General features: G+C 46.7%; 5 protein-coding genes across 9 annotated transcripts in view; 4 read left to right on the top strand and 1 right to left on the bottom strand.

Annotated features, from left to right (window-relative positions):
* Nucleotides 1–13,505, bottom strand: part of RNF20 (ring finger protein 20) — a 22,759-nt gene extending 9,254 nt beyond the window's left edge. Inside the window, exons 1-12 of one of the 2 annotated variants that reach the window (XM_081893891.1) lie at nt 13,325–13,505; nt 12,572–12,739; nt 12,322–12,469; nt 10,369–10,551; nt 9,350–9,468; nt 8,391–8,537; nt 7,551–7,628; nt 7,324–7,443; nt 5,690–5,869; nt 4,841–4,976; nt 2,759–2,880; nt 833–1,215 (exon numbers count right to left, since the gene is read on the bottom strand). In XM_081893891.1, the coding sequence (XP_081750017.1) occupies nt 833–1,215; nt 2,759–2,880; nt 4,841–4,976; nt 5,690–5,869; nt 7,324–7,443; nt 7,551–7,628; nt 8,391–8,537; nt 9,350–9,468; nt 10,369–10,551; nt 12,322–12,469; nt 12,572–12,739; nt 13,325–13,453 (1,913 nt within the window). In that variant the 5' untranslated portion in view covers nt 13,454–13,505. Of the gene's footprint in view, nt 1–832; nt 1,216–2,758; nt 2,881–4,840; nt 4,977–5,689; nt 5,870–7,323; nt 7,444–7,550; nt 7,629–8,390; nt 8,538–9,349; nt 9,469–10,368; nt 10,552–12,321; nt 12,740–13,324 lie in introns of both variants that reach the window. The other variant, XM_081893890.1, reaches the window with a different exon arrangement.
* Nucleotides 13,506–16,362: 2,857 nt separating this feature from the next.
* On the top strand, nt 16,363–25,474 carry PGAP4 (post-GPI attachment to proteins GalNAc transferase 4). Of its 4 annotated transcripts, XM_081894559.1 has the most exons (3): nt 16,363–16,762; nt 16,967–17,022; nt 22,807–25,474. In XM_081894559.1, the coding sequence occupies exon 3, from the start codon at nt 22,908–22,910 to the stop codon at nt 24,093–24,095; it is 1,188 nt and encodes a 395-aa protein (XP_081750685.1). In that variant the 5' UTR covers nt 16,363–16,762; nt 16,967–17,022; nt 22,807–22,907; the 3' UTR covers nt 24,096–25,474. The 4 variants fall into 4 exon arrangements, with proteins under 4 accessions (XP_081750685.1, XP_081750686.1, XP_081750683.1 ...); XM_081894560.1 differs by lacking the exon at nt 16,967–17,022; XM_081894557.1 differs by lacking the exons at nt 16,363–16,762; nt 16,967–17,022 and adding an exon at nt 19,595–20,030.
* Nucleotides 25,475–40,333: 14,859 nt separating this feature from the next.
* Nucleotides 40,334–56,773, top strand: ALDOB (aldolase, fructose-bisphosphate B). The gene is made up of 9 exons (XM_081894608.1): nt 40,334–40,494; nt 48,169–48,285; nt 49,345–49,556; nt 51,680–51,734; nt 52,381–52,541; nt 52,684–52,767; nt 53,828–54,002; nt 55,071–55,270; nt 56,194–56,773. The coding sequence occupies exons 2-9, from the start codon at nt 48,174–48,176 to the stop codon at nt 56,287–56,289; spliced, it is 1,095 nt and encodes a 364-aa protein (XP_081750734.1). The 5' UTR covers nt 40,334–40,494; nt 48,169–48,173; the 3' UTR covers nt 56,290–56,773.
* Nucleotides 56,774–58,794: 2,021 nt separating this feature from the next.
* Nucleotides 58,795–61,762, top strand: MRPL50 (mitochondrial ribosomal protein L50). Its single transcript, XM_081894798.1, has 2 exons — nt 58,795–59,195; nt 60,957–61,762. The coding sequence occupies exons 1-2, from the start codon at nt 58,810–58,812 to the stop codon at nt 61,339–61,341; spliced, it is 771 nt and encodes a 256-aa protein (XP_081750924.1). The 5' UTR covers nt 58,795–58,809; the 3' UTR covers nt 61,342–61,762.
* A 2,281-nt stretch (nt 61,763–64,043) lies between these two features.
* BAAT (bile acid-CoA:amino acid N-acyltransferase) lies at nt 64,044–66,254 on the top strand (the record flags this gene model as incomplete). Its single annotated transcript, XM_081893546.1, is given in 7 exon segments — nt 64,044–64,193; nt 65,755–65,808; nt 65,810–65,839; nt 65,843–65,914; nt 65,916–65,944; nt 65,946–65,998; nt 66,001–66,254. Coding segments are annotated over 7 exon segments (642 nt in total), but the record flags the coding sequence as incomplete, so codon positions are not given.
* Between the last annotated feature and the right edge of the window lie 3,325 nt (nt 66,255–69,579).

Here is a 69,579-nt window from a genome sequence, read left to right as displayed (position 1 = left end):
GGAGGGAGTGTGCATGAACTGTTTCTCAGTCACTGAGAGCTTCAAACAATGAGAGGCCCAATGGCCCAGAGAAGAGAGATTGCAACCACCCAGGCCGGCACATTAAACAATGGGGGATACCTTTTCGCAAATCCTAAGAGGGAGACAATCACTCTGTATGTGATGGTTCTTGTCCTTGAACTGGGTAAGAAAGCTCACTTGGCCTCATGTGCTGCACACATCCACACAGCCCAAAGACTAGTGCTGACAGCTGAGAAACAGTCTCAGAGGGCTCCTAGCAAATCCATGAACATCATCTGGCTTACTACCAGCGGAAACTTAACCATGCCTACTCAGGAGCGCATCCTACTGACTTAAATGGGGCTTACTCCCAAGCAAGTGGGGTTAAGATTGCAGCTTTGTTATGTAAGTTCATGAAATTTGGAACAGGCTAGCTAGGCACAACAGCCGCGCCACAATTCAGAGCCTTGCTGCCACCTGTTGAGATCCAGATATGTAGGACGCCGCAAACAGCCACACCAACAGAACAGAACAGTTGTAGCTTGGATCTCAAATGCCTTGGCTCCCGAACAAACCGGCTCCCAAAATATTGAAACCTGGAAGTGAGTGCTCTGGTTTAAAAACGTTCTTTTGGAACCCAGCATCTGACACGGCTTCCGACTGGCTTCAGGAGTTTCCTGCAGCCAATCTGAAGCCGCGCTTTGGTTTCTGAACGTTCTGGAAGTTGAGCAGACTTCCAGAACAGATTCTGGAATGTACAACTGTACACCAACAATACTTGGCAACTGCCAAAAGGATCCAACCATCAAAGAGCAAACTGTGCCCATCTTACTTTAGATCCGCCTTCAGCTGCTTGACCAACTCGGCTTCCTTCTTCCTGCCGTCGTCATGCTTCCCCTTGTCCTTGTCTTTACTGGACTCTCTCTCCTTCTCGGACTCCTTCTGCTTCTGCCGCTCCCTCTCTTTCTCCTTCTCCTTCTCCCGTTCCCGCTCCTTTTCTTTCTCTTTTTCCTTCTCACGCTCCCGCTCCTTCTCCCGCCGCTCCCGCTCCCGCTCCTCTTCGTCCCGTTTCGCTTTGCTCTCCAGCGCGTCCTCAGCGGGGCCCTTGGAAGAAGAAGGGTCGTCGGGGTCCTGCTTCATCTCCAGCGGCTCCTCCTTGGGGTCCTCGGTGCTGGACTGGGAGTGCAGGAGGGCGCTCCCGCTGCGGGAACGGGTCTGCAGAACAGCGGGACATGCGCACGCATGAGAACATGCAAAAGCTGCCTTCTGTCGCCGGTTCATCCAATGCGGTGCTGTCTACTCTGATTGGCAGCCGCCACCCAGGATTTCAGATAGGGGCATTCCCAGCCCGACTTGGAGATGCCAGGACTTGGGACCTTTTGCATGCAATGCAGGTAGTCTATACCTATAAGCTATGACCCCCTCCCCCCCAAAAAAACTTATATGGAATACTTTCCCATAAGGGTTGTTTATGGGCTTCTCTTGCCCTTGGACTTGACTGGAAAGACGAGGACACCCTTGCTCTGGCAAACCCAGGACAGAGCTTTGAGAACAGGGTGGGAGCACAATGTGCTTTTGGAGTGACTGTGTGTTGAGCACAAATATAATTTTTAAAGTGCCCATATGGATTGTTTTTCTTTGTGTTCTCTCTCTCTTATGCTATCAGTAGGTATGGCTTTCTCTACCACACTCATTATTGTTCTTGTTCAATAGTTTAGCACAACCTCTTCATAATAATAATAATAATAATAATATTTTTTAAAAAAAATCATACCCCGCCCATCTGGCTGGGTTGCCCCAGCCACTTTGGTCGGCTTCCAGCACATATAAATACATAATGAAATATCAAACATTAATAGTAACAATCTGATCCAATAGGGAAAAGCCACAAAAAATCTTAAATACAGTGGTACCTCGGGTTAAGAACTTAATTCGTTCTGGAGGTCTGTTCTTAACCTGAAACTGTTGTTAACCTGAAGCACCACTTTAGCTAATGGGGCCTCCTGCTGCCGCTGCGCTGCCGGAGCGCGATTTCTGTTCTCATCCTCAAGCAAAGTTATTAACCCGAGGTACTATTTCTGGGTTAGTGGAGTCTCTAACCTGAAGCTTTTGTAACCAGAAGCTTATGTAACCCGAGGTACCACTGTAAACAACTCATATCAAATAAAGCAATATTCAAGAATGCATTAGAATCTAATGGCAAAGAATAGAACTATGATGAAGAGTTGCTAATCAATAATCAATAAAAACAGCAAATTACAATGCATAAAATACCACAAAACATCTGTATATAAAACTGTACCATATTTTTCCATGTATAAGACTAGGGTTTTTTCCCTAAAAAATAATGTCAAAAATTAGGGGGCGTCTTATATGGATACATCTCCCCCTAATTGCTTAAATCTGAGGCCCCCAAAATAGGAGGTGTCCTATACATGGGGGCGTCTTATAGACGGAAAAATACGATATATAAGAAGTCTTCAAGATTAATCAATGAAAGCCCTTTTTAGCAACTCGAAAAACAACACCCTGATTACTCATGTAGAGAGAGAGAGTGTGTATATAGGTATAGAAATATATAGATATACAGTATAATGCATGCTCGCAAAAACTGCTGAGGGTAAGCTCCATTTAAAAAGAAGCATTGCCCCCTTTTCTGTCACTCCCACATGCTATTTTTTTAAAAACCCGGCCTAAAAAGACACCGTCTCACTTCCAGCCTCCTCCGTTGTCTCCTCGGCTTCTCCACCTCCCTTACCTTGCTCAGATCAGACTGTGCTTCCCGCAGCTTCCGCTTGTATCTCAGGACCTCCCCTTTCAGCTGGTGGTTGTGGTTCTGGAGGCTGCTGATGAGGTGCCGCATCTCCCGATTGATAGGACCTGCGTGAAGACCATCACATGGGAAGAGCCAAGATACGGTAAGATCATCCGGCTCTTCTAGATCGGTTGCAAAAGAACCTGAGAAGGGGCCTTCCTTTCAGGAGATTTTTCCCCAGCTGGTCCAGTCTAAGGAAGGGGAACCTCAGGGCCACACCCTCCAGGCCTTTCTATCTGGCCCTTGGCACTCTCCTCAGACCACACTCCCATACAACTTAGATGTATTGATTCATTCCATGTATAACCAGTCCCTTCCTTTTTCCTTTAAAGCAGTGTTTATTGAACTTGGGTCTCCAGCTGTGTTGGGGGTTTTTTAAGGGTCTTTTTTATATTTTTCAAATTTATACATTTCATTAGTTTTACAACCAATCTAACATTTCCAAATTTTGACTTCCTTCCCTCTTTCTGCAGTTCCTTAAATTATTTTAAAAATATCTTCTGCATATCCAAGTTCCTTTAACTTGCTCGTTTGTCTATCTACTGCAAATATACACACTTATAATCCTGCTAATGTTCTTATCTGTTTACAATTTATCTGTAAATATTCAATAAGCCATTTCCACTCTTTTATAAAAAGTTTGTTATCTTGATTTCTTATTCTTCCGATATTTCTGCATATTCCATAAGCTTTTGTATCCCTTCTTCTTTTTCTGGGACTTCTGCTTCTTTACACTTTGGGGCAAGTAACATTCTTGCCGCTGCAGTAGCATACATAAATAAATTTCTATGCTCTAATAATTCTCAAAAGAAATCTCTAGCTAGCAGAACCATTGGTCACAGCCGATGGGGGTTGTAGTCCAACAACAGCTAAAGACCCAGGTTTGAGAAACATGGCTTTAAAAGACGAAACTCAGACTATCAGAGGTCTGCGGCAGCCGTTTTTCAAAATCTGCAACCGTACAGGGTTTACCATATTTTTCGCTCCATAAGACACACTTTTTTCCTCCTAAAAAGTAAGGGGAAATGTGAGTGCGTCTTATGGAGCAAATGGCGCTGCGCAGAGAGGGAAAGCTGTGCAGCTCCCCTTCAGCGAAGCACCTCTCCTGCGAAGCGGGAGGAGGAATGGAGCCCCGCTTGCTGTCCTGGCTTCTGCCTTAGCCGCACACAGCCTCTTCCAGGCAGGGGGAGCCTTCATCCCGCTGTCCTGAAGAGGCTTTGCACGGTTACCCCAATAGCCAGATCCCTCTTGCTGTTCCGGCTTCTGGGATTCAGAATATTTTTTTTCTTGTTTTCCTCCTCCAAAAACCAGGTGTGCCTTATGGTCTGGTGCATCTTATAGAGCGAAAAATACGGTATTTTGAGACCTTGTGGTCACAGTGGCTCAAGACAGGGAAAACTAAGGCAGAGAGCTCTCAGGCAAGTTCCTGACTAGAAAAAGGGGATCCCTGATTAGCCTCATGCTCAGGGCTTACCTGAAAGATCACAAAGGCTTTAAGACAAGAGGACTTACTGTACTTTTCCGTCTATAAGACGCTCCTGTGTATAAGACTATCCCTATTTTGGGGGACTCAAATTAAAGAAAATGGGGGGGGGGATGGCACAAAGTTGTGGAGCTTTTTTTGCAGAGGATTGCCGAAAGTTGCCCACCCGCACGCGTTATAAAATCCGCCTCCCATCTGTCCCATTGCTGGCAGAAGCTGCCAATCACCCGCCGAACTGCCGGAGCATCACCAACCATTGACGCAGCAATCAGTGACATGCACAATATTTGCCAACAGCTGCGGCAGCAACCAATTAAACCTCCACCCTGTGCACTACAACCCCCACTTTTTAGCATGATTTTTAAAGAAAGAAACATTCTTACGGAACAGTACGGTAATACCCAAGAGGTGCACAGTGCTCAGATTATCTGCATGGGTGAGGCTAACCTGGCTGCAGCTCAGCTACTGTGGATGTTTCCCCAAGAGAGGTGCCCAACAAGGAAAACCCAAGTGCCTCTGTGCACAACCCGACTTCAAGTCACCTGCTTGTTCATTAGCAGCCAGCGTCTGCTCAAACTCTATCCGCAACATCTCGTACTCCTTGCGGACCTGGGCAAGGGTGTCTTCGAGCTGAATGACCTCTGTTCGCAGCTTCTTGTGCAGGCTGACTTCATCCCGCTGGTGAGAAAGAGAGAGATTTCAGCCTCGATGTCTCTGACTGCAGCAGCAGCCCCCCCTTGCTGCGGGACGAGAAGATGCTGAGAGAAAGGGCTGCAGACCCTCTTCTTATGCCGTGCATGTTGGGTTAAGGACCCAACAGCAGCAGCTAGTTCTCCTGCAGCTTCCCTCTTCTAAATAATTCCTGAACATCCACAGACCCTTGCTTCGAGGGAGGACGGGTGTGTCACTGTAAGCGGCTGGAGTGATTCAGCATCGCGCTAAGCTCCTGCAGCCAACCGGAAGCCGCAGAAACCCCATAGCACGTTCGGGTTCCAAAGAACATTTGCAAACTGGAACACTTACTTCCGGGTTTGCGGCGTTCAGGAGCCAAACCATCTGAGTACCAAGGCGTTTGGGATGCAAGGTACGACTGTAATCCGAAAAGGGTTTCTATTCTTCTACAAACACCTCATTGTTAGAGTCTCTTTGTCATATAATAATAATAAATAAACCTTTATTGTCACTACACCACCTGTGTGCAGTGAAATTAAACAAGCCCCCCTCCTCACCACACATACGCTCAGTCTTGTTCGCACTCTGTGTGCTTGTCGGAAGTCAATTTCACCACTATTTTTTTGTCGAGCAGTGAGTTTAGTGTGGATGCCAACTGTCATGATCCGCCCCAGGGAAAGTGAGAGGAAAGAGAGGAAACAAGGGGAGGAAGGCGTTACCTCAATGAGCTCCACCTGGCGCTGGTGGGTACCCCGGGTGCCGTGAAGCAGCGTTCGGGCCTCGTCTAGCTGAGATTTCAGTTGCAGGCTCTCGTTGTACAAAACGGAGAACTGGGACTGCATGCAGCGGTACTCTGGGGTTTCCTTCACCACCTCCTCCACTGCTCGCCTCAGGTCCACCTGGGCAGGGGGCCACAGAACAGGGTGTGGGTAGGCAAAAGAGAAAATGGTGCCCAATGACACACGGCAGAAACAAAAACTGCACTCAGCACTATACAGAAGAGCGGAGGGAATTCCAAAAGTCTGCAGTGTGCTGAAACGGCCAGAAAGTGGCAGCATTGCATCAAAAATAGTTCTACACTTGCAAGGAAACACTTGCTTCATAAGGGAGGGGTGTGGAATCTATGGATTTTGAAACACAGCGTGTTGATTTCAAACAAGCAGCTTCTGAGGAGCCAGGGCAATAAAACAAAGAGAGGCACGTTTTTACAGACCTCACCCAAACTGTATCCAAGTCATGCGTAAAGCATGTTATCTTGAAAAAGAAATTCATGAAAGGATCTGCTGAACCCAACCTATGGAGATCACTTAATGCAGCGGTCAGCAAACTTTTGCAGCAGGGGGCCAGTCCACCGTCCCTCAGATCTTGTGGGGGGCCGGAGTATATATTTTTTGGGGGGGGACGAACAAATTCCTATGCCCTGCAAATAACCCAGAGATGCATTTTAAATAAAAGGACACATTCGACTCACTTAAAAACAAGCTGATTCCCGAACCATCTGCAGGCCGGATTTAGAAGGCGATTGGGCCGGATCCGGTTCCCGGGCCTTAGTTTGCCTACCCATGACTTAATGCGTACCTTTCCTCCTTCCAATGAGCTAAAAAGCTGGGATGGGGAGCCTGTTGCCCTCCAGAGGTTCTCAGACACCAAATCCCATCAGCTCCAGCCTGCATAGTCAATGCTTAGAGCTGATGGATGTTGTAGTCCAGCAGCAATACACACACACCCCATCTCTAGGCTAGAGAGCTCTGCCTCCACTGGCATGGCTGAAGCATCACTCGACATACAACATTTACCTGTCCTAATCAAGAAGCCACCTGGACTGAAACAGGTGATGCTGCCCCTTGTGGTGAGCCACCAGAACTGCAAGAGGGAGCATCTTCCTGGGACAGTAGAGTGTTCTAAGGCTTGGGACTACCCCAGGGGTCAGCAACCTTTTTCAGCCGTGGGGCAGTCCACCATCCCTCAGACCATGTAGGGGGGGTGGACTATATGGGGGGGGGGAATGAACGAATTCCTATGCCCCACAAATAACCCAGAGATGCATTTTAAATAAAAGGACACATTCTACTCATGTAAAAATACGCTGATTCCCAGATTGTCAGTGGGCCGGATTGGGAAGGCGATTGGGCCGCATCCAGCCCCCGGGCCTTAGGTTGCCTGCCCCTGGACTAGCCTCACCCACACAGGCCGCCAGGAAGTACTAGAAACGGCTTCCATCATCATCATCATTATTATTATCACCATCCTGCCTTTTTAATTGTTAATTAAAATTTAATTTTAGAGTGCCGGGGGTGGGGGGAGGTATTCCTCGATTATCAGAAACGTGGAAAATGCTTTCCCTCCCTGGTACCTTCAACTTGTCGTTCTGCGTGGTCACTTCCTCAAGATCCTGACGCAACTTATCGAGCTCGCTCAGGCGATTCTGAGCAAGCTCCTTGTTTTCCTCCAGTTCGGCATTCATCTCCTCGAACTGCAAAAGAGAGAAAAGGAAAGGAGCCAGTTGCTGAAAGCCTCATTCGCACCTCCACACCCACTGCCACTTCTATGCTTGCCCGTGTGCAAAGTCTCAAGGTTTACCTTCCGAGAGTTGATCGTGATTGTGCCCCCATACAGGCTGCTTCCTGCTCCATACACCTTGTACCCTTTTGAGTTCACCTGCAAAAGACACACTAGTTTTAATTTCAATGTGCAATTTCTTAAGCATCGAGAGCCGCTTTGGAGATGCTGGTTCCAAACAAGCGGGAAACAGTGGTACCTCGGGTTACATACGCTTCAGGTTACATACGCTTCAAGTTACAGACTGCGCTAACCCAGAAATAGAACCTCGGGTTAAGAACTTTGCTTCAGGATGAGAACAGAAATCATGCTCTGGCGATGCGGCGTCAGCAGGAGGCCCCATTAGCTAAAGTGGTACTTCAGGTTAAGAACAGTTTCAGGTTAAGAACGGACCTCCAGAATGAATTAAGTATTTAACCTGAGGTTGTTATTGTTTATTTGTTTAGTCTTGTCCTACTCTTCGTGACCCCATGGACCAGAGCACACCAGGCACTCCTGTCTTCCACTGCCTCCCGCAGTTTGGTCAAACTTAACCCGAGGTACCACTGTACAAATCTAAAAATAAAATAAGGACAACGCTCGCTAGGCATTTCCTCCTTCCGACAATTAACAGTGGAAGCCCCCATACACTGAGTCAGGTTGTCGATCCATCTAGTTCAGGACTGTCTGCACTGACTGGCAGTAGCTCTCCAGGGTTTCGGCCAGGGGTCTCCCCTGGCCACACCTGGAGATGCTGAGGATTGAACCCGAACCAATCCTGTGTGCAAGCCATAGATGCTCCACCAAGGAGTTACGGTCCCTGCCCACAACTTCCAGAGCTGCTACAACCCTGGGGCTGTTCCCAGAGGTGCTGAGTCTCACCCGCTCCAAGACATCTGCCAGGTGCCTGTTCAGCCTCTGCTCCCGCTTGCGGATCTTGTCGATGTCCCACTGCAGGTCGTCAATCATGGTCTCCAGCACAGACACGCGAGACTCCGCCATCTCCACTTTCCTTTGCAATTTAGCGAACTGCAGGCAAAGGAACAGGGGCAAAGAGGAGAACGAGAAAGAGCAAGAAACGGTTTTTATCGTAGCTCAGAGAGCAACTGACTGCCTGGACCAGTGATGGCCAAACTTGGCCCTCCATCTGTTTTGGGACTACAACTCCCATCATCCCTAGCTAACAGGGCCAGTGGTCAGGGATGATGGGAATTGTAGTTCCAAAACAGCTGGAGGGCAAGGTTTGGCCATCGCTGGCCTAAATTTAAGTTCCCGCATGCTGAGGCAAGGAGATGTTCTCCTCCGTCCTGCCAGAAGCCTCAGTGCTTCCCTTAAACTCCACATGGAAAGAAAACGCAGTGGACAGAATGGAGAGTTGCTGTGGTGGCTTGTGAGCTCCTCGCTAGACAGCCTTGGGCAAGTTAGAAGGAGGAGGAGGAGGAGTTTGGATTTGATATCTCACTTTATCACTACCCGAAGGAGTCTCAAAGCGGCTAACATTCTCCTTTCCCTTCCTCCCCCACAACAAAAACTCTGTGAGGTGAGTGAGGCTGAGACTTCAGAGAAGTGTGACTGGCCCAAGGTCACCCAGCAGCTGCATGTGGGGGAACGGGGACACAAACCCAGTTCGCCAGATTACAAGTCCACCGCTCTTAAGCACCACACCGCACTGGCTTTCACTCTCTCTGCCTAAAAGCCTCTGGGGGCAGCATCAGTTCACCCGGCCATGGCATTTCCTTGGCCAAGTTAAACCACATGCCCAACTCACTCACACACACATCTCTACACGCTGAAACCCCGCAACTTTGTCAACCACATTATTTTTTGGCTACCCGGTTTACCTCCTGAGACATGGTGCGATGCTTTTCCTGGAGTAAATCGGCCAGTTCTTGCAGTCGCTTGTTCTCATTTGCCAGGTAGGAGTTCAGCTCCTGGAGAGCCTCTTCCATCAGAGAAACATCTGAGGAAAGAAAGGCTTTTGGAACGCTACTATAAAAAACGCTACTATAAAAAACAACAACATCGGAAGCTAGCAGGCCTGGGCGTGTTCTGTGCAAAACTCAGTACTGACTATGCAAACTCAACATCCTTAGAATCTTGGCAGGTTTTGTTTTTCAAAGCAAGCTTTTGCCCTCATGGTTAACGACAGATTTCAAAAGTGTGGGAAGCAAGGCCCAGTGATCTTGCATCAGATTTGTGGGGCGGAATTCAACGTAGCACTTAGGAGATTGTTCTGTCAGCTCAAGCTTTTCTGTCTGCCCAATGGAACAATATCTGCTTTCCTCACCTCACACATCGTTCTGGGAGTTCTCCAGAGTCTATTTGGGGATGGCAGAGGACACATGGGGAAAGGCAGGGGGGCTTGCACTGACTTCTACTAATGGAACCAGGCAGCTGAATCCAGCCACCAAGGCTCAAGGTTTCAGCATCCTGCTATTGTTCCTTCATGCTCAGATGTGGAGGCATAGCAGAGGTGACCACAGAAATGCTGCGGAAATGTAGAGAGAAGGGTTCTGCACTGAAAAAAGCAAGCAGCAGCAGCAGACCCACTACGAACAGCGTTAGCTCTCAACAGCATCTACCACTCTCATCAAACCATACAATAGGGAACACCTGATCAAACTAATCACGAGGAAAGAGGGGCGGCTACCAGCCTGGCTTGCTGGCCAAACCTCCAGGAACTCAAAGACTAGGCCCCTGCCCCGAGGAGCATAAAATCTAAAATTTGACACAAGGAGAACCACAACAGTGGTAGCATTTGGCTACTGTGAGACTTATTTTCTTCCAAGTTATTTATTAACTGCTTTTGAGAACGAAGCCCTCAAAAACGATATATATATATTTCGGGAGCATCCCATACCTCCGCTGTTCAGCTTCTGGGAGAGCGCATCCACCCTCTCCTGGAGCTTATCGTACATGGTCACAATCTGCATGACGACCCGGCGAGAAGACTCGACGCGCTCCTGCAACTGAGATTCCATTTCCTCGCTGGTGCTGCTGGCCAGCGTAGCCAGGAAAGAGAAGGCCGGCTCAAAGATCTCTCCTAGGAAATGATAGGAAATAAAGCCCAGCCATGAAAGGACACAGCTTTGCGCTCCTTGTTGTTGTTGAAAAAATTAAATTTGTATACTGCCCTATACCCGTGGGTCTCAGTGTGGGTCACAAGATAAAATCACAATATAAAAACACAAAATACATAAACAAAATAAAAACAAAAGCAACCCAATAACCCCCTCCCAATACATTTTAAAAGGGCATTTGATGTCAACCACCCAAAGGCCTTGAAACCAAAATGGGGCAGTTATCATCCCCACCTCCCTGAGCTCATAACCATCTGATTTGTAAAGAGCTACCTGACAGGAGAGGGGACACGGGTGGCGCTGTGGGTTAAACCACAGAGCCTAGGGCTTGCCAATCAGAAGGTCGGCAGTTCGAATCCCTGCAACGGGGTGAGCTGCCGTTGCTTGGTCCCTGCTCCTGCCAACCTAGCAGTTCGAAAGCACATCAAAGTGCAAGTAGATAAATAGGTACCGCTCTGGCGGGAAGGTAAACGGCGTTTCTGTGCGCTGCTCTGGTTTGCCAGAAGCGGCTTAGTCATGCTGGCCACATGACCCGGAAGCTGTACGCTGGCTCCCTCAGCCAATGAAGCGAGATGAGCACCGCAACCCCAGAGTCGTCCACGACTGGACCTAATGGTCAGGGGTCCCTTTACCTTTACCTTTTACCTGACAGGAGGAAGCAGCAGCAGCAAATATTTCCCACTGCTTTCCTGTTGTATTGAATGAATGCCAGATGCAAATAAAACATTGGGCAAGCTTCCAGTGTTTGTGTACTAAATACAAATAAAATAAACATACTGTGTCACTCTCTAGGGCAGAGTTAGGGAACTTTGAGCCCAGAGGGCTAAATGAAGCCCTCCAGAACTCTCTCTTCGGCCAGGCCAGACCCCCAACCAGCCTGTTATCCCACTTGAGTGCTTTTGCCTGGCTGGAAGGTGTCCTTAGACCAGAGACAATGCCTCTTTCTCGCCTGGAGGGAGACTGGAGAGATGTGGAAATCTCTGGCATTTGCAGGCAATAATGCAACCTACAAGCAGAGACATCACTTTGCCAACAAAGGCCCATATAGTTAAAGCTATGGTTTTCCCAGTAGTGATGTATGGAAGTGAGAGCTGGACCATCAAGAAGGCTGATCGCCGAAGAATTGATGCTTTTGAATTATGGTGCTGGAGGAGACTCTTGAGAGTCCCATGGACTGCAAGAAGATCAAACCTATCCATTCTGAAGGAAATCAGCCCTGAGTGCTCACTGGAAGGACAGATCCTGAAGCTGAGGCTCCAATACTCTGGCCACCTCATGAGAAGAGAAGACTCCCTGGAAAAGACCCTGATGTTGGGAAAGATGGAGGGCACAAGGAGAAGGGGATGACAGAGGACGAGATGGTTGGAGAGTGTTCTCGAAGCCGCCAGCATGAGTCTGACCAAACTGCGGGAGGCAGTGGAAGACAGGAGTGCCTGGCGTGCTCTGGTCCATGGGGTGACGAATAGTCGGACACGACTAAACGACTAAACAACAACAACAACCTTTCAGTGGGAGAATCTGAATTCATTGCGTCTTGCCCCACTCACCACAGGCCCACAAGGCAAAATGGCTCTAGGTTCTAGGGCATCAAGAAAACTTACATTTTCAGGGGTAAATTACACTATAGAGATTGCCAAGGTTTTCACAGGAGTTATTTCCAGTTCAGAATTTTCCACACCAGGAGAGAACATCAGCGCTGCCGCTCCTAAGCCACAATGGCTGCCCATTCTCACCTCTCTCCCGCTCTTCTTTGCGCTCCTGGTTACTGTCCGAATCAGGTTCCGGTTCCGGCACCACCAGGGCTTTCCGTTCCGACAGAAGGTCACCGAGGCCTTGGTCCAAGTCGTAGCGCTTCAAAATAATGCGAATGTTCTCATCGAACTGAAGGGGAGGGGGAAGAAACATATAGTGCTCAATTTTCAAGGGGGTTGAGACAAGCAGCAGGAAAGGGAACGGGACTGAGAGAGGCAGACCCTGGCAGACCTGGCTCCAGTAGCGATTGACAATCAGCAGCGAAGCGTCGTCCGTGGCCTGCCGCCTTTCCAGCTTCTCTATGTGCTCCCGCAACTCATCCTCGATAGCCTGCCGCTGGTCCAGCATCTCTGCCAGCTTCCGATTCTTGGTCTGGAGGGTGCGGATGTCCAGTTCTTCCTGAAATCACGCCAAGAGCAGTTACCACAATACTCAGGCTCAACTCAGGCCTAGTTCCCTCTGAGACAGCAGATTTGGCTGCAGAGGAATTGACAGCAGGAGACAACTGGCATAAGGCGTTTTTTCTTCCAGACCAGGAGAATGGTGAATTAAAAGACAATGGGGAATTAAAAGACAAGCTCATTCAAGTTGAGCACTGAAAATTAACATGGCAGGAAGAAAGGCTCCAGCTAAGCATGGTAGCTTTTGTTTGTTTTCAATGGGCAGAGATTTTTTTAAAAATTGGCTTGGATGACGGAGTAGCCAGTCAAGTAAAACAGGGTGGCCCTCTGGATACTGCTGGACTCTAACTCCCATCAGGCCCAGTCAGCATGGCTAGTGGGCAGCGAGTCCACCGGCCCTCACTTGCAGCCTGCAGCCCAAAAATAGGTTTGCGATTGCAAAAAGAACTAGGCCTCAGACCTCCCAGCTAGCAAACGGAGCTTATCCCACAGGAGCCGATGGGAGCCCAAAAGTGGGAACCGGAATTCCATTCAGCAGATTTGTTAACAAATGGAGAAGACCACTGCAGAAAGAGATACAAACCGTTGAGGAGACGCCACCAAGTTTAATGGTCTCCACTGTGGTTCCCGAGTCTTCGACACCCGCTTTCTTCTCCGGAGGTCCGGAGGGACTGGCCTCCGAAGCCACGCGTTTGTTCCCAATCCCAGACATGGTGGGACAGGACTGGAGGTGCCCCCCCTCTCCTGAAAAAAAAGAGAAAGCGTTTTTTATATATATAACAACAATAAGGTTTTCTTTCTATATTGTTCCACAGGAAGGATTCCTAACTAGCTGCACAAATCAAATTTGAAACAGCCTTCAAATTAGTAGTAGTAGTAGTAGCAGTCATAGTACCCTGCCCAGCTGACTGGGCTACCTAGCCATTCTGCGCAGCTTCCAACAAATATAAAAAACATGATTATTAACTGCAAGCATTAAAAAACTTCCCTAAACAGGGCTGCCTTCAGGTGTCATCTAAAAGTTGTGTAGTTCTGTATCTCCTTGACATCTGATGGGAGAGTCTTCCACAAGGTGGGTGCCACCACTGAGAAGGCCCTCTGCATGGTTCCCTGTAACTTCACTTCTTGCAGTGAGAGAACCACCGGTAAGCCCTCAGAGCTGGACCTCAGTGTCTGGGCAGAACGATGGGGGTGGAAATATATAGTGGGCCAAAGCCATTTAGGGCTTGAAAGTTCATCACCAACACTTTGAATTGTGCTCGGAAATGTACTGGGAGCCAGTGTAGGCCTGCTGCATCCGAAGTTTTGCTTTGAGACCAATCTGCTTCAGAGTAATTGACGCATCACTTTTTAAGTCTGTAAATTGAGCCTACAGAAACTTGTTCACTTAGTTCAATGGTGAGGAACCTGTGGGCCTCCAGATGTGGAAAGATGCCATCTCCCATCAGTCCCAACCAGCACTGCTAACATTCAGGGATGATAGGAGCTGTAGTTTAACATCTGGAGGGCTGCAGATTCCCTAACCTGGCTTTACTTCATTCTTTTGCCACTGCTTCTCTGCGGAAGAGAGACTTGCACTCTCCTGGGATCAGAGCCATCTTTTTTAAAAAGAACACTGGAATCCAGAAATGCAATTATCAAATCTTTAAACACACACCCAATGCAGGCTGAATAAAGTAGGGAAGTTTAGGGGCAATGGTAGCTCTGTAGCCTGCCCAGATGACCTCTACTCTGCCTGAAAACACAAACACAGAACGGGGAATAGAAATAGGGACATGGAAAGCAAGGGGACTGGAACAGATCCTGGCTGATGAAACAGAACTGCAGGATAGGGAACACAGTTCCACTCCCTGGGCAGAAAAGTGCTTGAAAACATGGGTGCCTGATCATCAGAAGCAAAGGCCTTTATTAATTATTATTAATAAGAATAATAATGATGATGATAAATATGCTACCCATCTCTGGGTAGACTCCCAGCAAAATATTAAAAGCACAATAAAACATCCACCACTGAAAACTTCCCTGAACGGGGCTGCCTTCAGATGCCTTCTAAAAGTCAAATCGTCGTTCATCTGTTTGGCATCTGCTTGTTGGACAAAGCCTCAAAAACAAAAAACACCTAACCAAAGGCGAAGCTCGGAAAATTCCCGTAAAATCTAGAAGAATTTTCCGGATTCCCCCCCCCCCCCCAAAAAAAAAGATTGAACAGTTGACAGCCTCTACTCCCTTTCTTCACCCCTTTTCTCCAAGCAAATCCTGTGACAAGGTGTGCAGTGTTTCCCAAAAATAAAGCCGTATTCCCTTTTGGCGGGTGGGGGGCAGTCTGCACATGCCTAGGGGCACCCTCTCCAGGGCAGTGGGAAGTTTTGAAAGCCCAGAGTGGCCACGGTAGCACCCCGAAGGGCGAGCACCCAGAGGCCCCTGGCTGAGCCTGCCAACCCAAAGCACTGTCACCCACTCCCACCCCAGGCTCCGCTGCCTGCCAGCCAGAGCTGGAATGAAACCCAGCCCGGCAAGGGAGCCCCCTCTGCCCCCTTCTGCCCTAGGCCTGCCCCCCAACCCCCAACGTCGCCCCGCCCCTCAGGAAACGAAAACGCCCCCCCCCCACCGGCTGCCCCCGGTCGTCGCAGGTGCGCCCATCCTCCCAGCACTCTCACCTGCAGACCCAGCCGAGCCTCCGGCCTCCGGCAGTTGCTCAACAGGAAGCAGCCCTTCGATGACGACAGAGGCGGCTCGGCCAATCGCGTCTGGCTCCTCCCACCCTCTTTTTCTTTCTCCGCCCGACTTCGGAAAGCGACAGGTGCCCTTAGTTAAAATGGCGGCCGCTCTTGCACCGTAGCGCCAAAACTGTAGATTGACAAGTCCGGTGCCTATATTCCGAGACTTTCTACAGAGAGAGGAGGGGGGAGGGACGGAGGAGCAACTAGGATTCTGCTTTTGACTGACTGCGGGTTTAATCACGTTTTCTTGCAGGGCTACTCGGTGGCTACTAGCCACACTGGAGGTAGTAATGCTTTTGAATGGCAGTTGCTGGGAATCCCAGGAGGGTTAACCTGTGCTCTGAAACCTGTTTTGCTGATTCCCCACCCCAAAAAAATCTTGGTGGCCGCAGTGAGAACAGGATGTTGGGCTTGGGGGGGGGGGCAATTGAATAAAATCCATAATCACATAACAAGGCACACCCAGACTATTTGAATGGCAATGTCGATCATGTTAGGAGGGCGGACGGGACCTCTCAAATATTTTATTGGGGGCTCAAAGGGACATTGGCCCCCTAGGAGTTGGCTCCTATGCCCATTGGCTTGATTCAACCAGGTTCTTCTTCTGTTCTTATGCTGCGAGCTGAGATGCGTTTCTGCGGATGGGATTTTTCTGTCTGAAAATTGAAACCAACCAAGTACATACAAGAAATAAAAGGGGCAGGGAAAGCTCAATAACTGCGCAGCTCCCGATTTTAAAGCACCATTGTGATTAAAAAAAAAATAGTAGCTGGATTTTATTCTTTGCTGATTCTTTTATCAAGAGAAACCCAATCTTTCGGGCTGCAAAATCTTTATCTTACTGGCTTCTTCTGAGCAGTCCGACCTGGGAGAGGAGGAAAACTTCAAAATGAACCGGGAAGTTTAGTATCCAGGCAACAGAGTCATGCTACTCTACACTTTTTCATCTCTCTATGCCACACATTCGTTGGGCGCAACGTCCGGCTAAACGCTGACTTTCTTCCGTTGCGATAGTTTTCGAAGCCCCTCTGCCTTTACTAAAAATGGCCGCCAAAGTTTATGAATTCCTGCGCTCTTGAAGTTATAGTGACCATAAGAAACATGGCTGCCACTTTGCCCTTACCTTTCCTGCCTCATATTCCCCTTTATTCGCGGTAGCTTGAAGTCTTCGTGCCCTAAGTTGTAATGGTGGACAAAATCTGTTATTCGAAGACTTGGGCAACCTGTATGGGTACCAAAGCAACAGTTTGCCATAAATTCCGTTCATCTCAAGCGGAAGTGAGGAAGTTTAGCGGAAAGAGGTATGCATTTTTTTTAAGGTTAGGGGAAAAACCCGCTCGTTATTTTAGCAGTCTTCTTAATTCTGTAGCTGAGCCTGTTTGGCTAGCTCAATAACAATCTATTATTGTACTGTACAACTATTGCGCAATTTGGGCTATATTGGGTTTGGGATTTCTAAAAATATCATTATCATCATTTTATTTTTTTATGCCGCCTTTGTGCAGTTAAACACCATGTCGTGGGTGGCTTACAACATGAAAAGAATTACATAATTACAAAAGTGAATATACCTGTAAACAGTAAATAAAGCACATCAAAAAGTACACAACAAAACTGAACAATGTCCACATAAATCATAAACACAGCTACAAAAAGTTACTATCAATAACAGCAAAATAAGAAAACAACCCCCCAAACAATAACTCTGCCAGAGTATGTATATTTCTATATTTATTAATAAAGTTATTAATAACGTTATCTGATAAAATTTAAATATGAAAATTTAAGAGTTCTAGGTAGATTGGGAAGCAAATGCATATTTTGAAACCTGCAGAATTTCACTATTTCTAGCTTAGCTGTAGCTGGAGTGAGTGGATGAAGTCTCTCCCCCCCCCCCCTCCATTTTTGTTTTTATTGCAAATAATTAAATCAACAGGGAAGGTCTTTGTTTTCCATTCTTCAAGATCCTGCTTTTGTTTATCAGGCCAGCAAGTCCCCAGACACAAAAAATAATGTGTGTGTCTCTGATCACCCACCTTAAGCCAATCAGAACTGTGCTTCTTCAAATCTGTATACATACCTTATTTCTTCCCTAGCTGGCTTGTCTCCTGAGACAGACAGGTGCCAACACATTTTTCTCCTTTGCTGTAAGGGGAGGGGGCTTCCTTTGCCCCCTTACTTGAAGGGCAACAGGGAATGCGGAGGGAATATGACTGCAGCAGAAAAATGAGGGGCTTTTTGTTGTTAGTCGCCCTGACTTCAGCATATTTAGAAGTAGACTTGTTTCTGAACCTGGTTGTTCCTTCTCCAGATTCAAAGGCAGCCTGTCTCTGAATATCCTGCTTAAGGCTTCATTGTGCATCTGATTACCATTGTGGGAAGCAGGATACTGAAGTCGATGGACCTTTGGCATGATCCAGCACAGCTGCTGTTATATTCAAAGGGATCCTCACCCCTTTTTAAATAAAAGATTGCTCCCTTTCCATCCAGCTTCTTCAGTTCAGTTTATTTTTATCTGTGCTAACCTGCAAACACATTTCAAGCTGGCCTGATACTAGACGTTTGGGGGGTGGAGTGGTTAAAAGGGGGGGTGACTGTTTATTTGCTAATTAGTGAGCAGAAGTATTATTTGATTATTCTTTTGAGTATAGCTAAGGCTGTTTGTTATGATTTATATGGTAGGTGTGTTGTTTACTCATAAATGTTATGTTAGACGATATACTGATGGATTGCATTATTCCTCCTGCTGTTTCTTCTTCCCCTATGGTAGTGTGTGTGTGTGTGTGTGTGTGTGTGTGTGTTTACGCTTATTGCTGTAAGTCACTTGGAGATCTTCAGTTGGCAAACTTAATAAATAAAGATAAGAAAGATAAGAAAAACTAGGGAGAGAAAACTCAGTGCAACTAGAAGCATTTTAAAAGTGTTTGCGTGTATAGCATTTTTGGCAATGGATGCATTATGATGTACGGTAATGAATGCATAAATTCCAAAACTTACATCAATAGGTGTCTACCTTAATTTCTTAATCATAATACAGTGGTACCTCTGGTTGCGAACGGGATCCATTCTGGAGTCCTGTTCGGAACATGAAAAGAGCGCAACCCACAGCAGCGCGTCTGCGCATGCGCGGGTTATGATTCACCACTTCTGCGCATGACGTCATTTTGCACTTCCGCGCATGCACAAGCAGCAAAACCTGGAAGTAACCCTTTCCAGTACTTCTGGGTCGCCACGGGACGTAACCTGAAAAAACGTAACATTAAGCAAAGGGAACATGAGGTATGACTGTACCTTGCTCATCTGGCTGGGTTCCACTCTGGCTGGCTTCCAGCACATAAAAAGGCAATAAAATGTCAAACATTAAAAACTTACTGATACAGGGCTGAAGGCAATCCTGCCTTCCATCTTACATGGAAGTTTTCCCCTTGTCCATATAAGACATGCAAAGAATAATTGAGTTTTCTTTATAGGAGAGAATTGTACTCTGTTCACTCTCCTAAGCGCTGCTGGGATGCAAACAGCAAGTTAAAACATGCAGTCTCACTAAGCCAAAATGTTACCAGCTGCTGCCCTTGCCTGCTTTGAAGTGTTTTTGCATAGGGCATGTTATCCATCTGAACCATGAAGCACGAGTTAACATGCATTGTTATTGTTACTGTTATTATTGAAAAATGGGCAAATTGATAAATCGCAGTGATGACTAAACTTGGCTCTCCAGCTGTTTTGGGACTACAACTCCCATCATCCCTAGCTAACAGGACTGCTGGTCAGGGATGATGGGAACTGAAGTCCCAAAACAGCCGGAGGGCCAAGTTTGGCCATCACTGGATAAATGGAATGAATGCAGTTAGCTCAGTTGCTAGAGCATGAGATTCTGAATCTCGGGGTCAAGGGTTTGAGCCCCACGTTGGGTAAAAGATTCCTGCATTGCAGGGAGTTTGCGTGGATGACCCTGTGGTTCCCTCCAACACTACAATTCTATGAATCTCATCAGAAACCCGTTGCCAAGCGTCTAGCCCAGGCATGGGCTAACTCGGCCCTCCAGATGTTTTGAGACTACAGTTCTCCTCATCCCTGACCACTGGTCCTGCTAGCTAGGGATGATGGGAGTTGTAGTCCCAAAACGTCTGGAGGGCCCAGTTTGCCTATGCCTGGTCTAGCCCTAGAAGACGCGCAGCAGCAGCTGCTGCAGGCAACTCATTTTTTATGACTTGGGATTCCGCTCTGCGTTTCTCTCTCTCTCTCTCTCTCTCTCTGGCCGCAGTAGTCACATGTCCAGCCTGCATGTCTTTGATCCCACCCTCGTTGCCAGAGAGAGAGAGAGAGAGAGAGACAGGCAAGGGAGGAAACAAAACGGGGGGGGGGGGGAACCTGCCGGCGAGCAGGAGAGCAACAAGCAAACAGGAAAAAGCGGAACTCGGATTCCGAGCTGTTGCCGGGACGCGTAAAGAGGCAACAGGGAGGACTCGGGATTAAGTGCCGGTTCTGTTCCAGGCGGGGTTCAGCACGCTCTCCTCCCACTTGAGGGGTTTTCTTCGACTCGTATCGGCGATGGTTGTTTTCCCCCAGGTATGTGAGCGGCGGGTAGATCCGTTCCGTTTTTTAAACCTTCCTGTAAGCAGGTGGGAAGCTTGTCCGGGGCCATTTCGAAAAGGCATTTCTGTGCGTAAAGACGCACGGGGCTGGCGCGGGGGACTGGGGTTCAAACATCCAGACCGGCCCGAGATCTTTGTGGGGCTCCCCGTGACCTTTAGCTAGCTTGCGGAAGCTTTTCTGCCGATTATTATTGTGTGGTGCCCTAATTCATCCCCGCGCATTGAGGGCGAGGTGGGGTGACGGAAGCTGCTGATTCCGAGGAAAATAATAGGGGTGTGCTATGCCGGAAACTAATCTCCGGTTAACTGAGGCGGGGAAGAGAGAGCAGGCGCGAGAGACACGAGGATTAAAATTTCCGAGTTTGGAAATAAAGGGACTACCTCCAATGCGGTCTGCATTCGAGGAAGGAAGAGGCCGAGGCTGCCACTCGAATGGTTTAGCCCTGGGGAACAGGCAGAGATGGGACTTAATGTCTGCAGGTACAACTTCATTCTATCTTCTTGAAATAGCTGCCCTGCCTTTCCAGCGTGAGTTTTCTTTAATCTCCTGCAATGGCATTGTTTGTTACATGAATCTCTTTAACTATGGCCACGGAAGCCACAGGATTTCTGCAAAACTCCTGCCAGCTGAGCTCTGCCAGATCAAAATGAAGGCACGCTCAAGATTGTTTTCTCTCTTCCAAGTAGTTTTGTGGGGCAGGAGTGTTTCGCTTGTCTTGCCCCTCTCTGGGCAGTGCATTCACTTCTAGAAGGGCTGTCATGGCGTAAGAAACACTTCTTTCAAAAGAGACCCCTGACAGCTGCGACAGCTGCCTGGCGATGTTTTATAACACCATTCTAAGGTTGGAGGAGAGGCCAGCTGGCGATACTTGTGATTACCCTGCCCCATTCTCCGTTGCTTGACCTTACCTGTGCAAACTACCTTTAATACCTTGTGATCAGTGACCTTACACTGGTGTAAGGGTCTCGTCTTTAGTGAAGTATGTCCAATACTTCGTTTCCTGTGGCAGTTCAAAAAACAAAATTGCACAACTACATAAAACAAATGTATAAAAACCTTTGTCTAAAAAGAAAGCTCTGCTTGAGTAGGGGGAACCTAACCAGGCCCGCTGGGAAGTCTCATCTATAGACTCTCTATAGAACCATAGACCTGTAGAGTTGGAAGGGACCCTAAGGATCATCTAGTCCAACCCCCTGCAATGCAGGAATATGCAGCTATCCCATACAGGGATAAAACCTGCAACCTCGGCATGATCAGCACTTTGCACTAACCAAGTGAGCCATCTAGCCTGGGAAAATTCTAACACATTCTTTTCTTAGAGGATTAGGATTATCACATAATCAACTTTAAACCACACACACACACAGAAAAAAAAAACAACTTCATGAACAGGCATTTCTGGTTCCAGGCAGGCATCTATGATAGTTTAAATTTTAATCATGCTCGTCAGCCAAAAAAAAAAAGCCTCCAGAACAACTTAGAAATCGCTACAAACACACTCAGGAACCAAGAAGACAAAACCTTCAGGAAAGAATGGGGGGGGGGGAATTATAATTTATTTAGGAGACCGCTGTAAGCAGATGAAAACATTAACAGGGCTTTAATATCGCTTGTAATGTAACAAATACTTCGGACCATATGGACAGATACAAAATATAGATTATGAAATAATGTGCAGTTGAAAAGGTTAACAATAAGACCCATGGAAGGGATGGTGGGAAGTCTCAGGATTCAGAATAATCTCTATATACAGATGTGTACTTGATATTGTTATAAATTTACATTTACATAAAAATGATTTTTTTTTGGGGGGGGGAGAAATCACTACCAACAGGACAGCCAGCAGCCTCAGATGTTTAATCTTAAAAGGTGTAGCGCAAAAGATTGCCTTACCCCAGATGTTCTCACGTGCCCACTTGGATTGGTGGAACTCTCACTTCTATAGGATCCGCACAATACCCGCAATGTAAGAACTGAGTCATTCAGTACGGCTGCAGTGGCACTTTATAACTCCCTGCCTATAGATATCAGGCTGGTGCCTTCACTATTCTTTTTGGTCCCTGCTGAAGACATTGCTAATTTCGGCAAGCCTACCCAGATGTTTAGAAAGTTTGTACGAGTTTGGTCTATTCTGATCTGGTTTCAGCTTTTTGTATGTTTAAAATTATAGCTGTGCATATATTTTTTTAGTGGTCATCTTGTCATTTAATCTTTTTTTGTGAACTGCTTTGAGGTTCTATGGTACAAGCAAGCGGTGTAATAAATTTCATGAAATAAACAAATAAAATAAATAACAGAAAAACGTACTGGGAAGGTGGAGAGCATAAACCAGACATAGGAAAACACGGCCCTCCAGATGTTTCAGGACTAAAGTTCCCATCATCCCTGACCACTGGTCCTGTTAGCTAGGGATCATGGGAGTTGTAGTCCCAAAACATCTGGACGGCCGAGTTTGTCTATGCCTGGCATAAATAAACTTAGATGCAAGGTTTTGGTGACAGGCTCTTTTAATAGGCAACTGGGGTGGGAAAGCTCAAAGAGTGGAGGCATGGAAAACAGCCGGGGTCTCAGCTGGAGCAACAGAGTGGCCTTGCACTCCTTTTCTTCCTTCCTCTGCTGCAGCCTGGCTTCTCAGCAGAGATGGTGGTGTCCCCTCGTCTTTTTGTACCTGCCCTTCTGAATCAGCCTGATCTGATGCGATGCAACCCACAAATGTTGTTGCTCCCTCCTCCCCCTCCTCTCTTCACAGATCTGAGCCTAGCAATTCAGCTCCGCTACCCAACCGGAAGACCCTCTGGCCCCGAGGAATGGCCTGAGGCATGAGCCCGGGACCCCCTGGAAGTGGCCGCCATGCTGCCGCGAGGACTGCAGCCTTGTGGGAGGCTGTGCCGCTGGTCCAGCCCCTTCCTGCAGCTCCTTGCCTTGACGGCAGTGACGTTCGTCGTGCTGGCGCCCCTGACTTGCCACCGCCTCCTCCACTCTTACTACTACCTGCGGCGCTGGTACCTGAGCCCCATGAGCCAAGACTTCCTCCAGCAGAACCAGGAGGATGGCCTGAGAGCCCTCCGCTACTTCGAGAGGCTGCAAGTGAACAATGCCTCTGAGCCGGCCCCCGGCGAGGCCCGCCGGACGGGCTTGCTCATCACCATCATCACCGTGCAGCGGCACCCCGAGTTCCACTACGTCCTCCAGGTGGCGTCTCGCTTCCACCGCCTGCTCCGCCAGTGCGGGGCCCCTTGCCAGCGCCACCAGATCTTGCTCTGCAACGTGGAGGCTGACCCCAGCAGCCACGCAGATGCCCAGCTGCTGGCCGGCTTCTTTGGCGTGGTGAACCGCTACGGCAGCCGGCTGGCTCCGGAGCCGTCGCTGAACCAGTTTGAGAAGGAGAAGCGAGATTACGCCTACTGCCTGGAGAAGTCACTGCGGGACTATGACCCGGAACACGTGCTGCTGGTGGAAGACGATGCCGTCCCGGAGGATGAGATCTTCCCGGTGCTGAACCACCTTTTGCAGGTCCGCTTCTCCAAGCCCCACCTCCGAGACGCCCTCTACGTGAAGCTCTACCACCCCGAGAGACTGCAGCGCTACCTCAACCCGGAGCCCATGAGGATCCTGGAGTGGCTCGGAGTGGGCATGCTGGGCGGCTCGCTGCTGGGGTTTGTGTACGCCTGGGCGGCTGGCCGCCCCGGCCCCAGCTGGCCCATCGCCCTGTTTTTCGCCCTGTACAGCATGCTGCTGGTGGAACTGGTTGGGCGTCACTACTTCCTGGAACTGCGCCGCCTGGCCCCGCCTCTCTACAACGTCGTGCCTGCCACCGAGTGCTGCACCCCTGCCATGCTGTTCTCTGCCCCTTCTGCCCACCGCGCGCTGGGCTACCTGAAGAAGCTGCGCTGCCGGTCGGGTTTTGCCAAGGACACGGCCCTGTACTCGCTGCTGCGCACCAAGGGCGAGCGGGCCTTCGTGGTGGAGCCCAACCTGGTCAGGCATGTGGGGATGTTTTCAAGTCTCAGGGTAAACGTCAATCCCAAGCTGCTTTGACTCCTCAGGTGTACGAAGAGCTGGAGCAGAGGGAGTCGCGAATTCTCCGCGGCGCTTTAGGAGAAATGCTCAGAGTTCCAGGTTCTTCAGTGCTGTGTATTTATTGTGAGCTATATATACAAATATCTGCAGGCTATAATACACAGGCAGTTCGTACGGTCAAACAGAGTACCTGGCTGCACCTTAAGGCAAATAGGAAAACCTTCCTATCTCTCTCTCCCTCTCTGACCACACTCTTCTACACCACCCCTTTACTGCTGGATGGGTTTCCCTTTTAAACTGATGACAGCCAATCAACTGTCAGCACATTACTGCTGTCATTCTGACCCAGCACTTCCATAGAAAGTATTGCAGGCTGATTGTATCAGCTAGCAAACTCAAGCCTGCAGATTTACTATCTCTCACAGCATTCTTTGAATCCTGACAGAGGGATTGTAAGCCCCTGGGTGAGGTATGTTCCCAGACTGCCAGGGTGGGGGCTGACGGCTTCCCATGAAATGCACGAGACAAACATGTTGAGGAAAATGCTGTAGATAAGCCTTCCCCCGCCCCTAAGGTACTAGTTGTTGGGAGGGCATATAGCCTAATTAGCCCCCCTCTACCCATGCCTCCATGATGGTGGTGGTGGTGATGGTGATTATGGCAATGGTGATGTACCCCACCTTTTCCCCTGGCCCAGACTCAAGGCAGCTTTGGCCATCCTATATTGGGTCTGGTGTGGGGCAAGTAATGATGGGGCTGGGTTAGTGGGGGGGGGGGGTTGCAGGAGCCGCTGATAAGCTGACTAGCCGCACCTGCGAAGCCCCATGCATGGTGCAAGCGCCAACACTCAGGTGGTTGGTGGTGGTTGCAGAGAATCATGCAGGTTGCTTTGAAGGCCCGATGATTGGCCACTTGCCGGGGCTTCAAAGCACCATGCACCAAGGTGGTGAAGATGGATCGTCTGATGTCATTTTGACATCAAGTGATGTCAGGTGATAAGGTGGCCCTGCCCACCTATGAAACTTGGCCAGTGGGGAAGGTCAGGATCCAACCCGCCAGCTGGATCCAATCCCCATCCCTAGTGCAAGGCGAAAAGGGGGAGATGCACGAGGAATCAGAAATAGTGCAGTCCAGCAATAGCTGTGTCACATGGGGCTTCTGCTTTCGGCAAATAAATACTAGGACTGCACAAAGCTCGACAATGGGATGAAGATTGCAAAGGTGTTACTTTTTATAAACTCTTTAAAACAGCTTTATAACCTCTACAATAAACTATTTTTAAGAGACACTTTTCCTTCAATGAGAACTCCTATTGAACTCCTATTGTCTTTTTAGAAGACAGAACTATTTTGTAAACAGTTTTAGCCTATATAAAAAACAATATAATTTTACAGAAAGAGGGTGCGTTCACCTTTGTCTTAATATCTGTTTTGTTTGTTATGCCATTCTTTCACCAAGCGCCTCGCCCACTAGCAATATATACATCATCATCATAAACTTTATTGCACTAGCCAAAGGCCATGGCATCATTCAAAAAGGGAACGAAAAGAAAAGCAACAATAACTATAAAAACATCAGGCACTGCAGATACAATAAACCACGGTCGCATCTCTTAGAAATCATTTGTTGGGTACGATAGAATAGCAGGGGGTTCTCAGGTAGAATGTGCCAGCTTAAATGGCCGAATCTCCTTTGCAATTGACCACTGTTTTATCTAGTGCTTTTCTCAGAAAAGGGAAAGGGGGAGTCCAGTAGCTTCAAGTTCTTCACAGCAATACAGAGGTGAAATTAAAAATATATGCCCCATATATTCCCCATAAATGTGAGGGAGCTTCCTTGAGGCCTACTTAAAACAGGGGGTGGGGAACCTGTGGGCCTCCAGTTGCTGTCTGAGTCAGCCAGCATAACTAGTAGCCAACAGTGATGGGTGTTGTAGTCTCGCAATATCCTGATTTAAATTATAGAAGAGAATGGAGTGATTTAGGCCTGAGCAATGTATCAGTATTGCTCTTGAGGGCCAGAGCACGGTGGCATCTTCACCCAGCAGTATATCGCAAGTGAAACTGCCACCACTCGTGAGTGCCTGGCGCATGAAGGGAGGAACGAACACCCCACGAGGGGCCAGGGTGAAACCACCACTGCTCCTGCCAAGGGAGTTGAGGCGATTTCACCCCATCGCTTCACGGGGCCGACGCAGCTCTTTCCTCTCTCCGCTTTTCAACATTGCGATGTATCACAGCATCACGATGCTGGGCAGATGCTGAAAAGCTGATATCGCCCAGCCCTAGGGGTGATGTGAAATGTTTGTGTCTCCTCAGGTCCTTAATTCTGCTGGCATTCTAATCCTTAGGAACGGAGTGGGCCAAAACGAGGCAGAGTAATGGCCGCTGTCCAAATGGACACAAATACACACACAGTCTAATTTTTCAGTCGCTGGTGCCATTTAGTGTGTTTCTCATAAGCTCCACATTGTGGCAGTGGAATGGTGTGTTCAGTCCTCGGGGCCTAAGGAAGGAATGAAGAAGGGAGGACTCCTCTACTTTGTTGCAATAATAATAATAATAATAATAATAATAATAATAATAATAATAATAATTTATTTATATGCCGCCCTTCCCAGCCGAAGCCGAGCTCAGAGCGGCTAACAACAATAAAAGTAACACAGTGTACATAAAATCACAATCAATTAATTAAAATACATTCTAAAATCAATGCATTCTAAAATCAGTTCAGAATCAAATTAATGGCGACCATTGGGCTAGAGTTCTATGAGGTTTACCAAAGGAGGGGGTCAGACTGTGCCTTTGCCAAGTATGTCTGGTGCTCAAGCAACACAGGGGCAAAGGTGTCAGGGAGCCAATCGTTTCTAATATAAAAACAAAAGGAGCTATGTCTAATAATAATAATAATAATAATAATAATAATAATAATAATAATATATTATTTATACCCCGCCCATCTGGCTGGGCCTCCCCAGCCACTCTGGGCGGCTTCCATAAAAACCAAAAATACAGTAAAATCACATGTTAAAAACTTCCCTGAACAGGGCTGCCTTAAGATGTCTTCTGAATGTCAGGTAGTTGTTTATCGCTTTGACATCTGCTGGAAGGGCGTTCCACAGGGTGGGCACCACTACCGAGAAGGCCCTCTGCCTGGTTCCCTGTAGCTTTGCTTCTCGCAATGAGGGAACCGCCAGAAGGCCCTCGGCGCTGGACCTCAGCGTCCGGGCAGAATGATGGGGGTGGAGATGCTCCTTCAGGTATACTGGACCGAGGCCGTTTAGGGCTTTAAAGGTCAGCACCAACACTTTGAATTGTGCTCGGAAACATACTGGGAGCCAATGTAGGTCTTTCAAGACCGGTGTTATATGGTCTCGGCGGCCGCTCCCAGTCACCAGTCTAGCTGCTGCATTCTGGATTAGTTGTAGTTTCCGAGTCACCTTCAAAGGTAGCCCCACGTAGAGTGCATTGCAGTAGTCCAAGCGGGAGATAACCAGAGCATGCACCACCCTGGCGAGACAGTCCGCAGGCAGATAGGGTCTCAGCCTACGTACCAGATGGAGCTGGTAAACAGCTGCCCTGGACACAGATTTAACCTGTGCCTCCATGGACAGCTGTGAGTCCAAAATGACTCCCAGGCTGCGCACCTGGTCCTTCAGGGGCACAGTTACCCCATTCAGGACCAGGGAATCCTCCACACCTGCCCGCCTCCTGTCCCCCAGAAACAGTACTTCTGTCTTGTCAGGATTCAACCTCAATCTGCTAGCCGCCATCCATCCTCCAACCGCCTCCAGACACTCACACAGGACCTTCACTGCCCTCACTGGTTCTGATTTAAAAGAGAGGTAGAGCTGGGTATCATCTGCATACTGATGAACACCCAGCCCAAACCTCCTGATGATCTCTCCCAGTGGCTGCATGTAGATGTTGAAAAGCATGGGGGAGAGGACAGAACCCTGAGGCACCCCACAAGTGAGAGCCCAGGGGTCTGAACACTCATCCCCCACCACCACTTTCTGAACACGGCCCAGGAGGAAGGTGCGGAACCACTGTAGGACAGTGCCCCCAGCTCCCAGCCCCTCAAGACGGTTCAGAAGGATGTTATGGTCGATGGTATCAAACGCCGCTGAGAGATCCAGCAGAACTAGGAAACAGCTCTCACCTTTGTCCCTAGCCCGCCGGAGATCATCAACCAGTGCGACCAAGGCAGTTTCAGTCCCATGATGAGGCCTGAATCCCGACTGGAAGGGATCCAAATGGTCCGCTTCTTCCAGGCGTGCCTGGAGTTGTTCAGCAACCGCTCGCTCTATCACCTTGCCCAAGAATGGAAGATTTGAGACTGGGCGATAGTTGGCCATTGTGGCCGCATCTAAAGATGGTTTTTTAAGAAGCGGTTTAATAACCACCTCTTTCAGTGGGTCTGGGAAGGCTCCCTCACGGAGGGAAGCATTCACCACCCCACGAAGCCCATCGCCCAGTCCTTCCCAGCTAGCTTTTATAAGCCAGGATGGGCAAGGATCCAGGAGACAGGTGGTTGGTTTCACTTGTCCAAGCAGCCTGTCCACATCCTCGGAGGTAACAGATTGGAATTGATCCCACTCAACTTGACTAGACAGAGCTCTAGCACTCTCCCGCCCCGGCCCTGCTCCCACGGTGGAGTCTACTTCTTCCCGAATCTGAGCGATTTTATCTGCAAAAAACTTTGCAAAATCATTGCAGGAGAATATGTGGCCCGTACTGGGCCCCGATGTTACAGGTGGTTCCGCTAAATTGTGAACCACCTGAAAAAGTCTCCTGCTGCTGTTTTCTGCAGATGCAATAGAGGCGGTGAAGAAATTCTTCTTCGCCATCGCTATCGCCACTTGGTAGGCTCGACGTTGAGCTCTAACCTGTGTCCGGTCAGATTCGGAATGAGTTATCCACCACCGGCGCTCTAGCCGTCTCAACGATTGTTTCATTGCCCTCAGATCCGTGGAAAACCACGGGGCTCTCCGGGCTCCATGCAATCGGAGAGGGCGCTTCGGAGCCAAACAGTCAATAGCCCTGGTTAGCTCCACATTCCAGCGGGCCACCAGGGAATCGGCTGAAAGGCCATCAACATGGGATAAAGCATCCCCTACCACTCTCTGGAAACCATTTGGATCCATTAAGTGGCGGGGGCGGACCATCCGAATTGGTCCCACCTCCCTGCAGAGGGGATGGGTCGCAGAGAAGTCCAGTTGCACCAGGAAGTGATCTGACCATGGCACTTCTTTTGTTTCACTTTTACTTAGTGTCAGATCACCTGTCCTACACTTGCCTGAAGCCTACCCACCCCAAGGAGGCGATAGCCACCATATGAAACAAAGCTGAAGGAAAGGGTGGAAGAATGTGGAGATCCCAAAAGCAAAGCTGTGAAATGGGAGCTACTGCCATATTAGCTGAAAGCTGCCTATAAGGAAGATCATCCTTGGAAATGGCAGATTTCTAAACACTACCTCTATCCCTCTGTGAATTATTTGTAGACTTTTTGGGTCAGGGATCTTTTTTTGACTCTGCTTTCCTGGAAAATACCCTATCCATGGTTAGTTGCATGCTTGGCACTTAGCAGAAATCTGTGGAACTATCCAAATTTGTGTAAAGAGCCACAAAGAAAACAAGCTGTTTTCGTGTAAGAGCTGCTGCAGCGCTGTTTTCCAGCAGACTTCTTGTGTGGTTAAATTGTCCTTTCCAGTTGTCAGGATGATACAGGGTCCCTTATTTTCACCATGCAGCGTGAGAGAACTCAGCTCAGGATAGTTTCAGCTGTGTGTACAGATTTGTAATGAAACTCTGCAGAAGCAGTAGACTCAAGCATGGACCCAGCTAGAATCGCTGAGGGCTGATTTCAGCATTGCAATGCCATGTAAAGGTAAAGGGACCCCTGACCATTAGGTCCAGTCGTGACCGACTCTGGGGTTGCGGCGTTCATCCCACTCCACTGGCCGAGGGAGCCAGCATACAGCTTCTGGGTCATGTGGCCAGCATGACTAAGCCGCTTCTGGCAAACCAGAGCAGCGCACAGAAATGCCGTTTACCTTCCCACCGGAGCGGTACCTATATATCTACTTGCACTTTGACGTGCTTTCAAACTGCTAGGTTGGCAGGAGCAGGGACCGAGCAATGGGAGCTCACCCCGTCGCGGGGATTCGAACTGCCGACCTTCTAATAGGCAAGTCCTAGGCTCTGTGGTTTAACCCACAGCACCACCCACGTTCCTGCAATGCCATGTACAGTCTGCCTAAAACTATGTAGACCAACTAAGTTAGTTCTTGGTATGAGCTTTCGTGTGCATGCACACTTCTTCAGATATCTGAAGAAGTGTGCATGCACACGAAAGCTCATACCAAGAACTAACTTAGTTGGTCTTTAAGGTGCTACTGGAAGGAAATTTTTTTTGTTAAAACTATGTAGTTTTTGTTTTTGCAAGCTCCATGCTGCATTTATCAGTGCACATACCATGTGCACCAACTTAGTGCCAGTTTTTGAGCTTTTGCTGATGTGGTACAGGCCTCTCATAGTAACATACACGAAGATTCTACACACCAGTGACTGCAAGTGTCCTTGTGCCGTGACTATGAGCATGAACCAGAAGCTCCCTGCTTTCAAACCTTACTTGTGATTTTACTGTATTTTTGGTTTTTATGGAAGCCGCCCAGAGTGGCTGGGGAGGCCCAGCCAGATGGGCGGGGTATAAATAATAAATTATTATTATTATTATTATTACTTCTGGTTGCAGTCTTACAAAATGGCTATATTAGGCAAAATGAGAGCCTGTTGGAAAAGTGGGGTAAAAAAATCAAATAAATGGATTATTGATTGGGCAAACTAGATACCCTAAGTGTGTGGGTATCACTTCTGTTATACCTTACGGGGCTAGATAATAGAATGTGAACTGCTCTGAAAGCTTGAAACAAATTGAATAAATTCTAAGTAATATCATCAAGCCGACTCATGTGCTAAGAGGCTTTTGAATGCCATGCGCTCACCTTCATGCCACAAGAAGGACTGTCAAATGAAGGGTTTTCGGCTGGCAACACAGCTACATGGTAACACACAAAGAAGAGTTTGGATTTGATATCCCACCTTTCACTCCCTTTAAGGAGTCTCAAAGCGGCTAACATTCTCCTTTCCCTTCCTCCCCCACAACAAATACTCTGTGAGGTGAGTGGGGCTGAGAGACTTCAAAGAAGTGTGACTGGCCCAAGGTCACCCAGCAGCTGCATATGGAGGAGCGGAGACACGAACCCGGTTCCCCAGATTACGAGACTACCGCTCTTAACCACTACACCACACTGACTCTCGACTTGCATCTGTATCAACAGACACAAGTCAACTTGCATTTGTATCAACAGACAAGACTAATACTAAAGGAAAAGTTGGTTTGCAGATAAACTTCATTTGCTTTTGGGCTACCCTATTTGTAAACCTGGCCTGTTTATAAGTGTTGGGAGGGGGGATACATTTTTTTTTTTTTTGCTTCATAGGGAATTTTTTATCAGATGTTCTGATTTTAGGGCTCTAGCCCCCAACATGATTTGATTTTTTTTTTAATCCTGCTTTTCTGAACTCCAATCACAAAATGAAATCACCAGTGAATGCAACCAAAGATACTGTTTTTACAACCCCCCTTTTCCGTTGCATAGAGCCAGTCTGCTTCCACCTGGGAGAAACCGGCCACAAGGGGATGCTGTAGTACAGGAGAGTGTTGACTGAGGGGCTGTCTGAAAACCTCCAAGCAGAATGCCCTTATTTCACATGGTTTGGGGTTTTTTTGTCAACAGAGGTGGGTGCTACCCACAGGGAGAACGTAGTCTCAAAAGGGGATCATTCGGACCCTGAAAATGCTAACACAAGTCTGATGGTGATTGCAAATGGTCCACGTGGCACTTGATAAACCCATTTTGAAATCTCACAGAGCTGATCCCCTAGGGAGATCAAGTTGCAAAGGAAGGGGAGAACTCTTGTGTTTTAATAGCTGGGGGTTTAAATGATTTGGTTTAATGAGGGTGGGGGTTTTTTTCAAACAATAAAGTGACGAGAACAAATTGTGTCGGTGTTCTTATTCATGAATTCCCTCTATAGCCCAACTCTTTTACCCCTGTGTTTTTAGGAAGTAGGAAACTGATATTAAAAAAAATGGATAAGGGTGACATTTTCATGGGCCGATGGTATTGCTGTATTTAAAATAATAAAAAGTCCAATCAAAGTCTCTGTTCATATTCTTAGCATTACAGTAAGATCTTTAAACAAAATCCAAGCCATGGTGAATTCTATAAATTCCATGGTGAAAGTTAAAACAGAACAGCAACCAGTAGTTATTGATGGAATTGCTGTGTCACACATAGAGAAATATAACCAGGCACTCTGATTAAGTGCTACGTTGTGATGGTACAAGAATTTTAGAGATGGGAAGCCAAACCTTTGAATGGGGGAGTCTTCAAGCTGACAGGACCTGTTCCGCTTTGAAGTCCAAAAGGCACACTTTTCAAATTAAAGAATTCTGAGCCCAGAAATCACCCAGAAATCTTACCAGTGAATCCAGATTTAGCTTCTGCCCACCTGTGGCTTATAAGACTGCCCCTTATAAGGTGGGGTTAGGTTGTATTTCTTTCAATGGCCAGGTATGGTCTAAGACATTTTACCACCTGAGGCAAAGGGCTGTTGACTCTTACTTAACACTGGTGCTGGAGCAGCATCCCTCCACTCCAGTGGAGGGCAGCAGTTTAGCCATGTGGCACACACAGCTGTAACTTGTTGCTGTTCCCCCACCACTCACTGCATCTGCTGGTTGAGGCTGCTGTCTCACTCTACCCAATGGTAGGGCCACCCATGCTGAACAGATCTTAGCTATGAAGAACAGAAAAATATTTGATACAAATATGAAACAGATACAGACAACTTTTCCAAATGTCTTTTCATTAGTTCTCCATATAGCACTGGTTTCCAAAGGGCTAACTGAAGTATGAGCAAGGATAAATTTTGTTCTTTTAGAGATTCTTTTGGGAAGGATGAGAAATTGTCCATATGAAATCCAAACCAAAGGCCAGGCGGAACAGCTCTGTCTTGCAGGCCCTGTGGCAAGATGTCAAGTCCCGCAGGGCCCTAGTCTCTTGTGACAGAGCATTCCACCAAGTCGGGGCCAGTACTGAAAAGACCCTGACCCTAGCTGAGACCAATCTATCCACCTTGTGACCTGGGACCTCCAAAATGTTGTCATTTGTAGACCTTAAGGTCCTCCGCAGGGCATACCAGGAGAGGCATACTAGGAGAGGCCATAGGTACGTGGGTCTTAGGCTGCATAGGGCTTTAAAGGTCAAAACCAGCACCTTAAATCTGACCCTGTACTCCACTGGGAGCCAGTGCAGTTGGTAAAGCACTGGATGAATGTGATCCCTCGGCAAGGACCCCGTAAGGAGCCTCACCGCGGCATTCTGCACCCGCTGGAGTTTCTGGGTCAGCCCCGCGTAGAGCGAGTTACAATAATCAAGCCTGGAGGTGACCGTCGCATGGATCACTGTGGCCAGATTAGGGCGAGAAAGGTAAGGGACCAACTGCTTAATACGGCGGAGATGGAAAAATGCCACCTTTGCTGTGGCTGCAACCTGCAGTTACACCCAAGCTCTTGACAAAAGGCGCTGGCCCTAATTGAGCCCCTGCAAGAGATGGGAGTTGCCCCCCCCCAACCCCATGTTGTCCCAACCTAACCAGAGGACCTCTGTCTTCGAAATATTTAACTTCAACCAGCTCCCACACAGCCATTCAGCCACAGCTTCCAAGCATCTGGTCAGTGTGTCTGGGGCCGAAACAGGGTGGCCATCCGTCAATGGATAAAGCTGGGTGTCATCAGCATATTGATGACAACACAGCCCAAAGCTCTGGACAATCTGGGCAAGGATTGTGCCCTGTGGGACTCCACACACCAAGGAGTGCCGTGACGACAACTCCCTCCCTCGTGCCACCCTCTGTTCCTGACCAGAGATAAAGGAGCTCAGCCATTGTTGGACTGTGCCCTGAATCCCCACATTGGCAAGGCGGTGGTCCTAAAGTTCGTGATCAACGATGTCGAAGGCTGCTGACAGATCTAAGAGAATCAGCAGTCCTAACCCGCCTCAATCCAGTTGTCCACAGAAATCATCTCTTAGGGTGACCAAAGCTGTCTCGGTCCCATAACCAGGGCAAAAGCCAGAATGAAATGGGTCCAGAGCCGACGTTTCATCCAGAAGCCTACCAAGCTGTTCAACAACTGCTCTCTCAATTATCTTACCCAGGTACAGAAGATTCAAAACCGAGCGGTAATTGGATAGATCTAAAGGATCTAGAGGGACACAGGTGGTGCTATGGGTTAAACCACAGAGCCTAGGACTTGCCGATCAGAAGGTTGGCAGTTCGAATCCCCGCGACGGGGTGAGCTCCCATTGCTCGGTCCCTGCTCCTGCCAACCTAGCAGTTCGAAAGCACATCAAAGTGCAAGTAGATAAATAGGTACCGCTCTGGCAGGAAGGTAAACGGCATTTCTGTGCACTGCTCTGGTTCATCAGAAGCAGCTTAGTCATGCTGGCCACATGACCCAGAAGCTGTATACCAGCTCCCTCGGCCAATAAACCGAGATGAGCTCCGCAACCCCAGAGTTGATCACGACTGGACCTAATGGTCAGGGGTCCCTTTACCTTTACCTTAAAGGATCTAGAGATGTTTTCTTTAAGAGCGGACACACCACTGCTTCCTTCAACTCCCCTGGGAAAGTACCCGTGCCAAGGGACTGATTGATGATCTCACCCAGGGGGGCCCACACCTCGTCTGGATGACATTCCTGTTACTATGGTAGGAGCATGGAATTCTTCCATCAGTTGGGAAGTCTTTAACTATTAATTGCAGAGTTGGCTGCAAATTTTGCAAAGCACAGCTCGTGAGCTGCGCAGAGAGAAGAATTTGCCTGCAGCATCCTCTGCCTCAGATGAATCTGAACTTGCATCTAGCCAATTGCTGGGGTCTGCCATTTTCAGATATGTGCTTTTAATCAGCTGCTCTCAAAGGTCTGAGATGGAGCAGAGGTTTGGCACAAGAAAGGCCACATTAATGAAGAGCAATTGTGATTATTAATTAATAGCAGCAGAGGCTAATGGACTTTGAAACAGATTTGCAAGGGACAAGAGGACACAGCAAGGTGAGAGCCACGTTATGAGGGAATGGGAAAAGCTTCGTATTAATAGTAAACTAGATCAGAGTAGTACTTTAACACTGAGCAGGCCAGGTGCACACTTTCTATGCTCCGCTGACACTCTGCTTTCACGTGCACAGACAGGCATGTACAATATTATTTCTCCACCACACAAATAGCCATTAAGGTAGACTTTCTGTGAATCACCGACTGCTGCTCTGGGAGCTGGGAGCCTTCTGTGGCATAGCTGAGAATTTGTCTGCATGTTGACTGGACTAGGAGAGAGCAGACAAGAAGAAGGGGTTTTAGCTTGGTATCTGCTTCACATGCAGTATGTCTGCAAGAGTATCTGCTTCACATGCAGTATGTCCCATGTTCAGGTAGGGCTGGGAATTTTTCCTGTCTGAAATCCTGGCATCCTTGCCAGTCACTTTTAGTCAGAGCTGAGCTAGGTGTGCCAACAACTCACTACAAAGTCCTACGTGATATCAAAGGACAAACTGGAAAACATTTCATTTTGAGGTGAGCTAGCTTGCCTTGTGAGGTGACAAGCCAGTAAACCTGCTCATTGGTGATTCTCTAATTATGAATTTTCCATTTAGCAGAGCCTCCAAGTGTCCCTATTTTCCAGGGACAGTCTCAGATTTACAGAAGCCATCTCAGTTTTTGATTTGATCTCAGAATGTCCCACTTTTTCTTAGAATGTCCCTATTTTCACTGGAGAAATATTGGAGGGTATGGAGTTATACAACCGCTGAGCCAAGGAGATAAGTAGCTATGCAACCTTTAGAAGACATCTGAAGGCAGCTCTATAGAGGGAAGGTTTTTTTATGTTTAATGTTTTATATATGTTGGAAGTCACCCAGAATGGCTGGGACAACCCAGTCAGGTGGGCAGGGAAGAAGAATGTTGGGGCAATTTGTCACTACGCTTTTTGGAAATGTCTTGTTCTATGCCATCACACTCCCCCCCCCCCCGAATTTGATGATTTTCAGTCCTGGCTGTGCATTTAGATGTTAACGGGTGGAATTAATTTGTCCTGGCATGCTGCTCTCCCTTAGGGTGACAATTAAAGTCTTCGTAAGCGCTAACTCCAGGAAGCCAAGTTAGTAGTCCTGTTGTTCTTTTCCTCCAGCTATTCAAACCTCCCTCTGTGGCTTGTCTTTCCTGCTGGGGTGTGGTGGCTCTTCAAAGGAGAAGCATGATGAAGAAAGTCAAATTTCTTAGGCAGAGGCATTGCACACCAACATGGGAGTGTTTGAGAGTGCCAAGAAACATGTGTTGGTGACTCATGGTATAAACCAATGCTCACCGAATAGGCAGAACCGTGTGTGCTTTGTAGGAAAGCATTTAAAATTCAGGTGCCAGATTCGCCACTGAGAAAAATTGAACTCTGCCACATAATTAAGAAAATTTAGAACTATGCAAACTTTACCATTTTGCATAATTTATTCTGGTTGTGCTAGACATAGAAAAAAGGATGGTGTTATGCAGGACACTGAAGTCGAAACCCTAGCCATCAGGAATTTTGCCATCTCTTTAAGCTGCATGTGTATCTAAATTGCCACAAGGGCAAGAAGGTGGGCTGTTTTTAAATACAGTGGAACCTTGGTTCTCGAACTTAATCTGTTCCGGAATTCCGTTCGACTCCCGAAACATTCGAAAACCAAGGTGCAGCTTCCGATTGGCGCAGGCGCCCCAGAAACAATGTTAAATAAGTTGGAGTTCTTGTTATTAAATATACCAAGAAAAAAGCACATCAAGAACTCTGGCCAATGTAAGTTTCAATAGTGGGAGTGGTCCCTAATCGCAAATCAATAGTCAATTGTAACAAAAACTAATCCATTCAAAAGTATATATTCTGACAAGGATTACAAACTCAAGATACACGTTGATCTACCCACACTTAGCTGATGAAGGTGAATACATCAAAACAAGGCACTGTCCTGGCTTCTGATCCATAATTGACTCCTGACTTCTGCTCAATAATTGAAACTAAGATCATCACGTCAAATCTGACTATGGACTAACATGAACCTACCTCTATTCATAAACTCTTATCTCTAATTCTCTAACGAATTATTGTGTTATACATATCCTTATGAGTTTGAGTTTGTCATCTCAATTTGAGTTTGTAATCCTTGTCAGAATACATATTTTTGAATGGATTAGTTTTTGCCCCTGAAAAAATAGTTGACAGCTGCTGCATCAGATGTTCGGCTTCCGAAAAATGTTCAAAAACTGTAACACTTCCGGGTTTTTGGCATTCAGGAGTGAATTGTTCATCAAATAAGCCGTTCGAGAACCAAGGTTCCACTGTAATAATCCCTCCCTGAAATTCCACACCCAGTGCCATATTCTGCAGGTTTCCTGCACTCCCAGAGAATTGCAGTGACCATGCAACATGTCTTCATGCAACATGAGAGAATTGCAGTGACCATGCAACATGACTTGAATACACAGAAGCGTCTTTAAAGATGAAAGTATCATTTTGATTGTGAAATGAGATGGAACAGACACACCCAGATCTCTTCAATAACTTGCTGGTTTAATTGCATATGAAAGGATATAAGGCACAATCAGCCACAGTTAAGCATGTTCACAGTGCGCTAATTTCATGTAGAAGATGAAACACATGATTAAATTGTGTCTTAGGTCCCGCCATGTTTTTAGATGCTTTGGTAGTTTTATCTTTTGTGTGTTTGCTGTGCTGGGCTCTTCTTGGAGGAAGATTTGGATATAAATCTAATAAATAAAAGTCTTTGTAGACAGGAATGAATAAACATTGCTGTTTCTTTCATGTCACTTGAATCCAGCAGTTCACATGACAGCTGAAAGTTCTGCCTCTTGACTTAGCATGGGGAGAGAAGCATCAGTGTTCTAGCAAACATTGCATCTCTCGATGGAAATGGGGTCTAATGTTCAAGGCCACTGAGCACTTAGGCTGTGTTTGAGAACAGGCTGGCTAAACAATCTCCAGGGCTCCTGGCTGTCCAGTGAATTGCAAATAATCAATGGGAACTGCTTGTAGCACAGAGAAGCCTTTCAGAAAATAAAAGCCCTTATGCAATAGCCACACCGTTTTAGCAAAACACTTGTGAGAGATCCAAATATATTTTCTCCATCTGTTGTGAGTGAATTGCATTTCCCCAAAATGTGCATGTATTTCACTAAATGAGCATGCACTGGGAAGTGCCAATTAATTGTGCGATTTTACACATCACAAGTCACAATAGTGTTGTTGTTGTTATTTGTTTGATTTGACTTCTTGTTTGCCCTTCACTATACAGTCCTAAGGTTGACACTGTTACAAAACAACAACAACAACAACAACCCTAAATCCCTCTCTGCTTAGGCAAAGTGCCTTTCCTGAGACCGGCTAGAGGAGCTGGGAGCTGGGGCACTGTTATACAGTGGTACCTCAGGTTAAGTACTTAATTTGTTCTGGAGGTCAGTTCTTAACCTGAAACTGTTCTTAACCTGAAGCACCACTTTAGCTAATGGGGCCTCCTGCTGCTGCTGCACCGCTGGAGCACGATTTCTGTTCTCATCCTGAAGCAAAGTTCTTAACCTAAAGCATTATTTCTGGGTTAGCGGAGTCTGTAACCTGAAGCACATGTAACCTGAAGCATATGTAACCTGAGGTACCACTGTACATTGGTTCCGCTCCTTCCTCCTGGGCTGTGTTCAGAAAGTGGTGGTGGGGGATGAGTGTTCAGACCCCTGGGCTCTCACTTGTGGGGTGCCTCAGGGTTCCGTCCTCTCCCCCATGCTTTTTAACATCTATATGAAGCTGCTGGGAGAGATCATCAGGGGGTTTGGGCTGGGTGTTCATCAGTATGCCCTGTGGAATGCCCTCCCATCAGATGCCAAGGAAATAAACAAGGAAACCAACAGGCATCCCTGTTTAGGGAAGTTTTGAAAGTGTGATGTTTTATTCGGCTTTTAATCTGTTGGGAGCCACCCTGAGTGGCTGCGGAAAGCCAGCCAGATGGGCAGGGTATAAATAAGTTGTTGTTGTTGTTGTTGTTCTTGTTGTTGCTGAAGCAAAACTACTCTTTGGAAGTTTAAAACAATGTTCTCTGGGAAGAAGGATTGACTGTAAAACCATTCAGGTAGTTTTAGTTCTGTGTGAAGAACAGAGGTCTCCTAGCAATTCTCAGCACGTTTAACAAACCACAGCTCCCAGAATTCTTTAGGGGAAGCCATGACTCTTTAAAGGGGATGCGGGTGGCGCTGTGGGTTAAACCACAGAGCCTAGGACTTGCCAATAAGAAGGTCGGCGGTTTGAATCCCCGCAATGGGGTGAGCTCCCATTGCTCGGTCCCTGCTCCTGCCAACCTAGCAGTTCGAAAGCACATTAAAGTGCAAGTAGATAAATGGGTACCGCTCCGGCGGGAAGGTAAATGGCGTTTCTGTGTGCTGCTCTGGTTCACCAGAAGCGGCTTCATCATGCTGGCCACGTGCCCTGGAAGCTGTACGCTGGCTCTCTCGGCCAATAAAGCGAGATGAGTGCCGCAATCCCAGAGTCGTCCATGACTGGACCTAATGGTCAGGGGTCCCTTTACCTTTACCTTTATGACTCTTTAAAGTGGTATCACGGGGCTTTAAATCTATAGTGTGCATGTGGTCTATGACATTACCTGGGTTTGTTGCAAAAATTAAAAACAGCTTTGCTGGAAATGCATCATTCCCACCAAGGCCTGTCAAAATAGCAACCCTGCACAACCTTCTACAGAGAAGTTTCATGCTAATGCATACATGGAAGAGCCTTTTGAAATGACCTGTATACAAACATGTATCTAGGAGCAGAATTTTAAATGGCTGCAGTTAGGAATATGCATGCCTGAATTCAGGGGCCCTGGCTTTTTAGTCATGATAGTGCTGTCAGTCTCCTTGCGAAAACTCAGCTATCTCCTGCCTGCTAATGCCTGTATGTTACATCCTATAGGTAGGAAGGCTCTGTTTGCACATGATTAGAAGGGGGGGGGTGCACATTTTATTGGCTGAGCTCTGTCACTGTTCAGTAGCCAATCAGAGCTGCTGAGTATTTGCACCTCTCCAACCAGCTTGAAGAAGAGGAGGAGAGGGGGGAGGAAAAATAAACTAGGAGAAAAGTTAACTAGTAACTGACATAGGGAGGTATAAATTGTTGCAGAGTTGCAGAGTTCGACCTGTTTGGCTGCAGCCACCTCACCAACAGGAATTTCCGGCAGAGGCAGAGACAACCATCCAAACGGTGCGTGCGAATGAATGTTATACATGTTCTGAAAAAGTTTATGGAAGAGCGAGGTAGAGAGTGGTGTGTGTGTGTGTGTGTGAGAGAGAGAAGCTTGGCTTTTGTTACTGGATAATTGTATGCTTATGTTTCCTCTCTCTACCTTATCAGAAAACCCTTGAACAAAGACTGCATTTTGTTGCTAGAAGCAACAGAAATAAAGTGTGTCGCTTTCATTGCAAGTTGTCCAGCTGTTGATTTTTAACCAGTGAATATTTCTTTCAGAAGGTTTCATGCAGCCTTGATATTGACTTTTTAAACGACAATAGTAATAATCATTCCATGCAAGGGATTTCTACCGTAGGCAAGAATTGTGTGCGGTACAGAATGAGTGAAATGGTATTAGGATGAATTGTTATAATATCTGGGGGTGAATTTCTCCTGACTAGAGTTCGGGTCATGCTTCGTATGAGCAAAGTGGTCTGTCCACATGTAAGACGTCTGCCGAGGGTATCTCTACCATTCATAGGGACCCTTCTTCCCCAAGGCACAAATTTTGCACAAAAATAGAGGTTTCACAGCTTAAAGGATGTCAAGGAGGCGGGACTGGGCTCTGGCAGTACCTTCCTCGCTTTCAGCCCCCCTTTGTGCAAATTTCAACATTTCCAGCTTGTTATCTTGATCAGTGACTGCAGAAAGCTTCTTTTACAATCTGGGGCCCTGCCAGCGAGAACCAAATGCTTGTAAGCTCATTTCATCAGTTGCAAACAACATGCGTTGCTGCCTTAGGCAACTGGGATTGCTGCTAAGTCCCAAACACACCCACCTTTCCTTTCTGCTTTGATCCACACTCAGTGCCTGGAACCTTCTGCTTTCGTAAGTATCTTCATGTCCCGCAAAAAGGAGGCGTGTTGTCACCCAAATTCACTCCAGGATTGTTGCAGAAACCAAAGGTGCTGCCCAGACTCCCCTTTATAATTTTTGGTGACTCTCCATCCATGCAGAAGACCTTACCAAAGCCAAGTGAAATGTAGATGTGCCAGTACATGGTGTTCAGAAGTACTTCACATCTTCCTCTCCAGCTGTCTCCCTGAAATACAGCATACTAGCAGATTCCTCTTCTTATTTCTGAAGCTTAGCAGTAAACTGACAGACAGTGCTGTTCAGGAAGGGCAGGGGTCTTCTGAGGTGCTTCAAACCACACGTAATTAGTCCTCAGGGACAGACATGCAACTGTCTTCCAACGTCTACATTAAGCATGGGGGAATCTGTGACCACCCGATGCTGCTAGACTACAACTCCCATCATCCTTGAGCATTGGCCATGCTGACTGGGGCTGATGGGGCCTGGAGTACAACAACTTCAAATTCCCTACTGCCTGCCTGCCTACTAGCTAAGCATGGCAAAGGTGCTTTTTGAAACGGTGTCGATAACTTGCTTGATGTACACTAGAGTTATGCAATACTGCAAAAGAAAAAAAACCTCTGCAAGAAAAGCTTTAAAAGAACAGTGGTGTGAGATTTATTTGATTGTTTGCAAAAATCCTCCCCTCACACCCCTCCCCCAGTGAAAACTGAAAGGATGCAGACCCTCCCAAGTGTCCCTGTTTTCCAGGGACAGTCCCAGATTTACTGAAGCCATCCCACTTTCTGATTCGATCCCAGAATGTCCTGCTTTTCCTGTTTACATCGGAGAAATGTTGGAGGGTATGCAGTCATGCGACCCCCGAACCAAGGAGATAAGTAACTATACACCTGAAGGCAGCTCTGTATAGGGAAGTTTTCAAATGTTTTATTATGTTTTTATATATGTTGGAAGCTGCCCAAAGTGGCTGGGACGACTGAGTCAGGGACATAAATAATTCAATTGTTGTTATTATTATATACAACATCCCTATTTTCATCAGGGAAATGTTGGAGGATATGAAGGATGCCCCCGGAGTTTGAATTTATACACATTTCCCGATATCTATGAACGTATGAACGTATCCACAAAGAACACAGGAGCAGTAAAGGAAGTGAAAGAGAGTGTGAGTGTGTGTGTGTGTGTGTGTGTGTGTGAGAGAGAGAGAGAGAGAGAGAGAGAGAGAGAGAGAGAGAGAGAGAGAGAGAGAGAGAGGAGGGAAGAGGCAAAAAAGGAAGAGGCAAAAAAGAAGTGGTGAAGCATTCCCTGGACTGCACCACTTCAAGCTGCAGAGATGAGGTTTCAGGTAACACAATTTGTGTATACTACAGCAGCAGTTTTTTTTAAAAATGCAGCAATCATGCCATGGTGGAGGCTGCTAGGAAGAAGCTTTCAGTTTTCCAGCTGTGGTGCAAAGGCCACCATTTGAATATCCATTGCACCTCAAAAATTGGACCAGAAACAATCCCAGAGTCAGCTTCAGAATGTGGCACATGGGATCAGGCAGCACAATTGAGCAGTGAATCACATGGCTGCATTTGCTCCAGAAATATTGGGAAAGGATGCATCCGTTCTGCCCGTGATCACCCTTTTATACCCTACATAATGCCTTTAAATGTCAACAAACTAGCTTTGAAAGCTCAGTGAGATTATTCTTCATTTTTGCCTTCATATTTCCAGCATGTAGCTCAATCACATGCATCGTTCTAGCTGTGGGAGTGGCAGCAAGTAATGTAAGCCTTTAGGAAAAGTAAATACAGTAGCAAAGGTCATAGAATGCTACCTCTTGCTACAGGGTTTATCCAGAACAAATTTACACTGGAGGGGTGAAGGGGGTCTTAAAGATGGGACACCTAGGTCACTAGAATATGGGATCACAGAATTGTAGAGTTGGAAGGGACCCCGAGGGTCATTTAGTCCAACCCCCTGCAATGCAGGAATCTCAGCTAAAGCATCCAGGACAGATGGCCATCCAACCTCTGCTTAAAAACCTCCAAGAAAGGAAAGTCCACAACTCAATAGGAAAACTCTTTCTTCTGCTGATACAGAATAAGCATGTGAAGCTTAAAAAGAGGTCCATAGGTCAGCTATTTGTGCTTTGAATGTATGCTGTGATTGCACCCTTAAACAAAACCCACATTTAAGGAATCCCTAATTATGAGGGATGTCCAGAAATTAAGCAAGGTCAGATACTGCGCTTGATCCCCTCAGACTCCCAAATTTGGAGGTCAAGTTGTGTGACTTAGCCAGGAATCCCCCCCCCAGCCCCCTGTAAGAATCTTTAATTTACACTCTCACAGAACTGCAATTTCCAGCACCCTTAACAAACTACAGTTCTTAGGACTTTTAAAGTGTGTGTGCTGTGCATGCAGCCCAAATCTTAAGGTGATTTGCCTGTGTTTTTTTAAAGGGAAAGATGGCAGTTTTAGCAGTTATATGCAAGGGTTTGGGTTAGAAAACCCAGGGAGAGATTGCAGAACTGTATGTCCACGCAAACTGCCACAACACCACCTCCTTTTGAGGTGACCTGAAAAATGAGGATGTGCCAAGAATTTTGAAATCTCCCCTTTCTTATTCCCTCAAACGCCTGTACTTTGGTCCCCAGTCAGTTGCAACATTAACAGAAGGCAACCTTTGTGCTGATATTAGTAGATATTTTGAGCTACTGTGGTTTTTTTTCTGCTTCCCTAAGCAGGGGCCTGGGGAATGGCCAAATTCCAGCACTATTGACAATTCATGTCAATGTCCTGTTGTACCTTTGCCAGGGACTTGAATGAGGCAAACAGCCTTGTTTGCTTAAAATGCCTCTGACGTCTCTAAACTCGGGACGTCCTGTGGAACGACGCTGCCTTTTCTAGTATTGAACTTTTTGTGTTTGGGGAAACATTATTGATTTTAAAGCAGACATAATCATCAGGAGTTATATATGAGACCTGACCCCTAATGGAGAAAAAAAGCCATTTGGGAAATGAACAACTGAAGCAAAAACCTGTTGTGTTGTGAATGACAATCTTAGAAATAACCAGGGTGACTCTTTTTGTTAAATGGGCTGTCTTCTGGGGGGGGGGGGAGCTCTGTGATCCTTGCTTATTCTCAACTGGGTCTCCATCTTCATTGGGGGGGGGGGCGGTGGAATCCAAGTCCTCATAACTCTAAAGATTACCGTAATTACGGTACCTTGAAAGTCCAAAGGAACTGTGAAGAGTAGCAGGTCTTAGGTCAGTGATGGCAAACCTTTTGGAGACCGAGACACCAAACTGCAACCCAAAACCCACTGATTTATCGCAATGTGCCAACACGGCAATTTAACCTGTATATCTCTCTTTTTTTCTGTGTGTTTCACGTTTCTTCTTTATGACTGCTGTTGTAATAAATAATCCTTCATAAAAGTTATTGCGTTACATTCTTCATTAAATTATCTTTCCATTGATATATAATTTTATGGTATAACTCGGTGTGTTTTTTTCCTTAAAAAAATGTTTAGGGGTACTCTCATTTTGACTCAAGAAAATCACCACCGGTGGGTGGGTGGGGGAGATAAATAAATACAGTTCAAATTGGGAAAAATAAATACAGTGGTGCCTCAGTTTTCAAAGAGCTTAGTTCTCAAACTACTTGGAAGCTACAGCCCTGCTGGGGTGATGGCACACGTGTCCACAGAGAGGGCTCTGAGTGCCCTCTCTGGCACACATGCCATAGGTTTGCCACCACTGTCTTAGGTGTTACTGGCAAGGAACTGAGCTCCCTGGGATGCAAGCCCGGGCAATGTGTATGGAGATCCTGGGCTGCCCAGATGAAAAGACCCCCTTCTTGGACTCACTGATGGGGTCCAAAGGAAAGCAGAGCAATATATCTGACACCAGCTTGCAGGAGTTGCTGGACGGAGGGGTACAATGCACTATCCTCAGTGCTTTTTTTCCTTTAAAAAATGTTTAGGAGTACTCTCATTTTCCTACTCATATTGAAATACTGCCCCTCAATGAAGCAAAGCTTAGATTCACAAAATGTTTAGGGGTATGCGTACCCCTGCATCCCCCCAGAAAAAAAGCACTGACTATCCTACTGTCTTAGGGACTCCACTCTGGATTTCTGTAGGGTTTACTCCCGAAGGTATCCAGGGGCATCTTACCCATAGAGGCTAGTGGTGCGGGGCGCCAGGGCACCAAGTTCTGGAGGGCACCAGGGAAGAGGCGAAGGCTGGACACGATGCCTCCCAGCATTAGCTTGCTGCCCTTGCCTGCCTCCGCCATGCTGCGCCAAAGCAGCGCTGCGCCCACAGCCTTCTGCCGTGGCCGCCGTGGCCTGAAGTGGTCAGCTGAGCCAGGAGGTGCCATGTCCAGCCTCTGCCTCTTCCCTGCCGTCCTCCCTAAAAAAAAGGTTGACAATTCTGGGAAACGGGTGTGTGTGTGTGCCAGAGGGAGCTGTGCACCACGGCGCTGGATATGTTTAAGACGGCCCTGAAGGTATCCGACAAGGCAGTGGAGGTTTAGGGTCAGAGTTTTCCATTTCCTAGATGGGCTACCTTTCCAGGTTGACAAGCCTCACCTGCTCCCCGCTTTCCCTCCACATCACATACAGAAACCCCCTTAAAAGTTTCTAAAAGGTGGAGGTTGACCAAACAAGCAAGCAAAGCAGAAAAGTGATCTGCAATCCAGGCAAGGTTTCAGGGATTGCTGTGCCCCTGTGTGTTGCAGCGGCTAAATGATGCAACTCTGCCTTGACTTGCAAACCCCTTCCTGCAGTTTCAGGTGTTGTCCACAAGATAGCAGTTTAGACTCAAAGCAGCTTGCATTACAGTTAGGCCTAACATGCTTCCATCCATGTGAAACCCAGAAATTCTTCCTCTTCCTATAAACCTGAAAACCTTTCAGCTCCACATGAATAATACCCGGGAAAGAGTGAAAAGCTGTACATTAGCAAACAGTAGCAAGGCAGACCAGGCGGAAGAAGGGGGCTTGTTAGCATTAGGGCAAAGCCTTTGCTGCGTGGAAGATCAAATAGTTACCTAGAAACAAACATTCTAATCTACGCAGATAAGTTTGCTGAGACTGCAGTTAAAGGTGCACAGCTTCGGTGTTCTGCCCAACCTGTGGCCTCCCTGAGCACAAAACTACATGTCTCCTGTAGCTAAAGGTAAAGGGACCCCTGACCGTTAGGTCCAGTTGCGGACGACTCTGGGGTTGCGGCGCTCACCTTGCTTTATTGGCTGAGGGAGCCGGCGTACAGCTTCCGGGTCATGTGGCCAAGATGACTAAGCTGCTTCTGGCGAACCAGAGCAGTGCACGGAAACGCCGTTTACCTTCCCGCTGGAGTGGTACCTATTTATCTACTTGCACTTTGTGCTTTCGAACAGCTAGGTTGGCAGGAGCAGGGACCAAGCAACAGGAGCTCACCCCGTTGCGGGGATTCGAACCGCCGACCTTCTGTTCGGCAAGCCCTAGGCTCTCTGGTTTAACCTACAGCACCACCCGCATCCCTTTTCTCCTGTAGCTAGGGATGAGCTCATCTAATTCATGCTAGTTGGGACTGATGGGAGCTGGAAGATGGCAGCATCTGGAAAGGCACAGACTCCCCATCTTTGCTCTGATGAAACTTACATCCTTGGAGGCTGGTTTTGGCTGAAGAAGAAGAGAAGGAGGAGGAAGGTAGCACCAGAAAAAAGATGCAAAATGGTAGTAATAGTTGTTGGTGTAAGAAAATGCACTATACAGATCCCAGCACAATCTAAAACGGACTTCAACACAAGCAGCATTTTACATTTTGGCTTGTTGTTCTTTAGTCGTTTAGTCATGTCCGACTCTTTGTGACCCCATGGACCAGAGCACGCCAGGCACTTCTGTCTTCCACTGCCTCCAGCAGTTTGGTCAAACTCATGTTCATAGCTTTGAGAACACTGTCCAACCATCTTGTCTTCTGTCGTCCCCTTCTTCTTGTGCCCTCCATCTTTCCCAACATCAGGGTCTTTTCCAGGGAGTCTTCTCTTCTCATGAGGTGGCCAAAGTACTGGAGCCTCAGATTCAGGATCTGTCCTTCCAGTGAGCACTCAGGGCTGATTTCCTTCAGAATGGATAGGTTTGATCTTCTTGCAGTCCATGGGACTCTCAAGAGTCTCCTCCAGCACCATAATTTAAAAGCGTCAATTCTTCGGCGATCAGCTTTCTTTATGGTCCAGCTCTCACTTCCATACATCACTACTGGGAAAACCATAGCTTTAACTATACGGACCTTTGTTGGCAAGGTGATGTCTCTGCTAGGTGGACTTAAAAACAAAAAATAACAATTTGTATTTTGCTTTGCTTTGTTTTATTAAACTAGCTATATATTAGAGAGGATGGAATCAGATAAGACAGAACCTTAAAACGCAATTATATTTGTTGTGCAATTGTATTTTCTTGAATTGGAATATAACTGTTGTGTAACAAATGTAACTTTCTATGTGGAAAAAATTATATATATATATTTTTAAAAACTGGCTATATGTTCGGGCTTCCATATTTCAAAAATTAAAAGCCAGGACACACAAAAATTGTTGAGTTCTTTTTAGGAAGACCCTAAAATTGTTGAGCTCTTTTATACAAAAAACACGAAAGCGCCACCTTTCAGAAATTCCCCCTGGACATCAATTCCACCTTTTGATATACCGGTAAAATGCCCTCTTATTGTTCTGCTATTTAAAACATAGCATCGTCTGGTCCTATCTTGTGTGGCATCCAGAATGCAAAACAAAACATCAAATGGTTAAAAACATTGGCTTGGACTGTTTTCTAACCTCGGATTATGGTTTGTTTTCAGCCATCATGACCCATCAGTTTCCAGCCCTCTCTCCGGAACAGAAGAAAGCCCTTTCAGACACGGCTCAAAGGATCGTGGCCACAGGCAAAGGAATCCTGGCCGCAGATGAATCTGTTGGTGAGTTTTTAAATCACTAGTCAGTAAGACTTTCTTTCTTTCTTTCTTTCTTTCTTTCTTTCTTTCTTTCTTTCTTTCTTTCTTTCTTTCTTTCTTTCTTTCTTTCTTTCCAGACTCATTCTTGCTCGTATAATCTTAATATTTACAACCAGGAGAAGGCTTCGTTTTGAAATAATAAATTTTCAGAGTAGTATTACAGTTACCGTATTTTTCGCCCTATAGGGCACGCTGGCCCATAGGGCGCACTTATTTTTTTTGGGGGGGGGGGAATAAAGGGGGGGAAATATTTTTTTCTCCTGAGCCCCAAAGAGCAAGGAAGCCATGACAGCGAGCGGGATGGATCCCACTAGCTGTCCTGGCTTCGTTTTTAGCCTCGGGGCTGGGGGTCCAGGAGCGAAAGCGAGGTTGCGCAACCTCGCCATCGCTCCCGGAGCTTGCGGGGCTGGGGGTGGGGGAAGCCTGAGCTTCCCCCAACCCCAGCCCCCAGAACGGGCCCGGGAGCGACGGCGATCAAAAATCACTGATTTGGTTATACTATTAGAAACACATAGACAGATAATTATGAAATTATTGTGATGTTTAATAAGTTAACTGTTTATATTTGGACAACTTTTTTTGCTGTACTTTGTTGGAAGGAGAAAAAAATGATCATTTCCTTAATAACATATGAAGAGTTTATTTAACTAGAGCAATAACATTATAGCATATGTATCCATGTTTGTTAACTGATGAGGTTAAAGGTTTTTTTTATTTTTTTTAAAAAAAACTTAGACTGAGTTTTAGCACACATAAAAACCTTAAAACAAACCCTTATTTCCTGATGAATAGCCTTTGAACTATAATGTACCTTAAATAGAAAACTATATTTAGAAAGCTTTTTCCTCCAAAAGCATTTTATTTTTAAAAATCTGATTTAAATTTTAAAAAAATCTGATTTAAATAAAAAAAATCTGATTTAAATAAAAAAAATCTGATTTAAATAAAAAAATCGGATTTATTTATTTTTTTAAATCATTGATTTTTATCCACCCTGCTTTGCTCTTTGGCGGCTTTTCACAGGTACTATGGGTAACCGGCTGCAGCGCATCAAAGTGGAGAACACCGAAGAGAACCGTCGGGCCTTCCGAGACATCCTCTTCTCTTCCGACGCCTCCATCAATCAGCAGATAGGGGGTGTCATTTTTTTCCACGAGACCCTCTATCAGAAGGACAACACTGGCAAGCTCTTCCCAACTGTCATCAAGGACAAGGGCATCGTGGTTGGAATCAAGGTGAATAACTTGTCCACAGTTAACTGTATGAAATCCTGAGAGGTCAGACCATTTCACCTGTCTCTGCACTTCAAGGGCCGCCTCTCCCCACATGAACCAAACCTGACACTGTGTCCCGTCATCTGAGACCTTTCTCCATGTGTCCTCTCTGGGTTCAGTGAGTGGCGACATGAGAACGGGCCTTTTCGGTGTTGGCTCCTCCACTTGTAGAATGCTCTCCCCAGGAAAGCATGCCTGGAGTCACTTGGCACCAGGCAAAACCTTTCTATTCACCCAGGCTTTTAGCACTGAATTGGGAAGGTAACAAGTTGTGCCTGTGGCCTCTTTGTTGTGCTCATTCTTTTAAGTGGGGTAGGTAGGATGTCACAGAGATATCAGTTAGAAGGGGCCCCAACGGTGTGCTGGTCCCAGGGGGAGGTTACCGTGGGGCGAGGTCCAGGACCTGAGTCGAGGGACGGCAGACAGTCCTCCACGGGCGAAGCGGGGAGCTGGGCAAGGACAGGAATACTGGAGGAACAGGACTGGATTCTGGCCGAAACAGCTCATCAACGACGTTGCTCCCGCAACCTGGGATCAGGCTGACTGGCCTTTATCTTCTCTGAGGCCAGGGGCAATCCCGGCCCCCAGGTGACCCGCCTCTCCTGGCCTTAAGGCAAGCACTCCTCCTGGGAGAAACCAGTTCCCTTCGCCTCTCTGCCCTGAGCCTCTGCAGTTCAGGAGAGGCTGAAGGGTTACTGGGCCCAGGGGGCACTGAGTCCTCAACCACCTCTGGAGCCAGAGTGGATTCACCTGGTGCCTGCTCCTGAGGATCCGGCACAGGTGCAGGCACTTCAGAATCAAGGCCCTGCCCCAGTTCAGCCGGTCCTGGAGGCGGGGACTCCTGTGCAGGCTGGGATTCCTCCAGTTCAGCCTCTGAATCGGATTCCCAGGCCATCACAAACGGTCATCTAGTGCCACCCCCTTCAATGCAGGAATTTTTCACCCAACATGGGGCTCAAATCCATGACCCTAAGATGAAGAGTCTCATGCTCTACCAACTGAGATAGGTATCTTTTTTCTATCTACCAAGTGAGCTATGCCAATTTAGAATATGTGTGTGCGTATTTGTGTATGTATGCACAATTTAGGTTTTGTTTTACTGCTGCTCTTAGTCTTTAAGGCTTTTTTCTATTTTTATGGTTACACTTTGGTGTAAAAAGCGACGTACTGTTTTTATAGCAAGGGCCCGTGGTAGCTCTATTCTTTATTATTATTATTATTATTTACATTCATATACCCCCTTTAACTTCCAAGGATCTCAAGGTGCTGTTTACGGCTCCTCACAACAACCCTGTGAGGTAGGTTAGGATGGAACCAAGGTTAGCCAGTGAGCTTCATGGCTGAGTGGGGATTCGAACCCTGCTCTCCCAGGTTCTAGTCCAACACTCTAACCATTACGCCACACTGCCTATGAAAGCAGGGATAGTGTGGCATATAGGAGTATTTGGTCCTAACACCTTCAGAGTCATTTGTTGGTGCGATTTAGACAGAAAAACATAGGTTATGCAGTGATGTAGGTCAGGCTTCCTCAACCTCAGCCCTCCAGATGTTTTTGGCTTACAACTCTCATGATCTGTAGCTAGCAGGACCAGTGGTCAGGGATGATGGGAATTGTAGTCTCAAAACATCTGGAGGGGCCGAGGTTGAGGAAGCCTGATATAGATCATATAAATCAGGTGTGGGGAACCTTTGTCCCTGCAGACGTTGTTAAGCTACACCAGGCATAGGCAAACTCGGCCCTCCAGATGTTTTGGGACTACAACTCCCATCATCCCTGACCACTGGTCCTGTTAGCTAGGGATGATGGGAGTTGTAGTCCCAAAACATATGGAGGGCCGAATTTGCCTATGCCTGAGCTACTCCTTCCACCTGCCCAGGCAACCATGGCTAATGGCCAGCGATGGTGGTAGTGGTAGTTTAGCAACATCTGGAGCCCCAGAGGTTCTCTGTACATGACATTGATCAAGCGCATACCAGTGCATTGTATGTATCAACCAATCCATAGCTTAGATGCAATGGCCCTGTACCAATCTGTATAGTCATTCTGGGAGTGTTTTGCTAATGCTTGTGTTTAACATCCACAGCTGGACAAAGGCACAGCTCCATTGGCAGGAACGAATGGAGAAACCACCATTCAAGGTGAGATATTTCTTTCCTCTGAACCTTGAAAGATGAGAGAGCGTGTCAGTTCCAAACAGAATTTGTTACAAATTCTGCTGATACCACATCTGTCGGCCCAGGATACCTGAAGGAGCGTCTACACCTCCATCGTTCAGACCGGACAGTGAGATCCAGCTCTGAGGGCCTGCTAGTGGTTCCCTCACTGAGAGAAGTGAGGTTACAGGGAGCAAGGCAGAGGGCCTTCTTGGTAGTGGCGCCCGCCCTGTGGAACGCTGTCCCTTCAGATGTCAAGGAAATAAACAATTATCTGACTTTCCAAAGACATCTGAAGGTAGCCCTGCATTAGGAAGCTTTTTATGCTTGATGTTTTATCGAATTTTTAATATTCTGTTGGGAGCCACCCAGAGTGGCTGGGGAAACCCAGCCAGATGGGCAGGGTATAAATAATAAATAATTTTATTTCATAAAATGTAGACACTGCTTGATTGTGTAAAAATAAAACTCCCTTAAAGCAGCTTACAAAATGATAAAACCATAACACCGGGAGGAAATTACGAGAAGTTAAAACTCTGATTAAAATTCACGCTACTTAAAATGCAGCCTTCTGCCCTTGGGATACAAATCTTCTAAAAGGCCCCATCTTCCTTCTCTTTTTTGCCTTCAGGTTTGGACGGCCTTGCTGAGCGCTGTGCCCAGTATAAGAAGGATGGAGCTGACTTTGGCAAGTGGCGTGCTGTGTTGAAAATTACAGATACGACCCCCTCCACTCTTGCCATCCAGGAGAACGCTAATACGCTGGCACGTTATGCCAGTATCTGCCAACAGGTAAACCCTCTCAATAACTCAGTTTTTTCCTGACAACTTGGTGGTGGGAGGGTGTGACAGCTTTTGGGGTCCTTTCCCTATGGATATGAACTTAGAACCTAGTTCATCTAGATGCCCATTACATTTTCACTTGAATCTTCAGCATGGACTAGTGCCCATCGTGGAGCCTGAGATCCTGCCCGATGGAGACCATGACCTCCAACGGTGCCAGTACGTGACAGAAAAGGTAAGGAAGCACACCTCAATGTTGCTGCACCTCAACGATAATGTCAGGAGAAGGTTGGCAATAAGTCACACTGCATTAGTGAAGCTTCAAGGAAACACAGCCAGTTCCGGAGGCCAGGCCTCGTGAGCATAGCAACTCACCCCAGTAGATCTTGCCCCTACGAGGCAGTGGCGAGGACCAAAGGTCTCTGCCATCCCACAGCTCCTCCTCCCTAAGGCGATCTGAGACTCCATTTTCTTGTCTGTCTTTGCTCTGCCCTCTTCATACCTCTTCTGGTTCTGGGAGACCAGGGGAGAGGAGAGCTGGTTGCAGCAGGAAGGGGAGAAGCATAATAAAGGTTTTACTTGAGAACAATGTTTTTTTAAATAGATTTTATAACACTCCCATTTGTTACTGAACTTTTGGTTTGTTCGGTTCCTAATTATTTCTGCCATTTTAGCAAGCTCAGTGAATTCAAATAATTTTATCTGCCATTCTTCTTTTGTTGGGATCTCCTCCCCCTTCCATTTTCTGGCAATAAGCATTCTTGCCGCTGTTGTGGCATATAAAAATATACTTCTTTTATCGCTTGGGATAGCTGGAGTTAGTAAACCCAAAAGAAATGCTTCCGGCTTTTTAAGAAACGTTTGTTCAAAAATTTTCTTTTCAGTTCTTCATAGATACTATCCCAAAGGTTTCTGATTTTCTTACACCCCCACCATATATGCAACATTGTTCCTTCTGCCTGCTTATACCTCTGACATTTATTTGAGTTTGTTTTATACAACTTTGCTAGTTTACTAGGTGTCAGATACCACCAACCTCGGCCCTCCAGATGTTTTTGGCCTGCAACTCCCATGATCCCTAGCTAGCAGGAACAGTGGTTAGGGATGATGGGAATTGTAGTCTCAAAACATCTGGAGGGCCGAGGTTGAGTAGAGTAGAGCTGTACAGTAACTCTGCTTAGAGGTAGCGATCCTGTGCACACTTACTTTGGAGTGGACGCATTTGAATAAAATGGGACTAATCCTACACATGTATACTCAAACATGTTTCACCCTAACTTCTTCTCGTGTCCCAGGTGCTGGCTGCTGTGTACAAGGCCTTGAACGACCACCATGTCTACCTGGAAGGAACATTGCTGAAGCCCAACATGGTGACTGCGGGACATTCGTGTCCCAAGAAGTACACCCCCGAAGAGGTGGCCATGGCCACAGTGACAGCTCTCCATCGCACTGTCCCAGCAGCTGTTCCAGGTCATTCTTCAGCCCTTGCGATCTGTCAGGGTTTTCCTTAAGGATGTGTCTTGGCCGCCCCAATCTGCTCTTTACATGATTTACAGATGCATGGCCGTTGCATTTGATTTGCAAGTACGCTTTTGGTCAAGTTGCTGGCTGCCAATCACCCAGACATGTGAAAAGACTCCGTAGAATAGTGTCGGTCACATCCACGGCATACATTGAAAACACTTTTAAAGCACACACGGCTTCCGCCTGAGAGCTGTAGTTTGTTAAGGATGTTGGGAATCTTTGGTAAACTACATTTCCCAAGATTCTTTGGGGGAAGCCATAGGCTTTAAAAAGATGGCATGGATCGAGTGACATTGAATAATGTAAACATTCTGTCTACAGTGGTACCTCAGGTTAAGTACTTAATTCGTTCCGGAGGTCCGTTCTTAACCTGAAACTGTTTTTAACCGGAAGCACCACTTTAGCTAATGGGGCCTCCTGCTGCTGCCATGCCACCGGAGCACAATTTCTGTTCTCATCCTGAAGCAAAGTTCTTAACCTGAAGCACTGTTTCTGGGTTAGTGGAGTCTGTAACCTGAAGCGTATGTAACCTGAAGCGTATGTAACCTGAAGTGTATGTAACCCGAGGTACCACTGAATTGACGAAAGGCTTAATTAGCTCAGCCTCATAGGCAAGCCATCACTTTATCCTACAAGTCATATTCAATCAGAGGAATGTCATTGTTAAAATGAAGAATCGGAAGAATCTCTGTCTCTTTTTTATTTCCTCTTGGAAGCTCTTTTCTATTTCTTTTTTCTTATCTCTCTCTCTCTTCATGCTTTTAACTTAGATTAATGTTGGGCAAAAAAAGTGAGAATAAGTTTTGTATTTTTTATAAACTCTAATCAAGATTATTTTTTTAAACACACACACACTTGCAAGCAAAGCCGTGAAAGTTAGCTTTGTAGGAACTCCAGTGAGAGTGACCCCTATGATAACAGCATCACGATTAATCCAACCCCACCCTCCTGTCCATTTTGACAAATTAAGTCTTCAATCTCTATGGTAATCTTGCCTTCTGATTCCAACTGCAGGCATCTGCTTCCTTTCTGGGGGCCAAAGCGAGGAGGAGGCGTCCGTCAACCTCAATGCCATCAATCTCTGCCCTCTGCCTAAACCTTGGAAGCTGACTTTCTCCTACGGGCGGGCCTTGCAAGCATCAGCTCTGGCTGCCTGGTCTGGGAAGCCTGAGAACAAGAAGGCTGCCCAGGAGGCTTTCTGCAAACGAGCAAAGGTAAGAGGGGAAAGAGCCTGAGCTCAGTGGCAGCCAGCCAACTTTGCACTGAAAAGGTCCCAATCTCCAATTTCATTTCCAAGGAGGGCTGGGAGATATGCCCCTCTCTCCAATCCTGAAGATCTGCTGCCAGCTGGTCTAGATCAGGGGTAGTCAACTTTTTTATACCTACCGCCCACTAATGCATCTTCCTGGATGGTAAAATTTCCTTATCACCCACCAGTGCTCAGCTTGTCCCGTAGAACCCCCTACCGCCCACCTAGAATCCTGAAACGGCCACTAGTGGGCAGTAGGGACCAGGTTGACAACCCCTGGTCTAGATAATTACATGGTTTGACTTGGTATAAGGTAGTTTTTTTCTCGCCTTTTAAGACAGTATAATTAAAAGAACCAGTGCAGAGAAGTACGGAGAATAGTGTTAGAGGGAACTGGGTCAGTACTTGATTAGAACCTAGTACACCTTGCCTGTGGTACTTGGACATCTTGATAAAAGTTAAGTTTTTAAGTGAATGCTTAAAAGCCAACATGTAGGTGCAGCAAAAAGTTAAATGAAAACAGGTAAATCATATAGGTATCACCAAAAGGATTGGGACTGGTTGCTGCTGTCTTTAGAGCACACACCACACCCAAACATGGGTTTTCTTGCTGCATAATGTGTGAGATTGCCCTGATTCCCAGTTTGTCACAAAGTGCTTTTCAGGGGCAGAGAAAGAAAGAAAGAAAGAAAGAAAGAAAGAAAGAAAGAAAGAAAGAAAGAAAGAAAGAAAGAAAGAAAGAAGTAATAGATTTAGTTTGTGTGTGGACTAGTACTCAGTCTCCATTGATTCCAGAAAAAAATTTGGGTGTACATAGCTATGGTGTTTGGTTGTCTCTCCCCCCTTTTTTATTTAAAAAAATTGACCAGCTGTTATTTTTATTTCCAGATAAATAGCTTAGCCTGCAGAGGTCAATACACCACCTCTGGGAAGACCGGCGGAGCAGCTACCCAGTCGCTTTTCACTGCCAGTTACACATACTAATTCAGAAAATGGTACAACTAGCTTGCCCCTCTTTGTAGCTGGCAGGAGATCCAAAGGGAAAACATCTCACATTACATCCCCACCAGAAGCGGCAAATAAATGGATTGGAATAAAAGGTCCCACTGCACACTTCTAATCCTTCAGCACAAAGTTAAAATAACTTCACTGCATCTACACATTCCAAAATAACTTGACAGGTTTTACGGATCCATCCTTCACTGACTTTAATCTTCTCCTTGGACAGCTGGTTTTGTTTTGTTTTGTTTTTTAAAGATGTCTCCCATAGCCAACTGGGGAGCTGGATAAGAGGCCTTGTGTTTTTTCTCCACCCCTGATCACATTGCCAGCTGAGACAGAACAACAGCCAAGAGAGAGAGAACATGAAACACACTCTTTAATCCATAATGTCTTCGATGTATAAACTGTGAATCAATTTCCTGTCAAAGTGAAAAGATTAAATGAAATAAAAATTGATAAACTTTAACTGTGTATTTCCATTTATTTGCCCTGTCATGGTATTTTTGTCGTGGCATGTCAACTATTCCTTTTTAGAGTGTTTCCAGGTGATCTGTACATTGAGCAGTATTCCTGCTTTGTTTGCAGGCAAATTAGATTGATTTACTTAATTAGCATTGTGATGTTAACATGTGAGTGTGCTGGAGGTGAAATAGTTAAACAGGTTACCCAATCAGAGCCTGGGGGGTGGAGTCAGAGGGACTATAAAACCAGCTCTGGGAGGGGTGAAGGGAGGAGTTCGTTGGGAGGTTGGTTGGAGTGGGAGTGAATTGGGATTGAGTCTGTGGGTAGGTTGAGTTAGTGTAGTGAAATAAGCTGAGTCAGGAACAGTTAGGAGCTAGGAAGACAAGTAAATACCTGAGAGGTGGTTTAGTGAGTGAGAGCTGGTAGCGAAAGTTACAGGTCTGGATAAGCACTCCATGTTTGTAATTGACCGATACTGTTTATTAAACCACATGCTTGTTAAACTGCAATAAATAAACAGAAGTTTATGTTCCAATTTAACCCTGACTGGACTCAGTATTGTACCAGGTAGGGCCTGGGTGGTGGCAGCAGGAACTAAAGTGGTGGCACAGGGATCAATAGCCAGTGGAACGTCCAGGGACCCTGTGTGATCGCTACAAGCATTCCCTCTTGATTTGCATGTGGAGGGATTAAATGACATCGCATCAAAGCAAGGATTAGCCCAAACTTTTGGGCATGTTTCCCATCACTTATTGCAGAAGTCCCAGCTATAATTGTGCAACTGGTATGCAATTGACTTCCAGGCTCTTGCTATATTTGAGCGGGAGTTAGAAAAAGAGAGTCTTCACAAGCCCCAAGCACTTGGCTTTTGTACCCAAATGAAAGTGAGGCCAGCATGGGATGTCTTGCACATGAGTCAATGAAGGAGGTTTCGTTGGGCTTTCGGATCAGCGGAGAACCGCCACTTCTGCCTGCTTTTCTGCAATCTCTCTTTCACTATATGTAAGGTTTGACACCTAGACAGCAACAGCCATATCATCAGTATCAACAGCCAGCAATTTCCTAACAGATAAAAGAGGGAGCAAGATATAAGATAACAGGTAAAAGAGTAAGAGCACTTTACAATATTTGCACCCCACCTTTCTTTCTTCCAACCAGCTCAGGACAGCTTACATGGGGCTTACATGGACACGGGGGGCACTATGGTCTAAACCACTGAGCCTCTTGGGGTGCCGATCAGAAGGTTGGTGGTTCGAATCCCTGTGACGGGTTGAACTCCCATTGCTCTGTCCCTGCTTCTGCCAACCTGCAGTTCGAAAGCATGCCAGTGCAAGTAGATAAATAGGTACCGCTGTGGCGGGAAGGTAAACGGCGTTTCCATGAGCTATGGTTTTCCGTCAGTGTCCCGTTGTACCAGAAGCAGTTTAGTCATGCTGGTCACATGACCCAGAAAGCTGTCTGTGGACAAACACCAGCTCCCTCAACCTGAAAGCAAGATGAGCGCCGCAACCCCATAGTCACCTTTGACTGGACTTAACCGTCCAGGGGTCCTTTACCTTTTAACATGGGGCTTCTTTATCTTATTCTCACAACAACCCTTTCAGATATGACTGGCCACCTGATGAGCTGCAGAGGGATTTGAAATTAGCTCTTCCTGAGCCAATATTCTTGTCTTTTCATAGAATCATAGTTGGAAGGGATCTTAAGGGTCATCTAGTCCAGCCAGCCCTCTGCAATGCAGGAATCTTTTGTCCACTTGGGGCTCAAACGCAAAACCCTGAGATTAAAAGCCCTTAGGCTCTACCGACTAAGCTATCCCAGCTACCACACCATTGTGTCTAACCCCCAGTTCAGCAGTACTGATCTGCCTCTGTTCCCTAGCCCCCTACTGATTTTGGTGGCAACAGATCTTTATTTTATTTCTTTAAAAAAGTAGGCACAGTGCTGAAATGGGCAAATCCCAGCATCAGATCAATTATTTCAATGAGTGGAGTGGGCGAAATCCCCTCCATAGCCAATCTCATTAGCTGAGGATGGGCAATGTGCATTTCTCATCTTTATTCACTTTACAGGTGGTGGGGAGACCGGTTTATCCGGTTGCTGCGGCAACCGGAGGCAGCCCAGCCAATCACACGAGCCCTACTTGACACCTCCCTCCATGCCTTAAACTACAAATCCCACAAGCCTCAGCGAGGCGGAGACTCGCGAATGAGAGGCGGGAGGGAAAGTAAACATTCCTCATCCCATGATGCAGCGGGCTCCGGGAAGTTCGTCCTCCCTTCCCAGCTTCCGTTTTGCTTCATTTGCCCTCAGGAAGGCGGTGTTCTCCGAGCGTGTTCCGAAATGGCGGCTTCCGCGGGTGCCTTGCGGGTCGTCAGGCGGGTCGTCGGCTTCCATCCACGCAGGGCGCTGTGGGGAGGCGTGAGGTGAGGTAGTTGGCGCAGGAGGCGCGATAGGCTCCCCTCGGAAGGGATGTGAGTTTCGAGCCCACCCAGGGGGGGGCTGTGGGCAGGTTTGCATGGGGTTGGACTAGATGACCCTTGGATCCCATTCCAAACAATTCTGTGATTCTAACTCGAGGTTTCCTTTACCGGATTTCAGGCTTCTTGCATTCGATTAAGTGTCTGTTTCAGTTATTTTGGCTCAGCCCCAGTGGGCAGTTTCCCCCCAATTTCTTGTCTCGCCTTTGTGAACCCGAAGGCTTAAAAGGGGGTTCTAAATGCAATAGGACGCTTGAGCTGTTTGGGATTGCACAGGAGGAGGAAACGTATCGCATGCCCTCCCGTCATTTCTCCGATAACAATAGGAACGTCCTCCTATTGCATAATGTTAATAAGGTTATTATTTATCCTCAGCCCATCCGACGGGGTTGTCCCAGTCACTCTGGGCGGCTTCCAACATATATAAAACATTAAATATTAGAAAACTTCCCTATACAGGGCTGCCTTCAGATGTCTTCTAAAGGTTTTATAGTTACTTGTCTCCTTGGCTCTGGGGGTCGCATAACTCCACATCCTCCAACATTTCCCTGATGAAAATAGGGAGGTCCTATGGAAAAGCGGGACATTCTGGGATCAAGTAGGGACACGTGGAAGGTCTGCTAGCTAAACTATTGTTGGCATCTGTCTGTCTCAAGACACAATGGAGACACTGCCTGGGCAGTGTGTATGGGGGGGGGGGTCCTGAGCTGCCCAGACAACAAGACCACCCTCTCAGCCTCACTGATGTGGTCCAAAGGAAAGCAGAACAATATATTTGGCACTAGCTTGGCTGCAGTAGTTGCTGGAAGGAGATATACTAGGCGCCATCCAACCACCTTAGGGATTCCACTCTGGACTTGTGTAGGGTTTACTCCTTAGCCTTTAATAATAATAATAATAATAATACCCTGCCCATCTGGCCAGGCCTCCCCAACCATTCTGGGCAGCTTCCAACAAAATATTAAAATACAGTAATGCATCAAACATTTAAAGCTTCCCTAAACAGGGCTACCTTCAAATGTCTTCTAAAAGTCAGATAGTTGTTGTTCTCTTTGACATCTGGTGGGAGGGCATTCCACAGGGAGGGCACCACTACCAAGAAGGCCCTCTGCTTGGTTCCCTGTAACTTGGCTTCTCGCAGTGAGGGAACTGCCAGAAGGCCCTCGGCGCTGGACCTCAGTGTCTGGGCAGAACGATGTGGGTGGAGAAGCGCCTTCAGATATACTGGACCGAGGCTGTTTAGGGCTTTAAAGGTCAGCACCAACACTTTGAATTGTGCTCGGAAACGTACTGGGCGCCAATGTAGGTCTTATGTGTCACATAACCGGTGTTATGTGGTCTCGGTGGCCACTCCCAGTCACCAGTCTAGCTGCCGCATTCTGGATTAGTTGTAGTTTCTGGGTCACCTTCAAAGGTGAGGTGCCACATAGAGCTCATTTTCTTCTCCCAAATATGTCCTGCAAGATGTCCCTACCTAGACAGGTGTTTTAGCATAACAAAGAGTCTAAGAACTAGACATGGGAGTCCTGGGTTCACATTCATACGGAGGTATGCAGTCGGTCATTCTTAGGCTGAGAAGAGTCCCATATTCGTAATAAGGCTAGTGTGTGCAGGGATTTCAGGCTATAACGTAAACCCCTTGTTCGTAGATGACAAGATATAAATATTTAACACTCTATTAAAAAGCGGTCTTCTGCCTTCTTTCAGCAAGGAGACTGGAGGCGACCCAGAAGCAGCAGAGCCGGTGAAAGAGGAGCCAGCCCTGGTTTGTCCTCCACCGCGAAGCAAAAAATACCTCCCTCCTGAGGATCTCCAGTCTCGCCTAGAGTCTCGCATCAAAGAAATATTTGGACCCTCGGTCTCCAAGGACTGGCAAGAGGCATCATTGGGAGATAGTCGTTTAAAATATCTTCTGTTGGCACAGCTGGCGACAGATCTAGGCCATGGTGTCCCTAATTCCCAACTCCACCAAATGAAGAGCGCCAGAGATGTCTTGGCTTTCTACAGTACGCCTGTAAAAGACATATCAAAGTTTGATGAGTTAAGCACGCAGCAGCTGCCCTCGAACCTGAAGATCCGATGGCAGTACTGAGCTGTGGAGAAACAGGATGAAAACACTGTTCCGAACTCTTATCTGTATAGCAGCATCACCATGGGCACAGATAGGATTTTTATTTTATTTTACCACATTTCCAAAGTGGTTTACTTCCTCTTTACAAGTGTTCAGTTGCAATAGTGACTTGGTGAGAGATATGTGCAAGCATCAGGCTGGTCACTGTTGAAGTAAATGGTAAACATTGGACCCCCATCTCTCTTTCAACTGGTAACCTTGTCTTGTTTGAAAGCGAAGAGGAGAAATAGATATCAGCAAGCAGTTGTGCATGCTAAGCCATTCGGTCCACGTACTTTTGTGTGTCAATAGCTTGATTAAAAATAATCAGGAAAGACAGGCAATGAAGAAAGTGATGGGAATAATTGTTAAGAAAATAAAATTGTCGCAACCAGTCTCCATATATATATATATATATGTGTGTGTGTGTGTGTGTGTCTGTGTCTGTGTCTGTGTGTGTGTAACTGCTCAGCAGCATTTTGGGTGATTGCCATTTGCTCTGTGTGGGTGAAGCTTTCCTGAGGTTTATGCAGCCTTAAAACTGGTTGTCTCCATCTAACGTGGGAAGTATGCATGAGTTGCTCAAGAGTTATCTATTTTGTTGTCTTGTGGTGAGTGGACATGGTTTGAATACAACCCAATTCACAGGTACTTTTCGCATAGGCTACTCTGTTCATATATCCAGTTAGAAAGTGAGGCAATATCCTTGACAGTCCCGTAGTACATTAATTTTAAATTTCTTCATCTTCTCTTGTATATTTCTGTCTGATGGAGAGTACCATGGAATAGTCTTCTGAGTGTCTAATGATGATGATAAGTTGGTAGACATAAGAAACTGGCACTGGTAGATGCTGGCAGAGGCAGACAAGACAAGGATTCCTGGATATCCCCCTGTTTCGCCCCAAGGGGCTTCATCAGCTGTGCGTAGTTCTAAATCATATAAACATAGACACTTTGTAATATATTATTCAATTGAATTTGTGTAATATGGGCATTCTAGTGGCTTTGGAATCCTATCCACAACCATCCCTTGAGGGGCTCGAACCACAAACCACCTGATTAGCAGCCAGACACACTTCCCACTGTGCCACAAAATTTCTGTGAGCAAATGCAAAAAAAAGCTTAACTAAAATTCAAGTAGGGGACGCGGGTGGCGCTGTGAGTTAAACCACAGAGCCTAGGACTTGCCGATCAGAAGATCGGGGGTTCGAATCCCCGTGACGGGGTGATCTCCCGTTGCTCGGTCCCTGCTCCTGCCATCCTAGCAGTTTGAAAGCATGTCAAAGTGCAAGTAGATAAATAGGTAGCGCTCCGGTGGGAAGGTAAACAGCGTTTCTGTGTGCTGCTCTGGTTTGCCAGAAGTGGCTTAGTCATTCTGGCCACATGACCCGGAAGCTGTACGCTGGCTCCCTCGGCCAGCTAAAGTGACCAGCTAATGGTCAGGGGTCCCTTTACCTTTACCTAAAATTCAAGTAGGAGAGATTCAGTAAGGACAATTGTGTTCTGCTGCTGTGGCAGCAAAGACAGAAGACCCACCTGTGACATTCTGAAAAACTAGTTTCACTTCACAAGAATGTGCCACAGTGACCCTTATGATAGTTATTAACTTTACATACAATTTCATGCTAAGTGGTTGACAGTTATGAAACCAGTTACATAAGCATTAAAATACAAACGTTCATAATTAAAATCCACAGTAGAAGAATCCCATTAAAGCTGCTGCATAATTAAAAACTGGCCACTTGGGTCAAGAGACCAAGGGAAATTGACTTGCTCATCCTTTATACTGGCAGTGAAGAAGTTCTCTCAAGCTTTCAACTTCGTTCCAAGTTGCATCAAACCGGTTTCACATTGCAGCCAAATTCAGGGAACCATTTCCGTTAAGCCAACTTAAGACCTGAAACAGCAACCTTACCCCAGTTTGTTATAATTCTGATTTTGTGTAAACCACAATTTCCCATATTCAGATATGAACAGGAAAACTCAATTTGTTTGAAATGTCAAAGGGCAGTTATGAATGTAGGAAGGGCCTGGTAGATGAGGTCCATGGCCCCTCTAATATCCTGTTACGACAATGGCCAGCCAGATTTTATATGCGTTATAATACTGCGACACCAGATGGTGCTATGGAGTCCCGTCTTCCGTCATTGTAATTTCCCATTATGAAATTTACAACGTGTTTGCCTGAAATGCTTTTTTGATGTGTCTAGAACCAGCCTTTCACACCTGTTCTATAAACTAAAAAACTCCCAAATACTGCAACTTTCCTTCTTAGTGGAGTTTCTCCACCCAGTTTTGCTTTCTTAACCTTTTCCTGTTCTGCCTTAGCCTTTTCCAGTCCTTTTTGGGGATAAATTTATTGCTATCGACTGTCTATTCAGAGGTTTACTGGCTATTCCTTACCCAATGCATATATTTGTAAATAAACAGGTAGTATCATTGAGAGGCCACCAGCATTTTTTCCTCACAAGGAAACAAGAGGGGCAATGGCTACTCTGGAACTATTTGGTGTTTAATTTGAATACCAACCCTTAAAGTGCATAGAAATAGCTTCCCTCCCACCGCCCCATCTCAGCTCTTCATTTTTCTTTCTCTCCCCCTCTTATTTTCATCGCAATCTTTCTTGTCATCCGCAAGGACCTTTTCTTCCCCAGGAGTCATTTTCGGTGACCTTGGTGGAGTGACTGAATTTCAGGCCAGCCCTCTTGCCACCTGTGGATTTGCAGCTGTGGCCCTGGTGTATTTTGGTTCATGAAGACCTACCCAGTTTTCTGGGTGTGGTGGATCTGAAATATTTTGAGGAAGCTGCAGAATTTATTTCAAAACATCCGAAGGTCCAAACATAAAAAAAACAAAACAGAACACACACACACACACATAAACATCCTTACAGGCAAAGTGCATCAAGCGAAATTGGGTCAAATTCCTTCATAATTGGTACGCTTGGATCTCTTTATCAACACAACGCTGAATGCTTTTCCTTCTCTGTTGTTTTCTGAATCAGTTAACACTCATTCAATGACTTTGCTTTCTGGTTGCTGTTGTTTGGATTTCTTGCCCTTCCTTCACCACAGGGTCCCAGGGTGGGTTACAACAATAAAATGCGTAATTAATACTAAAACCATTTAAAAGAATTCCCATTCAGAAGATACTTGTGTCTGTGTGTTTGTGTGTGTAGTGTCAAACTCTAGGTAAAAAGGCGTGTTTTGAGTCTATCACAGAAACTCTATTCCACAGCTTAGTGTCTGCCAAAGAGAAAACACTCTCAGGCCACCATTTCTCACATTTTTGAGAGTGGTCGTAACCACAAGATGCCTGCTTTTCAGATATTTGGGGCCGTGGACTTTTTTGTTTTTATAGCATTTGTTCCCCGCTCTCCAGGCAAAGGCTCCCAGAGTGGCTTACATAAAATCAAAATAAAACACTCTCTATCCACAGGCTTACAATCTAATAAAAGGGAGGGAAGAGGAAAATACATTTTTAAAAGGATTTTAATTAATATTGTTTAGGATATTAAGCGCTCCGACTACTGACATAGTAGGGACATTTCTGTAACAACAACAAAAATAAGTGTTTATTTGCCAGGATTAAGAGATGGTCAAGTTCAAACATGCAGAAGCAACATGTGGTACATGTTCCATCTCAGATTGCAGATAGGGGAGTGCCCTCTTAGGTAAAAACACATGGACTCCCTACAGATGAGGAGTGATCATGTCAGCACCAAACTTTGAGGTGTGCATAGCAGATGCAAACTTACATTTCCTTCCTGCATCTCCCTGGTTGTGTTTTTATCAATGTCACTGTGTAGCTTAGTGCTCAGGGAGAAGGGTCTGTAGCTAAGTTGTGTGCCCGCTGTTTTCCATGGGAAGGGAAATGTTGAGCAGGGAACCCAAATTATCCACCCCTGGTTTAAAACATGGCATAGATAAAGGTAAAGGGACCCCTGACCATTAGGTCCAGTCATGGTCGACTCTGGGCTTGCGGCGCTCATCTCGCTTTATTGGCCAAGGGAGCCGGCGTACAGCTTCTGGGTCATGTGGCCAGCATGACTAAGCCGCTTCTGGCGAACCAGAGCAGCGCACCGAAATGCCGTTTAACTTCCCACCAGAGCGGTACCTATTTATCTACTTGCACTTTGACGTGCTTTTGAACTGCTAAGTTGGCAGGAGCAGGGACCGAGCAACGGGAGCTCACCCCGTCACGGGGATTCAAACTGCCGACCTTCTGATCGACAAGTCCTAGGCTCGGTGGTTTAACCCACAGCACCACCCGCGTCCCAAAACATGGCATATAAGATGCAATTGTCCTCTTCCTTCACCAGCCCATTTAGGCTGAATATCCTTTCCTTCAACATGCATAGTTTCTGTGATTTCTCCCTCCCCTTCCGCTTTTCAGGTTTGTGGACCAGGAATCGGTATAGTGCCAATATGCAAAGGGGCAGAAATTGTTACTGGCCATGTCGGTATTCCTGCCACAGATCTGAGGTACTGTTTGCATCAATGGGACGAATGCCATCAGTGGATCTGTGCTTTGCTACTGGGATCTCTGCATTCCTGCCTATCCCTTACAAATCTGAGTGTTTGAGGCACCCCTGACATGCACGCAGAGGAACACCAGGGCAGCCTCCTGCCTGTGGAAAAAGCCAAGGGAACATCCTTTTCATTGTGGGAGAAAGCAACAGGAACAGCAAGGCCTGTGCCATGGAAGACATGGAAAAGATGAGGAAGCATGGGAAGACGCACTGCGCCCTTCTCTCCTATCCGGGAGCAGGACACTTGCTGGAGTCTCTGGGCTCACCATTCTGCTACCATTCCTGGTCCCCCTTTTTACCTCTCTCTGTGTTATGGAGCAGGGAAGCCCTGGTCCATGCAGCAGCCCAAGAACATGCATGGTGAGAGATCCAAAAATATCTATCTGAATATGTGTTAGTTCGGAAGCTGGACTAATCCTTCTTCACCCATTCAGAGGGTCAGACTAGACTTGCTATCAGGCCGAGGGAGCTGGTGTTTATCTGCAGACAGCTTTCCAGGTCATGTGGCCAGCATGATTAAACTGCTTCTGGCACAACGCAACACTGTGATGGAAACCAGAGCGCACGGAAACGCCGTTTACCTTCCCGCCACAGTGGTACCTATTTATATACTTGCACTGGTGTGCTTTCGAACTGCTAGGTTGGCAGGAGCTGGGACAGAGCAATGGGAGCTCCCTCGTCGCGGGGATTCGAACTGCAGACCTTCTGATCACCAAGCCCAAGAGGCTCAGTGGTTTAGACCTTCATCATTGGCCATGGCGGCTGGAACTGATGGGCACTGGGATTCCAAAAACGTCTGTAGGGCACATTCTCTATTCCCGAGCCAAAAAGAGCCTTTTCGTAGTGATCGTATACATCTGGAGACCAATGTGGGAGTTAAGCACTAGCGGATCGTCTTTTTGCCCTCCATGTGAGCATGAAAATGTGCACTGTACAGATGTATACATTACCCCAAGAGCCAGAAGCTGCTCCAGGAAAGCCCACTTTCTTCGTTACTCCATTGCTCCCGACTGTCTCCTCTTGAGATTGCTTCTGGCAATGTGACATGTGTCTGTATGTACTGCCTAGTTCAGCTCTTAGCTGTGAGGGGCATTTGCCTGGCCAGTCAGGGAACAGTATACTAAACTTGGTGACTGTCCACATATGACTGGTGTGCCTCTGTATCTTCAGACGGACACTGAACACACGAGGAATATATAAAAAGGTTGCTCAGGCAGTAAGCAGGCACTCCCAAGTTGGAACAGTCCTCTGGTTGAGACTAGATCAGTCTCCAGATGTTGGACTACAATACCCACCATGCCTCAAACCAGAACACCACCTTTTGGGGCTATACTCGCATGTGAGTTATATGGCCCATCAAAAAGCACCTTTGGGGGGCACAGTGCCCCAAAATGCATGTTTAGGGGTGCCACACAACTTCGCTGCCCCAATGACCCTCTTTTTGGGGGGCAGCAATCTTGCGCAGCGTTCCAAAACAACTTTCTTTGGGCGCCATGCTCCCCAAAAGTGCAGCCCAAAATCGTGGAAGGTCACAAGAAAAAAAATGGGGTGTCCTTTTTTTTTTAATATAATGCTTGATTATAGAATATTACTCAGGACCGCAATACTTCAAGGGCTGCCTCTCCCTGTATAAACCAGACTCTGTGTTCATCATCTCAGGCCCACGTGAGGTTTGGCGGTGGCAACACAAGAAAAGGCCTTTTCTGTAATGGCTCCCCATTTGTGAGATGAAGGTTTGCCTGGTGCCTTCATTATGTATTTTTAGGCTCCAGATGAAAACCAGCCTTTGACTGATTAATATCCTACAGCCTTTTAAATGTATCTGTGGTAAGGGGGGTGGGTTATTGTTTTGCTGTTTTGGTTTAATTATTTACTGTGTTTTATCTTTCATTTTATTCTGTGAACCACCCTGAGATTTTTTTTGATGACAGGCAGGATATAAATTTAATAAATCATCATCATCATCTTCTCAAAGCAGTTTACAATGACGATGCTTGCAATGACCTAGGAGATCCCAAGTCACTAGTGACTACATTCTGGAAATCCAAGTGATGTGGCTGTACAACAAGGTACCCAACAAATATTTCCCTCCCGACTCCTAGAACAAATGACAAAGCCCTGATGCAAAGAGTTTTGTGATAAGGTGTTTTTTTTTTCAATCTCTTTTGGAAAAAAAGTTTATACAAAAACCCAAGAACCAACATGGTAGACATTTCAGCAAAAGTACAGAAGAGAGGCTCCATTCCTCAAAGGAAACACTCTATTGGTCATCACCATGCTATAGAAAATAAATGAGATGCAGCAGGAAAGCCCTAGGACAAAGAAGATCGACCAGCAAACTGGCCCCTTTTGTATTCTTTTACTCTGTTAACAATAATACTGTGCAAAGTGGAAAACCAGTTTTGGATACAAATGCATCATGGTAGGACTCACGGAAGGTAGACATTGCCTGTTCTTACGATGACTAGGCAGGCACTTCTATGGGAAAGGCATGCCCAGATATATTAGGATTTAAGAACTGGGTCACACACATTATTATAATTACCATGTACGAAGCAGCCAAGTTACGCCTGGTGAGAGTTTTGAAGGCTCCCTCCCTACAAGCAAGGAAAGCTGCAGCCGCTGTGTAGCCGCCTTCACAGCTGTAGAGAAGTCAGTGGTTGGGCTTTTTGGCCTTCTGTTGTCATCTCCATTTATCTGGCCACAAATAGTCCTGAATAGTGGGGAGGGGGGAGGAGCAGAGAAGATGAGCTGCAAGAGATAACAACAGTGGCGTAGCGTGGGTTGTCAGCACCCGGGGCAAGACAAGTAATTTGCGCCCCTAACCCATGGATTTGCGCCCCCTAACCCTAATCCCCAGATGTTGCGCCCAGTGCGGCCGGCCCCCCCTGCACCCCCACGCTACGCCACTGGATAACAAGAGATGACAACGGGGGCATTCGGATGTGGGGGGATATTCATTGCATTAGGTTCCCTAATGCTAGAGCTTCTGTCCGTTTTCTAATGTCTTTCCTACTGTTGCACTACGGAATGGTGGATTTTTGACCGGTGCATCATGCCAAATTTCATTCAAAGCAGTGGCCATGGTGTGACATGACAGCAAACGTCGTTGGACAACGTCAACGCTCCCTCATCCTTTTTGCATATGCCTGCTTTGGTTTCCCAGTGATTCACCTGTAAAAATGGCCAGAAAGAACTGCATGCTGGTATACTGCTCCAAATTTAATCATTTGACCCCCCAAATTCCTGGGTTAGTGGGGTTGCTAGAGGATTTTTTCCCCCTGGACATGGAAATGATCGCTAAACTTCCACTAGATTTCTGGAGTTGGCTTTTACTGTTGCGTGAAAGCTCACGTACCATGTGGAAACTAAAAATCAGGGAAATCTCGGGGAAGCAGAATAAACTGCCAAGCGAAGGCAGCCAGCACTAGGAAGAAGCGTGGCCACAAACTCTTCCTTCTCTTTAGGGCTTAAAGTCCCTCTAGCTTTCGTTACTCATAGGCAGGAAGCTTCCAGAGGTCTGAACAGCCACAGCCAGGTTGCTACCCACATGGTTAAGTGCGACATGTTATCAGGGTCCAATTCCCCACTCATGTCAACAGCATGAATGGTGTTACTTTATATTAGCACCAGCGGAACAGAGTCACAAATTTATTAGCCTAAGGCTCCTTTCTAGGTGGTTATATGAT

Source organism: Podarcis melisellensis (assembly GCF_964234715.1).
Source record: "Podarcis melisellensis genome assembly, chromosome: 17".
Lineage (NCBI taxonomy): Eukaryota > Metazoa > Chordata > Lepidosauria > Squamata > Lacertidae > Podarcis > Podarcis melisellensis.
Note: the sequence above shows the minus strand (reverse complement) of the source record. Positions and strands in the feature narration are given on the sequence as shown.

Bases quoted from the DNA above. Each gene is read 5' to 3' on its own strand.
- PGAP4 (XM_081894560.1), top strand. From the start codon at position 22,908: ATGCTGCCGCGAGGACTGCAGCCTTGTGGGAGGCTGTGCCGCTGGTCC.
- MRPL50 (XM_081894798.1), top strand. From the start codon at position 58,810: ATGTGCATTTCTCATCTTTATTCACTTTACAGGTGGTGGGGAGACCGG. The intron at 59,196-60,956 runs GTGAGGTAGTTG...GCCTTCTTTCAG, and splicing joins GCGCTGTGGGGAGGCGTGAG to CAAGGAGACTGGAGGCGACC.
- ALDOB (XM_081894608.1), top strand. From the start codon at position 48,174: ATGACCCATCAGTTTCCAGCCCTCTCTCCGGAACAGAAGAAAGCCCTT. The intron at 51,735-52,380 runs GTGAGATATTTC...TTTTGCCTTCAG, and splicing joins TGGAGAAACCACCATTCAAG to GTTTGGACGGCCTTGCTGAG. The intron at 55,271-56,193 runs GTAAGAGGGGAA...TTTTATTTCCAG, and splicing joins CTTTCTGCAAACGAGCAAAG to ATAAATAGCTTAGCCTGCAG.